Genomic DNA, 59,064 nt, shown 5'->3' with positions numbered 1-59,064 from the left:
GATCTCAACCGATATTAAGCTGGCCCTTGCATCAAGAATTAGATAGCCCCCTGCTTTTGGCAACTTCAATGGTTCAGTCCTTTGTGGGTTGCTTAACACAGATCTGGCTGTATACTTTGTAATAGAGAAGTCGTGATGTTGCACCTGGACGGATACGCATAGGTGAAGGTTCAAAGAACATCTTAAGCGACAAAAATCAGACAAAAAAAAAAAACATATTCACAAATAAGTTTTGTGTAAGCGTTAAAGTTCTGATCAGATTAGGATTACCTGAAAGTCTATGGCATACGCTGAATATTACGTATACTTGTAAAAATTTAATTCATATTTTGTATGCGCATGTGCATGATATCGCTATCTCTCTGTTACTGGGCTTGCTGCCTTCTGTTCATAATGGTTTCTAATGACCACCGCCATCACAAAAGGACGGTTTCAGTACTAATGAATTCCTTCAGCACGAATGGCCTCTGTTTCTTTAAAAATACGCTACAATTGACCACCCAATAGTTATTGTTGGCGACTTAAACTTTCATGTAGACATACCTACGGATCGTGACGCTTCCAAGTTCAACAGCTGTCTAGAAATATTCGGTATGGAGCAACATTTTCAAGGACCAGCACATTTTGCAGGACATACTTTGGATGATTTTATCACAAGAGACACTAAACATATTGTATCAAATATAGAAGTTACTGACCCAGGACTGTCTAATTCTGATGGGAATATATCACGTGACCATTTCGCTGTGGTATTTTATATTCAAGCAGAAAAACCTGCTCCAATAAAGGAAACTGTGACTTTCCGAAAGTTGAGAGATTTGGAGATTCTTGACACGAACACGTTAATTTCTGATGTTGACAAGCACGAGGAATCACTAAACAACAGTTTGATATCACTTGTTGACAAGCACGCCCCTTGGCTTACTAAAACAATAGTGCTAAGACCAATTTGTCCACTGTATAATGAAGAACTACACGAAGCCAAACATTTAAAACGAAAACTTGAACGCAAATGGAGAAAAACAAATCTGACAGTGGATCATGAGATATACAGAATCACTGTGCTACTGTGAATAAATTGCTGAAACAAACGCGTGTAAATTTTTATTCCGAAAAGAGTCCTGCGGACGAGATCAGAAAACATTATTCAAAGTGACAAAGAATCTTCATGGTAGAGTCGATGAGGACGTGCTGCCCACATCTTCCTCTTCCAAAGAACTAGCGCAAACTTTCAGCGATTTCTTCGTTGATAAAATTGATGGAATAAAAAATAAAATTAGGTCAGAAACAGAATTACAAACCGGTGTTACCACCGAGGAAATTTCGAACACTTAAATAGATAAACTTGTTGAATTCACTCCAGTTTCACAATATGGAGAGAAAAAAAATATTTCAAAATATGCAAGTAAATCGTGTGAGCTAGATCTACTTCCAACATGGCTTTTGAAAGAGTGCTCAGAAGAACTGCTACCATTTCTCACTAGAATAATCAATTATTCTTCGGAGAAAGCATATGTACCGAAATACTTCAAAAGTTCGTTGATCAGACTACTCATCAAAAAGTCAGATCTAGATGCAAATGTTCTGAACAACTACAGACCTGTATCTAATTTACCGTACGTGTCTAAAATACAGTAAAACACCGCTCGCTCGAGGTCGCAAGGGGATGAGCAAAATGCTCGAGTTATCCATGGTTTTGAGCGACCAAAACATTGACCAACATTAGAAGAAAATTGTTTGTTTTACCAATATCAATTGTCATCACGACCATTTGCAGATTAAACGGTGATGCGTAATAATAACATGCGTGTGACATTAAAAAAACGTAGTATAAACGTTATCTATGATAGACGTTTCAATACGTAGTTTGTAAATGGAATACGTGAAGAAACAACTAGGACTTTTTATTTCTATATATCAACAAGTGCATATCAAAATTATCGTCTTCATTTTATGAAAACGCTATATTATTTCCTTCACTGGCATGCAAACAACTGCTGATTAAAATACTAAGATCTCATAACAAATTTAAGTAATCAGTTATTCATCTATATCTGATCAATAAAACTTTTGTTCAACCTTTTATCAATAATTAATCTCATTATCAGATCAAGTATACCGACAAACAAACATCCAGGATAGTCGCGGAATAGAACACGCAATTCTCACGGTGTGTGGAAAGTTTTAATTAACCGATAAATTCTGACCACAAAAGGTGTGAACAATTTTGGCAGCTCTGCTCGAGTTTGCCAGAAGCAACAAAGAATTAATTAATACACAGGGACCAGATGTCATGCTTGAGCGATCGAGTTATCGATTCTCTACCCAGACGTGGTACTTTCGCATAGAAAATAGAATAAAATAGTCCGGGACCACATGAATTGCTCGAGCGAGCCCGGGTACTCGAGTCATCGATCCTCGAGCGAACGGCGTTTCACTGTACTTGAAAAGGTAGTCGATGCTCGTTTGAAAAGCCACTTGTCTTTGAACAGTCTCCACGAAGAACACCGGTCTGCATACAGAAAAGTTCACTCCACTGAGACTGCATTACTGAAGGTTCAAAATGACATTCTCAACTCCCTTGACCAAAATGATGTAACAATGTTAGTGATGCTTGATTTTTCGGCTGCTTTCGATACCGTCGACCACAAGACGCTATTGCATCGCCTTCATGACCACGTTGGTATCGCAGGGAAACCACTTGAATGGATAACTTCATATCTGAGCGACCGCTACCAAACAGTGACCATAGATAGTGAATTGTCAAAATCAGTGCAAATGACATACAGTGTCCCACAGGGGTCCTTCACGGACCAAAATTTTTCACAATTTACACCAAACCAGTTGGTACAATATGAAAGAAACATGGACTAAATCATCATTTTTACGCCGACGATTGGCAGTTTTATTTATCTTTCAAACCACAAATCCGGTCTCTCAATAGGACGCTGTGTTGAAAACTATCTCGTAGAAATCGTATCTTGGATTATTGCAATGCGCTCTTGTGTGGTGTTCCGAAGGTCTTGCAGAACAGACTTTAAAGTCTTCAGAACACTGCAGCTCGAATTATAACGGGAATATCGTGTTATGATCAACAATTTGCATTGGATACCAGTTACTTATAGAGTTAACTCTAAGATTCTAGTTCAACCATACAAAGCATTGCATGACCAATCACCGATCTATGTGAAAGACTTGCTGGAACGTTAACAGCCAGCGAGAAATTTGAGATCCCAGAACAACTCAAAACAACCAGACGTCCAAAAAGCAAAACTATGAGGTACGGTGATCGTAGTTTTTCGTCAGCTGCACCGAATTCATGGAATGCTCCTCCGGCTACCTTTAGAGACGCAAAAAGCTTGGACGCTTTTAAACGATCATTGAAAACGCACTTTTTTCTTCAAGGTCTAGTGAAACTCACTTTCCACTGGAAAACAAGCTTTGCAATGGAAATTATGTCCTAATGTTAATTGTTCTTTAAAATATCTAGTACAATTAAAATGTAGAGTAAAACCAGATTCAGGCTAAATACCTTTTATTGTTGATATATTTGTTGTGTTGTGTTGTATGTCCATATCATTCTGTGATATGTAGTTTGTACAGCGCTTTTGAACGTTTATTTTATAGATAAGAAGAGCGCTATAAAAATCTGGTAAATAATAATAATAATATACATAAAGACTGATCATAAGAGACAATTTGGTATTATTTTGTATTTTATTTACGCCCGAAAAGGACATAAATTACCTACTGTAGTCGCAAAATGGAATACAGTGTTAGTCGCAAATACGAGTTCAGATCAAATATCAATTTGGAAAGTCGGCATACAGTGAATATTTTTTAATGATTAGATAAAAAGTAATTACTTTTGGAAACGCAACAGATATGCAGCGTCTTACTTTTATTTATTTATGGAGTATTCATGCTTATTTCGGAAAACATCATTTATTATTGGATTGCAAACGAATTTGACGTGTTATTCATTCGTTTCGTGAATTTTCATGTAATGCATGTGATTAGTCAACATTTTGTCAGTATTTTGTAAACATTACTTGGCTGTTTCTCTTATTATATCACCATATACACATATTTATGTTAAACTTATCGTTAATCTAAATACATATTCATTTCAACAATATCCATGGGACTAATAGCAGCATGTAGAACGATTTTCTTATAAAAATTGTCAGAGGAGGGGTACTGCTGTAAGCATTTTAAACAGTGAAAAATGAATGCAAATAACAGAACAGAACAGAACTTTTATTATTAAGACTTATACATAAATACATCGTCTAAACACACCTTTAAACATTTTCAACATGTCACGTGTATATACATGGTAATAACACGAAAATATTACTTTCATTAGAAATAAGATGATTTAAAGCTACATTAACAAGGAAAATAAGTTTATATAACACCTTTATAAGAAAATACGACAAAAAGCAAAATATAATCTATTTTAAACATCTCTGTTACCATGGTTACTTTAATATTTAAGAAAGATAGGATACCATGTAAAGTGCTTGTTATTTTGCTAATAATATTATCCAAAGATTTCCATGTTGGTCATCATTAACAAAATGGCAATGATGCCGTCAAATAAAACCATTACCATGGAAACACGAGACCGCGACATATACTTAATTTAAATCTAACGCGAATACTAGTAAAATTATCAATAATGCATAACGTATAAGGCTTCTACGGATAACAATGAAACTGATATACACTTAAAAGAGTTATTAACAGTTTTTCCTTCTTCTTTCGATATAATATACCTGAACTTCAAACTTAAACACAAATTGTATTTCAAGGGACAGAGATAAATAGAGTTGAGATTGTAGCAGTAAAAACATAAAATTGCTGCGGTTCAATTGATTTGAATTTACTCTGTAAACAAGGTAAACAACCTCCTTTAAGTTAATAATTTTGCATTCATTTCTCTTTCCCATTTAATAAATAATTAAATAATTTAATTAATCGATGTGAAGACAAGTAGAATCCATAAAAGTTAAGGTACACATTTAAAGCAAGACGAGCTGTCTGAAATATGTCATAATAGACATGTTAAACTTAGATCTTACATTGTAAATAACATAATATTTTGCTCATTTCGAAGTGAGCAGAAATCAACATTCTGAGTCATGTTTGAATATTGTGTGAACTCTTACCTGATTTCATTTTGTGTGACATTTTCAAGGATTATATTCTGTAACTGTCCTGAACATTGCAATTTGTATTGTATTTCATACATTTCTTCTTCAGCAATAGCTGCGCACATTTTGTGCGTCACAAGTGTAAATGTTTCAGCATGAATAACCTGCATAAAAATAGTTTATTTGCAATGAAAAGCCCTGCTCAGGTTTAGTAACATCTATACGTTAATGACACTCTCCATTTATTCAAAGAGGTCATAATACTTCTGGTGATATGTCCGTACAATTTTATTATATAACATCAAAGAATCGATATCTCGGGCCCTGGTCCAGGTAAACAATGGCTAGATATATCTCTTTTAAAGTCAATAAATTGGGGATCAACGTATATTTAAAACCGCACAATGAAACACAGATATAGTTACAAAGTTAGAAAAAAAATTACAACAGTATGATGTCAAAGTAATTCAATCATCCATACAAATATAGTTTTCCCCCTGGCTTAACATTATTACAGGGATAACAAATGTGTAAGTGTCGTGCAAATTTAAATGGTCATTAACAACTTATAGTAAACAATAGTATACCTGTTGAGTTCGATCTAAAAATTCCGCTATATCCCGCATTTCATTAACAACGTCTGATGCAACAGATCTGAAATCAAACAAGTACGTTGTTTTGAACCGAGACAATGAAACGCTGTGATATATGCACGTTCTTTCGTAGAATCCCGACGGATTATTTCGAGTAGAAGTTATTTTTGCATAAAACACAACGAAAATACTGAGAATGTAAAAGATTAAAACTATTCAGTTGACTTCAGTCGACTGAAGTCGGCAACTTTATAATGTTGTGGACACTGTTTCCTTGGCCTTCGGTACCTCCTAATATTTTGTACATCTTTAGCAGCTATTTATAAAAATCATTGTAGCATTTCTTTAAATGTATATGTTTAATTAAACTTATGTAAAATATGTGACTTCCCTATTTTCTTGATACACTGAAACTTCTCAAGCTTTACATGGCAAAATTGCGGCTAAATTTTATGTTTTATTTTAACAAATGGTTACCGCGTTACCATTGCAACAGACGGCTTCGATTTGTTAACAAACTTTGTAATATTCACTAAATCACGTAGCCTTATTTTAGGTTTTAGATTTTCAAGCAAAGAAAACCCGAACGATTTTGTAATTTCTAAAGTTGTTTTCGAAGGAATCGGAATCTGACTGAATTTATATAGCTATATAGCAATGTTTGATTATTTGTTTGTTTCGCTTGGGCTTTGATCAACACTATTTTTATAACAAAACTATGGTCAATTAGCCTTACTATTTTTTTGTGGATTTTGCACCGGTGTAGCGTGATTATCATGAAAGATAGCTTTTGAAACTTATCTCATTTGAGTTTGATTTTATATTCCTGAAATTTAAATATATCGATTCGAATATGCCCAATTTGACATATTTTACCGGCTTTCATAGTGCTTCTGAAAAAACTTGCAGAACACAGATATTTATCATTTCCAGAAATCAGATTGTCTTAAAACTTGCTAAACGTGTTCAATACTGTGACTGGGTCTATTGTTCGTCAATAGCTTCTCAAAATAATAAGATTTACACGCTCTGAAAATGACTTTTTTTCTTAAAAGCTGAGAAAACCATAGCCGCGATGTGCAAATAATGAGGTGCTTATTTCAAAACTGTCCTATTATTCTTCAGTGAAACTTTTTGTCAATTTAACACTCTAATAACTTGCTTGACATACCCATTGGCAAATATCTATTATCGGTGTAATTACTTCTTCTCACGTTTTAAATTCATCATTTGCCGCCTAGAAGAGACAAAATGGCGGAGCTTCTTGCAAAATCGAGAGTAAGTAGAGTTCTTACTTTTGCACTTTTGAAATTAAATAATTGTAGATGCTAGGTCTTTCTGATTGACAGTCACTTGTTTATCTTATAAATCTATTTCAACATATAGTATAGATTTAGTAGATTACATAAATCAGTTAATAACGTCTAGTGTGGATGTTCTTTAGCCAGTAACTTGTAAGTGTCAGTGACATAATTTTTCAATACTGATCTAGGTCTACTAAGCAACTATAGTTGTGATATATTAGCTTGTTTTAACTGTGGAAAGTCGTATATAGTGACCCATAATATCATGTTTAGTTGTAATGTAGTTTAACAAATTTAAAACGGTATCCTTCACTGTCCTAGGAATTGCAGAGGAAAACTATTGAGATATGATTTTTATATGATATGGGCAATATCCCCACTTGCTTTAAACACACAAAAGACCAAACAAATGTAAACAGTTTTTAATGAAATTTATATCGCTGCTGACTCTTTAAGTGCTATATGTTTAAATGCCGATCGTGTAACAAATTGGAAATCAATTAAAATAAACTACATTTATCGAAAGGGGATTCAGTTCCTCATTGATTTATATTAAAATTATGGAATAAAATAAAAACTACGAATTTTCTGGTTATTATAAATATATGTATGTAATGTACATGATTAATGTGTCCACTGTCTACATGCCAATATGTGCAAGCGGTAAAACTAAATTATAACTTTACATGACTGTGTCAGTACTGTGATTTTTATTGAAATTATAGTCAGGCCTCCATTATTTTTGTCCTTTAAATTTTTAACATTTAGAATGTCTGATCACAAAGATAGGACAATCTGGTCAGATTATTTTGAATAATTTGGAACAAGTAAAATTGCAGACAGTTTTTATTTACCGTCGCTTTGTGAAACAATTAATATTAGCTCTGTAGAGCGACCCTATTTTAAGATCAGTTAGAACCAATTATATCTTACACAGAGCTGAATTAATTTTGTTTTACTATTACAGTAATTGTAAGTAGTAATTAACAATTCAGTAAACCCAGCGAGTTTGAGGTCAAATTTCACTTCAGCAAGTTTTGTACATACTATATGTAAACAGATAAATTAAAAAATCTGTAAATTACCCCTCTAGTGTGGCTCAAACCCACCTCGATGAGGCGTAAGTGATTTGAAGCCAGATACCTTAACCACTCGAAAACAGAGGCCCCTCACACCAAAATGGAGGTGAAAGATTGAACTATACCATACTACTATCTTAATAACAAATTGTGCATCATCATTCTTTTCAGATAACTAAGTACGTAAAAGTTACTTTAAGTCTATGGTTATCTTCAAACAGGTTCAAATATCTCATCAATCATTCAAATGAGCAAACATTTTGTGTGCGATATAAGAGGTCCATAATCTAGCTAGATATTCATTTTTTCTCTAAATTGCCAGAAAAAAAAGCTACAAGCAAATCAATTTGTTTGGGTACATATTCCTTCCCCAATGAATTAAAAGTGATACAGTTCAATGATAGGTTCATTTATTGAAACCTCGCCCGCTTAGCTCAGTAGGTAGAGCGTTGGTCTATGGATCATTGGGCCGTGAGTTCGATCCTTGGGCGGGGCGTATGTTCTCCATGACTATAAACGACATTTTGTTTGAAATCATTAGTCCCCCACCTCTGATTCATGTGGCGAAGTTGGCAGTTACTTGCGGAAAACAAGTTTGTACTTGTAAACTGCCTGTCGTTACATGACTGAAAAACTATTGAAAAATGGCTTTAAACCAAAAACAAACAAACAAGCGAATCATTTATTGAAACAAGGTGAACAGTTTTACAGAACATCCTTCAAAGGTACAGACTGTTAACTTTTATGTATTTTTCTTCATAAATAAAGGTGTTGAATCATATCAAACACTTCAACAAGCTGTGAATTTCTGTTTTAATAAAACGAAGGAAATGTATAATAAGAACTAAATCCAGCTTTGTTATCCCCCGACGAAAGTCGGAGGGATATCATTTTGGCGTCGTCCGTCCGTCTGTCCGTCCGTCCTTCCGTCCGTCCGTCCGGAGCCATATCTAGAAAATGGTTAGGAATATTTATTTAAAACTTCATATACATGTTTATCACAATAAGTTCTTGCGGCCTGTCAGGTTTCAGTCAGATTGCCCGAGTAACACCAGAGTTATGACCCTTAGAGGTTTCTAGTGTTAACTATATAGGGTACTATAAATACAGCAATTTCTGCATCATAACTTTTGATATATTTGACCTAGAACTATGAAACTTAAACAGAATTCAGATCACCATAAAGTGGTTGTGTATACACAATTTCATTTGGATTTATGTGTAATTTAAGAGGTATTGCCCTTTAAGCGTATAAAATGTTTTTGACCGCAGTTGACCCAGTTTCAGATTTAACATAGATATTCTCAAGGTAAACATTCAAATCAACTTCCATACAGATCTCATGAAAAATATGGCCTGTAGAGAGGTCACAAAGATTTTTATTGTTTGACCTATTGACCTAGTTTTTAATGGCACGTGACCCAGTTTTGAACTTGGCCAAATTTTCATAAAGATCCAATGAAAAATGTGACTTCTAGTGTGGTCACAAGCAAAAGTTTACGGACGCACGCACGGACGATGGACGCTATAAGATCACAAAAGCTCACCTTGTCACTTTGTTACATGTGAGCTAAAAACTGAAATCGGCAAATTAAAATCCTTACAAAAATAGAAAAAGAAGTTAAGTTATGTCGCGTGGCTGGCCAATTTCCCACGCGATCGATAAAAAAAAAATGCGCGTTTCTCCTATTGTACTAGTGACAAAAACTTATCTCATTTGAGTTTGATTTTATACTCCTGAAATACAGATAAATACATCTTCTGTCATATCCGCTGGGCAACGACTGTCAACGACTTTAAAGACAAAAAATATCGCTCATTGCAGTGTACGAAATTTGATTCTGCTGTTCAATTGATTCAGGAGGTAGGGCAGCTATGTGAACTTTTCAAATTAGATATCAGATCGGCTTTATATTTATTGCCTGTTGTGGTGACAGACTTTGAACAATTAGGTTTCAAATTTGATGGTAAATATTATTTTGATAAATGCGTGCCGTTTGACTGGTCGATGATTTGTAGTACATTCGCGAAATTTGCTACAATTTTAGAACTTTGCGGGCGCAAAAAGGGCCAGAGTAGGCATTTAATCCATTTTTTGATTTCATAGGCGGTGGTAGATCTGATACGGGCGAATGATTCTTGTCATAACTTATGCGCACATTTAATAAATGTCTTAGTAAGCTGAAAGTTACAATAGCAGACGATAAAACGGAAGGCCAAACAAAACAATTGTATTTTCTTGGTTTTGAGTTCGATTCTGAAAATATGCTTGACAGAATTTCTATAGACACAGTAAATGAGATATTAAAGCGTATTTGTTCATATCCTAAGTAAAAGTATCTAACGGGTCATGTTGAGAGAGATGCAGAGCTAGATCGGGATACTGAATTTCGCATGTCGAGCTATTGTCCCCTGAAGACCGCTTTGCAGAAGACTTTTTTATTCTATCTGCGGTCTGGGCAAGCCTTATCAACATTTAGGTATAAATGAAGGTGTATCTTTTTTCATGATAGGTTTTTGGTGTCAAATGATGAAGTTCCTTTGTTCACAGACAGTGCCGCAGGTCAAGGCTTAGGTTTTGGTATTTATTTCTCTTGTCAGTGAGCATATGCTAAGTCGGCGAAAGAATGGTGTACAACAGGCTTAACGCCGAATATTACTGTATTGGAATTGTTCCCATGTCTCGCGGCGCTTTTTATTTGGGACAAGGGATTAAGGAATAAAAAGATTTGTTCTAGGTCTGATAATTTGGCGATTGTGCACATTTTAAATAGCATGACCTCGAAATCAGATAACGTTATGGCACTTTTAGAAATTTAACAATCAAGTGTAAGAAAGTGATTGTTGTAATCAAGGCTCAGTATATAAGTGGTATTCGTAACTTTTTATGTGATGCGTGATCTCGTTTACAGATAAACAAATTTCGGATGTTGGCACCGGAGGCAGACCCAGAACCAAAAATGGTCCCAAGCCGTCTATGGAAAGTATTCAAGGAAGGTTTAATTATATCATAAGGAATAGCATGGCTGAAATACACGCATTTCTTATAGTAACGCAATGAGAAGTTTTAATCGGTTTGGGGAAGATTACAGTTTGAATCATCAGTGTCCGGCTCCATTGACTCATATTCTGTTGTATATTTATTTTTTGCTTTGAATCTGACTAAGCCTCCGAAACAATTAATTTGTTTGTGGCTGGAAAAAGCTTTGAACACAAAACTCATAGCTGACAAGATCCATCGACATGTTTAATTGTCAGAAAAATGCTGGAGGGTATTAAACGATTGCGTTCTAGGAAAAATGCCCGTGCCCTGATAACCTTGTCTATATTAGTACGCATTTGCCAAGCGTTGCCACATATTTGTCATTCTGACTATGAGTGCAAGGTGTTTCAAGCCGTATACACTCTTGCATGTTTTGGTCTCTTCAGTGTAAGTGAGTTAGTAGTATCAACTGCACAGTCCATCGGAAGAGCACTCAGGGTCCGTGCTTTGCAGGTCGGAAATGGGAATGCGATACAAATTACACTGCGTACTTCTAAGACGTCTCGGTACGGCATGCCAACTGTTACATGCAAGTTAAAAATAACCACGGTGAACTTTTATTTTGCGATATTGATGGTTCTCCACTGACGCAAGCTCAATTTTCAGGGGTTCAATCCAAGGTATTTACGTTTATGGGTTTCACATGCACGAAGTATCGCTCACAAAGTTTTCGTACTGGTAGAGCTAGCGAACTGGCAATGCATGGTGTATCTGAGGAAAATATATAACAGATCGGTCGTTGGTCTTCGGGGGCATACAGAGCCTATATTCGATAATAATAAAGTACCCTTACATGGCATAGTGGGACTAGTGTAAATAGCCACAATTAGCACTTCTTTTAAAACCTACTTTCCAGAAATATGGGTCATTGGTGACTCTATTGTTTATTGGGCTGGTGAGAGAGCATCTGGTTGAGGCAAAACAATGTGAGAGACATGAGCATTCACTGGAACTGAATTTCGGGCATGAGAGTTGAGCCACTTCATGGATGCATACAGTATGGTCTAATTCAAGGAAAAATGTTTACTTCTAGTCATTTGGTAAGAAAATATGCATAATAATAATAAATTATAAAAGTTGTTTCTTATTCATTGGCAAATATATGTCATTAATTAATTATGTTTAATCTATTGGTTTTAATCACATCTGACCTTGATATAAAGGTTTATACCTGTTCCTGGCGCCGAGGAAAATTTGTTGTATATTTCTGTACTGTCAAATGAAATGAAATAATACTTACAAAAATTTGAACAAATCATTAACATTAAGTGCGGAAGGCAGGAATATTATAATTGTGTTAGGATACTGATAGGAGCAGAGACGGACAGACAGACGGACTAGGCACTTGACGTTTGTTGACGTACTGACCTTAAATCTTTAATTATGGATCATTTACAAGTCATAAGTGACCTCCATATCAAATGTAATCCTAGATCATAGTATTCTTTATTTATTTGGCAAAACTTTTCTATATTTTGTATCTATGTGACCTTGACCTTTGACCTATAATCTCAAAATTTATAGGGGTCATCTGAAGGTTGCTACCAACCTCCTTACAATCTTTCATGATCCTTAGCCAAAGCATTATTATGTAAGCATACGGAGTTTCATAAAAATCCTGCATACAAACAGAAAACTAAGAATATACGAATCATGCTGGTTTAGCTTATGACATTTTGTAGCACGATAGACAGAATCATAACAATAACGGGATACTGTAAAATATACTGATGATTCAGGCACAATTTATTCCCTCTTTTACGCAGACTTATTCAAACACAATTTGCCATTAGTACGTGGTATTGTTCTATGTCAATAAAGTGTAGGATTTCTTTACCGATTTACTGCATGTATGATTTATATAGGATATTTCGGACGTTAAATCCATTAATTTCATATTCATTTAGAAAATGTATTCAACTACATCTTCTTTTTTTTTTTTTGTTATTTTCATAAAATGGCCATTTATTATGATATATGAAGTTTCTTAAACGTTATATGAACCTCTTGTTACCTTAAATTTTAACTAAAAATGCAATGCTTTAGAAATTTCTTAGCAAACATATTAAGTTAAAAGATTTGTTGAATAACACTAAAGATTATATCTAAAAATACTACTGAGACTTCCTATGTACTGAAAATATGGCCTACTGCATCAGATCTGACAAAATAGTCATGAATATGTTCAAGAATAAGTAACAAATAAACAAAAAATGTTGCCTATGTCAAACCGAAAGTGTGTTTTCCGACTGCTTACGAAGTCGGGCATCTTCGGATTTTTTCGGAAGAATCCTCTTAAACGAGGCTATAATTTATAAATAGATGCAAAGTATATTATATGTCCAAACGGTAACGTGCTTTTTACAAACTTAGCGCATGGAATTCAACAATTTTGTAACTCACAAAAACTTCATGAAAACCATTCTTATAATACAGGTAATATACAGCTATACTTCAAGTTTTCGGGAGGACAATTTAGGCCCTTCCTAAATAGAAGTGTTTTTACAACTTCGTCTGCAAACTTTTTCAGTAAATCTTTTCAGCATAGTTTTAAGAATATAAATGAATAACTGTCTTACACTGCAGAAACAAAATGTGATTAAGATGTACCTAAATACACCGATTTGTGTGCATATGGCTACATTACTTTAATAAGATTTTAGACATTAAACTCATTGTCTTGGCTTCATATATGCCACTGTCAATTTTAAACCTAAATTTTGTACAGCTCATATTTTGCGTGCAAGTCGTGTATAATTACCATCATGAAAATACAATTTTAAAATTACATGATCCCGAAGAATTTCCGACCGATTACGGAAAAAACGATAAAAACGAAAGTAGGACAAAATGACCACCCATGTCAGTCTAAGAAAATACAGAAACAATCATTTGCTTCTCTGTACATGTGTTGATTTCAATGGAATGTTGCACGGTCATCGTAATGTTTAGTACTATATTTCAAAATGGGTAGTCTTTTTTAAAGATTAATGTCTATTCATTTGTCTTTATTTTGCACCTTTAAGTTATTCATAAACGGTCTCAAGAGACCTGAACTGATAACAAAATATGCACATTAATGTTTACCAGTACAACTTAACGAAATAAAAGCAGTCAGAAGTATTAAGCCTAAATATGTCACATCGTTATCACAAATGATTCACACAAAGTGAAGACCATTTAACTATATTTAAATAGTATTAGAAATCTTACCTGATTTCTGTCTGCATAACGTTGATTAAGATTTCATTTTGCAACTTCCATGAACACTGCAATTTGTGATATACTTCGTACATTTCTTTCTCCGCTATTTCTACGCACATTCCATTTGTTACAAGGGAAATCAAGTCATCATAAGTATCCTGCAATGTATAGCTTACATGTAATGATATGTATTTATTTTGTTTTATGGTTACGTTTATTCCAATGTTAAAAAAATTAAAGTATTTTTTTTATTTTTTGTCGGCTTTAATGTCGCGAAGATACAGTTATAGGTCATATGGCAACTTTCAAGCTTTGATGTGGAGGAAGAGCCAAAATGCCCCTCTGTGCATTATTGCATTACGATCGGGCACCTGGGCACCGACCTTCCGTAAGCCAGCAGGATGGCTTCCTTATATGAAGAATTCAACGCCCCGAGTGAGACTGTAACCCCAAATCGAGGGAGGGGTGGGGGGGGGGGATGGGGGGGGGGGGGGGTGATTAAATGATTTGAAGTCCAATTGGCCACAGAGGACCCAGAAATTTGAAGTAAATATGCCAATATTGCTGCAGTGTTTTAAGAACTTACTTCAAAGCAATTGCAAGGTTTCAAGTAATATTTATTAAAGAAATTATAATTACACGAATGACAAATAGAGGTGTACCCGTACAAATGTTACGATATAGCTGCCGAAAATCCGTAACCGGTTAAAAGTAGCTTATCTGCATAGAGGCCTGGTTCAGGGAGGCAAGGGCAGGTATCCTTTAAAAAAAAGCAAATTAAGGATAGTCAGAACAATTCTTTGGTGATTTACCGTTACATCACTAAACCATATATAATTGTTGTAGATAGTGTTGTACTGTATAGTAGCTATTCGGCAACTATCTATGTTTACATGCCATTAGTATACAGTTCGTCAAACAAATCAACACGCCAGAAAAGAAAGTGTGGAATCTGGATAAAGAAAAATATAATTGTATATAATGTATATACATTGTGAAATTCAAGATTTGTGGCTAGGTTTTCAAGTTGATACTTGTTGTTTACTCGTTTGGTGAATTGTCTTTGATCATTATTTGTATGTGTATGTTGATGAGTTAATTCCAGTTTTCTTTCGAGGGATATATGCTTAGATTCGGCTGTGTGACGGCGCTATTTTCCGCATATTAGGAAATGCCCCACTTTTGTATTTTTTCACATGTACGTTGAACAGTCACACATTGATGAAGACCAAATCGCTGGGGCATTTGAATCCATTAAATGTCCAATATATTTGACTCGGGTCTGTAAAAGCAACTCCATATTTACGCCTCAATTAAATTTGTTAAATCTATTTAATTTCCTTTTCCTAAAAATGTACTGTAAATTTTACGTCAACATCATTGACCCGCTTGAAACGTACCAGACATCACTTAACTATTGCTTAAACTGAAAGACTTACCGATATATCTGAACCGCTTGGATGGACCTTGCCGTGGACTCAATTATACAAAATAAGAATATCAACTCAAAGCATCGACTCGGTTTAATTAGTATGAGTAGTAATGAAATATGTAACACCCCTTGCTTCGAATTCCCTAGGAAATCTGATAATAGTAAGCTGTCCCGATAATAAAAAAATAAAGCAACCCTTAAGCCAAATAAGGGGTTCATTTAGTATTCATCAAACACCATATGTTCGTAAAAGAATTGTCAATTGTTTACAAGCCTTGTAAACCAGAGAAATAAAGAATCAAAATAATGTAATGTAGTTTCAAGTTAACAACAAAAGGATTGATTTACTTAATATGTGTCAAAGATACTCCAGTTTTGTTTTAAATTAAATTAAAATGCTAACGTACATCTCTGGCACCATGGAGAGGGCTTTGTCGTTAAATCACCTAGACACCCATATAGGTCCTGTGACCCCGTCATGAGTAGTATTGCCCCTATGTTTCTACGCCCATGGACAAAAGGTATATAAACATTACATATTACAACAGTGATGAATAAATAGATATAAATAGAGGCAAATTGGCTGTATATCGTTCACACGCGTAACAAAAATAGACAGGTAACGTATAACGAGAGGCTTTAATGAAAGTGTATAAGTTTTTTTTTATGATTTGTCATACTGTAGCCGGCAATAGATAACGCTAAGCTAAATACGTGTTACACCTAACGCCACGAAATTTTGTTTTTTAACTTGATTACTTACGGATTGTTAGAACTAACACACATGCCCGTGCTTTGACATCTAAATTTCGTAAACATTGTCTATGTAAGCTGGTGTTTCAGTAACAAATGATAGAAACGAATTGAAACTTCACACATTTATTCATTCGGAAAATTAGAAGCGCAATTGCAAAGCTCTAAATTGCATTTTTTTTTACAAAAGTATGCACCTTCTTACGATTTAGCATTTTTTTTTGTTTCGTTCTTACATTTAAGCTTGGTACCAACTAATGGAAATAAATTGAACTTTACACAATCATTGACTGTAATAAGGCTTGAATATATAGTACAGGTTCCATAATACTCTTGACCAGGATGTGCTAAAATTTATCGTTGTGGTTCTCCGACAACTCTTACTTCTAAAGCAAACAATATTATCCGCAAAATGCAGACCCAGATCCAGAAATATTTGACTGGGGGCACCAGTCCAGAATGCAGATGTCACCGCGAGGTAAATAGCAATGAAAGCAGGTAGGTATGAGTAAGGGGCCTCTTTACAGTTTTGGGGTGGAAGAGGGTGTTTTTGAAGTACAGGTATGAAATAGTGGCCGCTGGACTTTATGAAAATTCCTCATTTTAGGGGAGTCAAGGACGCTTTCAACTGGAACTTCTTGAAAACCTGGCATGAAAATATGGCCTTTGGTGCATTTTAAGTCTGAAATTTGAGGTAGTTTTATTCCTATGCCAAAATATTAGGATGCGTACTTGAGGAGTATACTTCACTTCTCAGCAAGACCTTCGGCCCGGCCCTTGATCCGGGCCTGAAACGGGTTATTGCTTTTATTTCAAAATTGAAACAAATCTCTAGGATTTGTTGGTTCTTTTTCTTGTGGGGGAATGGGAGTGGGGGCTGTTTCTCAGGGTAAATATCCTAGATCACACTGGTTTTTCTGTGTAAACATGTAACTAAAAGCTTATCATGAAAATCTACAGACCGCCTAACACGACGAAAATGTTGCTGGCTTGGTTTGATTAGCCGCTCGTGGACGGTAACGAAACTGCAAGCTACCGTCCACGACCTCTAGCCATGGGTTGACCAAAATTCAACAACAACAAAAAAAACAACAAAAAAGCAAATTTAGATACATCCGTAGTCGTGATTATACGGCAGCACACATAGAACCTAAAATGATACGTAGAATGCGATTCCATGTAAAGCGGAGCATGACCCAAAGTAAAGATAAGGGGATGAAATGGCAAAACTGCACAAACTTGGTTTTAGAGAAAAAGTTTGAGGTCATGGTATCTGCATTTGATCGAACCTGCCAAAAGATAAAAAGGAAAAATAAGTATTAACAGAATAAAAAGCAGGCACTATATCCACCATATCCACGGACTGATTAAACAATACCCAAACATATGAAGGCGGCAAATGTGAGCCAAAGAAGTCGAAGTATTTGTTGGCAAATGCTGAAAAACTCAACAGTACACCTAAGTTAACGTAAACATGATAAATGTTGTTCTGAACATACCTGAAAATATCAAAATATAAAAGCTCTCATTGAATGAAAGCTGAACGTGCAAAGATTCTTTTGACTGTGTCAGTTCATGGTAAAGTCAGTGTTAAGCAATTCTGCTATTCGACCATGGGTACATGTATGTATTTCAAATCAATTAAACACGCACGTGGTAAATGATTTGCAAGACATGCACTCACAACTGCGGCCATGAGTTCTAATGCTGGTCATGGCATCAATATCATGAAGTAGAAAAATGAGAGGTCTTTCCAGAACATTCGCTCTGTACGTCGTCGACGTGGCGAACAATATTTGTGTCAAGTTCTTCAAAGTAATTCAAGGGATTCAACAGTTACAGAGCGGACACTACATTGGTAACTACAAAACGGACGGACGGACAGACGGACCCCTTTGTCATAGTATAATACGCCCCCATCGGGCGTATAACAAACGTTAGAAGGAAGTGATGTCTCAGACACAACGTCCAACTATCGATAGACTTCACGCGCAAAGGAGCGCCAACAAGAAATCACCTTTAAACAGAGACACAATAGCAGCACTCAGTTGTTATGTGCTATTAATGTGACTACAAAGTCCTATAAGACGGGATAAAAGCTATGTGGAAGTATAAGCAAAATCATGTGTCAAGCCCACAGTAAATGCATATATACAAGTGTGGTTTACAACTGATATTATTACTATTTAATTCGAATTATGTAAACGCTAAGTTAAACTAGTAATAATTGTTTCCTAATCTACAACCAACATAGCATTACGTATAGAAAAATGATGGAGAAATTGATTTTAAACAATACAATACCTGTTCAGTTCGATGAAAGATCCCCTCTTCCTCTGTCATCTTTCTCATTTCATTATGAACGTCAGACGAAACACACCTGAGAGCAAGTAAGAAAATTCAGTTATCAGACATGCTGCAATACATGTATCCAAAACAGTTACAAAATGACATAGTTAATGTACAAAAATAGTAGTGATAGGCGACAATCGGTGATAATCGGACAATCGTCGGCGTGGCATTCATGATTGCGATCGCCGACTTCACTTTTCCCTGACCGATTAATTACTTTGCACTCTAAACGGATGATTTAGTTGTTGCTGACCTCTTTCAGTCTGGTATTTACGGTTCTTTGTGGGTAATAACGCTGATTGAATTTTCCGGAAACTACTCTTTTACAAAATGGCTTCCAACACGTTTGTTGAACAAGTCTCGGAAGAACTCGAGGTCATGTATGATTATCTCTAGCACCAAAGCTGCTTCAAGATGCCCGAAGGTATATAGCTTTTGCAAATTAAGCTGGGGAAACCATCAAGCCAAACTAAGTAGATGGCAGTATGTACAGCATGTCATAAGACAAACAAACGTTATATATATATATATATATTGAGCTTTTTATTTAAATGCGATCTTTCTTAATTAATAAAAAACTTATTTAGGAAAATACTACAAACTTTACCAAAGAAGTACAAATATACATGTGTATACTCAGCGTCACTGAAAAATTACCACCCTAATGGCCCTTATATTTTTAAAATCGCACTGCACTTTGTTAAAAACATAACACGATTACATTTTTGACGTAACGGAGACGCCATTTACGTAAAGATTTGTCAAATTTAACTAACTGCATTTGAGGCACGGGCTGGAAGTGCAAAATGACATTTTTCCAGCAATGTCGAAATGTACGAAACTTCTATCGCAAATATTCACTGCACTTGAAAGTTAGTCGACAGACTACAAGGAATACGTTAAAATTCCAGAATATGCTTGCTAAGAATGCCACGTTTAAGGCACGATCTACGCCATCTGCCCATTGACATGGTTGACGCCAAACTTCCATGTCGTGAAATTGCACGCCGTATGAACTGTTCTCACCTGACAGTCATGAAATGGGTTAGGAGATATGATCAGACGAGTTTATGAGTAATAGACCGCACAAGGCCATAAAAAAGTGCCGTAGATATTGTATAAACAAGTTAAGAGGTACGTACTCTGTATATATCAAGTGGTAACTTTTTATAAACGTCGAGTATATTTTTTTAATTTTAAGTCCTTTTAATTTCATATAAAAAATATATGAAGTTAATATGTGAAAATACTATCTGACAATGATAGCTAATATTCAAATCTTTGGAAAATATTAGGGATAGCAAGTATCGAAAATAGGATTTAAGAACATTTTTTAAAAACGTCTTAAAATGCACTTTGTTCAATGCATTATTATAACAGCAAATTCAACACCTCTTCATCATTTTCATTACCATACTTAGCACAGAGACATTTGATGATGACCCGTCAAGAATTAGTCACTACGCTTTGCTAAATAATAATGCGATGACTATAGAAGTGTGAAACTTTTCCTTTTAAATCCTTTGGAGTAGATGTTTGTCAGTCATACTAAAAGTTATACTTTTGTTACTCTGTATTTGGACAAGTTATTTAGCTATTGAAATCTTGGATTGACACTTTATTTTTATTTTAGTAGACCATTATTCTGTTTTTAATTTTAGAGCTTATCTCAGTCAGGATGAATTTTTTTATTTTCTGGTACTTTGAGATCATGGAGTCCATTCAAAATATGTGTTACAGTAATAGAGTTCCTCTTACCCTTTGCTCTTTGGTACCCCATCCCAATTTCACTTTAAGTAAATATCATATTAAATGCACTTTTATGGTTTACGTTGTAGTGCGACTGTTTTTAAAGAATATGGCATTCCCTTGTACATTCGTCCTTGTTCCCTTTGAATTCCTTCACACCCCAACCCCGGCCCAATTTCGCCTCTTGCCGTTTAATTCCCCTCCATTAATATTTAGCGTAATTAAACATGTACTTGTTGGATGTCTCAACAATGCGTCTGAAATATTTTTCCATTTCGGCTTCATTTTGTTGTGGGCCTGCTGTGTATCTGGGGCTTTATTTTTGGTGTTCTTGGTTTCCGAGAAATCTACCCTTAACTATTATCTTTTGTAATCAACATTTGAAAATTTTACATTACAGGATATTTGTGGCTGGTTTACTTCACGTAGTATGGTTCTGACTATGTTTGTTGTGCAGAATGGTTCCATAGAGTCTACATTCACATTTAAATGTTTGGTTATGTAGTCATTTTTAAGAGAATTTATTTATTTAGAAATTTGACAGAAATAGTGGAACACTACTACGCTGCGTGATTTTGGTAGTATGTAGTAATTAAATCAAAGACATTGTCAGTTCACACGTCATGCACGTAGCTCAAATGCTACGTCAAAAGAAGACAGTTAATTGCATTTATATACTGACAACAAAAAGAAACTGTACACTTGTAAAAGAAATAAGCTTCTATCCTATATTGAAAGAAATATTGGCAAATTCGGTATCAAAATGTTTGAAATTCTTTTTTTACCCGATGTCTTATCTTTTTATTAAAATTCAGGTAATACTAGTGCATTGCTTTACGTTTAAATGAAGTAGTGTATAAAAGTAAAAGCTGCAAATCTGATTTGTTTTCTATATGCTTACTTGCTTTCAGGTATTTGCCAAGAAACATGGACATCAATCAATATCTGTTATGTCCTCCTCTTCTACGGATCAAGGCGAACGCATTGATATGATGTAACGTCTTATAATATTGTCGGGCATGGCACTCAATTCATAAATTAATGCGATAGTCAGATCATTCATATTTTTTAAGACATGGTATTTCTTGGCTCCCCGCCCCAGCAAGTCCTGCAAGTGTTCAACGGGGTTCATGTCCAGAGAGCGAGCCGGCCCCGGAAAGACGTAACGTTGTGTCTAGCGAGAATAATTCTAGTAAGTATAGCTGTGAGTGGCCTTGCGTTGTCATGCAGGGTTTTGTTGTAGGAAGAAAACATCTACTGGGGCGTTTAACATTGTTAACATAACTCTAGGCATTTAGATTTCCATGAATAACCACAAGGTCTGTTTTCCTACCACCAATGTACCTGCACAGACCATAAAAATTAGAAAAAGTGGAAACTTCACAGATCGCCCAACACGACAATAACAAAAATGTTGCAGGCTCGGTTTGATTGAGCCTGTTCATGGACGGTAGTGGAAATGCATGCCACCGTCCACGCCCTCTAGACCCGGGTTGAGCAGAACTCCACATTTACACATGTTAAAAGTACAAAAAGCAATTTAGAGTCATCCGCAGATGTATTCAAACGGCGGTGAACATGGAACCTACAATAGTACACGTGTTGAGGCGTGTAATTCCATGAAGAGCGGCGTCTGGTCCCCATATAAAGTAAAGGGTTTAAGACTTCCACCTCCAAAACAATCTCGGTCTAACAAACAATTTTGAGTGAAACGTTCGCCTAAATGCAAGGAGTCTACTGTCAAAAAATGCCAAGGTTAAAATGCGACTCACCACTAAAGAATACCCTAGACCACATAGCATGGTTCAAGAGTAAATGACGGTGGGCCAAGACCAGACGGAGATTACGATGTCGATTACTAAGGATCTGACTAACATAAGGTCTCCTAGCCCTTAATGGATTTGGCAAGGAGCCGGTTAAGAACCTTATTCACTGCTCTACTTCAGTGTTTGCTTGTTGCAGTTTTAAATATGCGATGTAAGTGCGTTAACGTTATGCATCTTTCCTGACGTGCCGTTGTCACCTTTTGCCTGCCGGATCGTGAAATATCTCTATCGCTTCCGTTTTGACCATAACGTTGTTGAAGGTTTATGATGATATTAATGTAACAGTTAAATTGCCTAGCGACGTCAGAGACGCTGACGCTGATGCCAGTTGCATAAGTGCCTGAATTCGCGCATTTTCCTGAAGCATGGCATTTCGTATACGAGTGAAATTCAAATGAACTGTGATTTCGGTAAGTAGCATGGATGGCACGTGCAAAAAGATGCAAAATAGCCTTCGGTCTGTTTTAAGAACACTCACGCGCTTAGATATTGGGTTAATTAGTGCAATGTATGGAAGAATATGTTTTTACTCATAATATATAATAAAATCTATCATTTTAAACTTAATAACGAAATGGTTACGCTAAATATAAAAGTGCACAGTTTCTTTTTGGTGTCAGTATATTTTACTATTTTTTAGCTTGAAAGAAGCTGATTCAAATATTTTGAGTCATGCCCAATTTATAAGACATAAGGATGGTAATGTTTGCAGTACTATAATGTAATAACTGTTCTAAGTTAATGTTAACTTATATAAATATTGTTAAGTTGAGGACTATGGACAACAAATGATCATATCTTTGATTGTTACACCAGCATTTTACGTGGAATTCTTCGATTTTTTTCTTACTTTTGCAAATTTCGAATATAAAACCTAAACTATATATTATTCAACTTTGTGCTATTGGATAAGTTTTGCTAAAACTTAGGTATTTTGCAGGATCTAAGGAAATGCACCGGGAAGTATAATAATATAAAAAGTACGATATTACAAAAAATTAAATTGACTTCCTTGAATGTATTTCATGAATGTTAACATATTTAACAATATTACAAGCATAAATGATGTGTCCGTCGGTCGAAAATAATATTTTCCTTACATATCAAATGAAAGATTGTTTTTCTATCCATAAAATTGCTTTATATGACATGGGATCCTACGTTTTTGGAAACCTTAATATTAACCAATCTGCATGTTACGGCCCATTTAAGAACTAAAATCAACTCTGACCGGTAAATGTGACCATAATGTTTGAGACAATGGACTGTGGTTTTCGCCCAAAACTCTGTCTTATTCAGATAAATATTTCTGCCAAATATAAAAACAATTGCTCCATACATGTCAAAGCCTTTGTCTAGTCAAAATCTGACGGACTAACGGAACCATGCAAATACATACACAAGCATGTTAATACAAAAATACAACTATTGTGGCTGTATCTATGCAAAACTTTGTAACACTGATTTAAATTTTTGTATGTTTAGACAATGTTTAGAAAATGTTAATATTGTAATGTACGTCTTAGATTCATAGTTCGTTCTCCAACTCCACGCTTTGAGTGCCCTCATATAAATAGCCTAATGGTCACGCCTGTACTAAGAAATGTATTCATAAAGGAGGGTGGCTGTCAATTCAACTCCAGAAAGTGAGTGAATGTTAAAAGAGGTTCATTTGAAGGTATGATAGCAGTAGTGTGCATAAAGAAAAGCAAAAGTACATACACTCGTTTTGTTGAACACGACGAAAACTGTTCGAAAAAGATAAAGGCCAATTCATTCTAGATCTACGAACCGTAGCCTATGAGGATTCTTTACCCAGACACATACGTTGCAGTAACAAATATTTACATTAAACAAACCTAGATATCAGAAAATTCATACTAAACACTCTCTCTAATTAAATGTGTCATTAAGAAAATCTAATTCAGTTAGATTTAATTTTTGAATTATTTATACCGAACAGCAAAAGAAAATATCCAGTTTTATAACCGGGCTATTTTTATTAAAACAAAACAAACTTTAATTTATATATCACTTGTGTTTTTCATATCACAATACACACTAGCTTTTTGCACGAAATTCACGTGCGCCTGTAATTAACAATTTTGTTTTGTAAAGTTTTATTTTCATTGGAAATATTGACCATTGACTAACCGGAAAAACAGCAAAACGTTTAAAGAATATTGTTGGTTGCACAGCACGACCGAATCAAGTTTAGCGCGAGTGCCCAATTGGGATGTTAAAATGCAACTGACGCGCAGAAGATATAGACTTTCAAACGGCTATTGTGGGATTACTGACTTCATTGTTGATTGATTTAAAAAAAAAATCACGTGAAGATCTTCAAGTGTAATTTTGGTATGAAGAAACGATTCAAATTTGAAAGATCAATTTTTTATTTCAAAATAAACCAGTTACACATCCGGACAGTTTCTTTTGCTGTTCAGTATATTTGTAATTATCGAAATTTTCACACACTGTCTTTCTGGAAAAAAAGCATTAATAGCATGAGTATTATATAGATCTAGTTGTAAAACAATAATTTCAATTTCAGCGAAAAATAAACTTTTTAGGAATAAAATTCATTCTACTAATACAGATGAGTAGACTGACTGACTGACTGACGGACATCCGTGTTATAAAACGAAACAACGGGAGGACGGACAAACATACAGACTAGCAATGAAATTACAACATTTGACCTGGCAAATTTTGCATACGTTCTTGAGTTTCCCTTTCGAAAGTTAAGATTGAGTGGGATATATGAATACCGGGTATGACATTCGAACCCCACTCACATTCCCGAAAGGTCTACTCGAGGCCCTTTTGAGTGATACTTTATCAATTTTGAGTCAACTCTAAGTTTAAGTAACGACTACGAAGATAGCCCTCAGTATTTATTACAATTACCACAGACAGACGAATGCCACAATATTATGTTACATCTTAACGAATATAAATTGGCGTGTAAACAGTTACGATATTATTAATGTTTTATCAAGCATCAAAATTTATAGCAATACTTTTACTCGCAGGTCTATGTTACGTAATTTAATAAAGGACCTCGGACATTTTTCTATTCAGAATGCCTATCCGATTAAGGAAAAAGTTACATAGGGATAGACTTCTGAAAATGCATAGTTACGATAGTTGAAGACCATTTCTTGATAAATGCGACTTTATTTTACAAGTTTGGACAAAAAAAAAGACTTTATAGACATTTCTCATTCTCTTTTCTATTAAAATATGAATATATTAAATCATTTTTACGTTTTAAACATCTTTCCCACCAGTGACGCAACAAAATAGTTCATATGCCGTTGTAAATAATTATTATATACGTGTGCTGCAAAAATGGCACTTGGTCACAGGTGAGAAAGTGTTTAAAATTGAAGAAAACTACGTACAGGGTGTCAGCAAATAAATTTTACATAAATTTGACACTTATTGCATGTGTTTCCTAAACCTTACATATCTACTGCTTTATTCATTTTTGTAAATATTTAAAGCACAGAAAACACTAAACTTAATAAATAGGGGACATGGAAAGTGAAGTTAAAAAGCAGACAGATCCTTATAAGTATATCTTATGAATTTTTCCATCAGATCTGTTACCTCTTGACAGTCTAAGTCCGTCGATTGAGTGTCATCAGGATTAAGACAACTGCATCTGTCGTAAGTCAAGAACCAAGCAAGTGGCTTTGACATATTACATATGTGTCTTCAACGTAATACAGACGAACTTCTATGAGAATAGTGCCACTTAGGTGCAATATTTTTACCTTTTGTAGGACACAATTGCAGCGAACCTAGAATGCATTTTAAGAGCAACATTTGCTTTTATTCGATCCAGCATCCTATACCCTAACAGAACTACACCAGACACCATCTCATATACTAACCTAGTTGCTTCCAGAACGTACACTTACACCCATAGAACTAATACTGACTCGCCCAGAACTAACACTGACACCCCCAGAATTAACATCAATTCGCTCACACGTCAGAAACTTATTTCGAAGCCAACCGAAATACTAGTAAGGACCTCAAAGAACTACCACAGACACACCTAGAATATCTATATAAATGTTGATACTAGCTAGTGAAGTTCTGTTCCACTGATATAAAATGCTAAAAGTAAGGCATCCCTGAACCCGCAGTGGAATAGGCAGTCTCCTGCACCCCTCCGTTTCAACTGAAAAAGACCAACTACGCAAATGTACGGCCAGCTACACCACTGCATTTATTCAATAATAATCCTCCATATAATGCCCGGTCAGTATTGTACATGTGTATAAATACAGTATAGCAATAGATGTATAGAAAACAAACAATAGGATATGATTAATGCATTAATTAGTGTTATCATGGGCACTCGGGTGGAAATATCTGAAGTACAGTTAGGGACCAAATGTTTTGTTCAACTTTTATTTTTTCCATTTCGTTTATTTTCAAAAATGTCAATAAAACTGATAAGCTGCATGGTATCAGTTTATTTATTGTGTTAAAATATTTCATAGTAAATATACATTAAATACATATGCTTATTTTAACTAAAAATACACATTTTAAAATTTTTCAAAAGTATGACCCTTAGTTACAAACTACTCGAATTTCAAGAAAACGAATATAAAATTAAACTATTTTTTGTGACAGTTCGATAGGAATATAACTTATTTATCGGTATTTGAAGCTGTTATATAAAACTATCAGCTACTGAAGTCAAGAAATAGCAATGAACTTAGGGCAAAATCCCTAGCATAATGTCCAATGTCCTTTATAATGTTAATGAAAGATGCAGTAATCTAAAATACTGTTCTCGGCAAATTTTACGAGATTGATCATAACTTTTGGTGGTTTTGAGAACAACTCGTGAAGATTTGTACGTTACATTATAAAATGACATGATTTTTTACCTTATTTCGGAATCAGTAAATGCTTTTGAACAATTCATTTGAACGCCAGTTTCCGAATCTGTTTCTTCTGAAATGCACCGTTCCCGTGTATTTTCATCAACCATGGCCAGCGTATCATTACCTACAGTCTGTATAAACAAATACAATACACAATTATTATTTTTATTAAATATCAGTTAATGGGCAAATTTATATTCTAGTTTATAACTTAGGCATAGTTACCACTACGCTAGAACTTAAGGCGATAATTATCGGACATAGATCAGAAAGCTATGGACTTGTTTATTACGTTTATAAACAGCTATTTTCCGATTAAACAGAACAAAATAACTTAAGAACAACCATTTGAACTATATTGAAAGTGAACCTTGTAAGAGCCTTAAAGTTAAAGTTTTTTTTTAAGATCGCAGAAAAATGAAGCTTAGTTTACGCAGGCTTTTATTTCCGCGATTTTTTTTTCAAATCGCGAATTTCTTGAATATTTCAACGTCTTTAAAGTTTCTATACAGTATTTTAAAAGAAAATAGCCTACACTCTTTAAGTAAAGTTTCGTAGAAATATTGTGTTTTAAAGGTAACAAAAGTGTATGGCACCTTGTATTATCTGGATACTATTCCTAGTATGCATAATCCGTTTTTTTTTTGGTCAATTGGTGGGTACTATTTATCCTAGGGAGCTTCAGTTAATTAAAACTAACAATTCGGATACTAATGTTTCTTTTTTAGATTTACATCTCTTTATTTATGACAATATTATACATACCAAAATTTATGACAAGAGGGATGATTTTAATTTTAGTATTGTAAATTTTCCCTATTTGGATAGGGATGTACCTCTAGCTACATCTTATGGGGTATATATTTCTCAATTAATTCGGTTTGAGTGTGTAGTTATGTCAAGCATTTCAATGAACGTAATCAATATATTACAAGTAAACTTCTTCAGCAAGGCTACAGTTATTACAAATTGCATAAAAATTTTGCTAAATTTTACTATCGTAAATCTGATTTAGTTTTAAAATTCAATAGTAATTTTAAGACACTTCTGCGAGAAGGTATTTCTAAACCTGTTTTTTTAATGGGGATGTGGTTTACAAACTTCGTAAGATCTTGGATCATGGTAATTTTCCATATGTATTTGGCAAAATTATAAAACGTTTTATTAAAAGAGGTTACGACCCAACTGTTTTTAGGAGGCTGCGTTTTTGGTGCGTGGCATTCCCTGTTTGATATTTGTCTTTGTTTTTTATACATTTAAAGGCGTTCACTAGAATTCGGGGCGACATTTTTAACAATGATATAATTTCTTTAAACGTTAGAGAGTGAAGAACAAACATCTAAGAAACAAAGAGTCTGCAATAAAATCATAGATCGCCGGTTATTTGCCCTTAGAAACATCATTTTCCCCCAAAATGCCGTTAGTTCCCCGTGTCAATTGAAAAAATGTCCAGGCACGGCAAATGACACAGAAAGTAACATAACTTTACCCGTCCTTATCTAGTATTAGCAAAATCGAAATGATATGTATGTCAATCAAACGGTTTATCTGTCGAAAGAAGCAGTGTTTTCGAAAGAGTTACAACGTTGGCAAAACTCGTCTTAATACCTTTCTCGTGTATTTTAATCAAGTTCAGCCTAGTCTATGTAGTCTACTAGTACGAAAGTTGCTAAAAGATGCTGCTAACAGAAACTCCGCAAGATGATAAAAAGATACTGTTGTCATTGTTTAGACCCTAAGCAAACAGGCAGTCTGGTGGGTTTTCATTAATGTTGGGGGAAACACATTGCCTTTGTAATATGAGCATGACTTTTATTGTTGTATTTAGTGACATAATCATTGACAAAATTGACTTCTAAATATCGATATATGGAATGAAATATACTGCATACACATGGTTATGCTTTAAGTCAGGCTTATCTAATTTACAGATTTGTTCTTCCAAAATGACTGAATTGCCAACATAGCTCAGATGTTATCAAAATCATTATTCCGATAAATGTCTAATCAAGAATATAGACTCTATATGGTACATTTAAGTTAGGTGATGAGGGAAGACAAAGATGTACAATAAATCAAACACAATAAACATCATTTTTGTACCGCCTAGGGACCTATAGTTAAAAGGAACAAGATAATTATATCCCAAGTGTTATATGTTTACGATAACGGTGGTGTATTTTCTTCGATGTGTTTTGTTGCTGATGATGTGTTCTTCTCCTCCTTTACATGAAAACAGCTTTTGAATACGCAGCAATGAATATTGACTCAACAGTTCACTGCTATAAACACCTTTATCATTTTATACAGCCGTGGCCTGATCAACTGATATTTCACAAACGGTAATGTTCTGCAATCAGCAATCTCTCAAGTAAGATCAGTGTACTGATATTGCTAAAATTAAGCATGTTAGCATGTTAGAAACCTACATTATGATTATAGAACAATGATACTTTAAAATATAAGTCACCTGGGTTCAAATGCCAGTTAAAGTCTGATTATCAGGTCACATTTGTAAAAAGTTTGACTATAATTATGCATATCAAACAATAAACGCATAAATAAATAACTTTAAATACTAAAAATCAAGGTACATTTTGTATTATAAAAAGTCACTTTTTATTCCAGACTCACGTACTGTGTAATACTTTTGGCGACTAATGTTCATAGTCATACCTATACGAACATGAGAGAGCATTGTACGTTTAAGGAATTACATTGTGAGTTAAAAATTTAATACATAGAAACAACGACAATCCTTAACAAATGTGCAGCTATCATTAACAAATGCTTTAACATAAATAGTAGAATAAAACTTACTTTTATGCAATCCATTAAACGTAACACAGTAATTTGTGTAATTATGAGAATTAGCTGGCATGACATTTTTGGAGCCAGATGAGACATTAAAAATAAATAATGTAAATTTTGCAAATCGAAAGAAAAAAATCGTCATTTACGACAAACACTGCACCACATTCACAAAAATACATCACAAATAGAATAACCACCTCATCCAAATTTAAGGCCAAGCATTGTTAAGATTCTTTTATAAAGACCAACTTACAGTTAGATACAGTCCTCAGTCATGTAAACTTCAGCATAAATCTCAGTCTGTTTGCTTAATTCCACTATACTCATTTATAACACTACTTATATCGCATTGAATATCATATACGAGGGCTCTTCAAAAATAACGTAGACTCTAGCTTTCACGAGGGGCGTTCAATATGTAATGTTATTCCGTGAGTAGTTCCGTAACCGCTGGATATTTTTAGATGCGGTTTTCGGCACATTGTAGTGCAATTTATTGGGAACACAATGATATATAAATTATAAAAATCGGCAGGTTCAAAGTAAAAATGAAATCATTTTAATGATGTATGTGCTTTAATAACGCTAAACAAGAAATATACTATCATAATTTGCAGTCTTTCTACTAACTGCACTGTAAATTTGACGCGATTATGATCATGCATTCAAGAGTTACGCTTCCTCGAAAACAATCACTTACATGGACCCGGCGCACGACGATTATATTTTAACGACGCTAACGACGTCGATGCTTTCATTAAGTCTGCATTGATTCTTATTTATAAATTTATTTTATAAATTTTCATGAACAATACTTAAGCCAAAACAAGTTGTTTGGTTAGAATACTAAATATGTATGAACACTTACGGCACGCATCTCAGACAGGGTACTCAACGTGAGTACTTGATCTTTATCTATGGCGTCATACATTGGCGTTAACGTTAATTCGCAGTTTTTCCGTTTTCTCCCTCGATCGCCGCTGTCTTTAAGCAATTCTGGACCATATGAGAATCGTTTATACCACTTTATGGTAAAGACACAGATAACTGAAATTGCTGTTGCGTCTGCTTGATTGACTTTACATGCATCATAAACAGTAATACTCACTTAGTTCAAACGTTGTTGACTTCCGTCTCGCACGTCTGAATGACGCCATACTCTAAGTACATGTACCCTTGGCGTGTTGCTGCACTTTCGCGTATTTTTGGGCAAAAGTGTACTTTTAGCTGCGAATATTAGAGATCGAATTCAAATCGCGACACATCAAAAAGCGAATGCGCCGGTTATGCGTAGCAATGGTCATAAAAACGTTCGACGCGCTTCGCCTATCAGCAAAAATGTTGAAAAAATATATAACCAAATAACAGAGAGATTCCGAATTACAACGATATATTTCACATTATTATTTACACAATAAGCAGCATTTGACAGCAAACGTCTACGTTATTTTTTAAAAGCCCTCGTATATACACACTTTTACTTAAGAAATAATATATCTCATTTATTTGTCGCTGAATAAATCATTGTTTAGAGTTCAGATGTATGTTTTATTTAAGAGCAAATCACTGAATGAAATATATTATTTTGATTCTAACACGTTATCAAGTACTTTAAAGTACAGTCATGACGGCATTCATTAAATATTTGCCCGTTTTCAATTGGTTTCCAGAGCGCAGCTATGCCGATGTTGTATAATAATTCACTGTTTTCAGCCTTCTTTGATTAATAGAAAAATAAATAGGATCGTGTTAGAATAATATTTTCGTTAAACTTGTGCCTTCATATTGTTAACTGTTTCTATATAAAGAGTATTTGTAGATATTTGATTAATTTCGAAAAGATGTCATTAATCTTTTGATTCAGAATAAGTTATTATAACTATGAATGAAGTTTTGATTTTTTAAACGCACTTAAATGTTTTGCTGTAAACTAAGTTTTGTGTCTCTAGGAGGAGCTCCGCATTTATACTTTATTAAGATATGTTTTATCAAGCATAAATTTATATGCTTTGTTTTTAACATTCATATATTTCTCAGTAGGATAACAAAGCATGTTTTTTTTTTGCGTTTTGATGCCATTACCAGAAATCAAATAATTGTTACCAAACCGCATTATCAAGTGAGTTAACCTTCTCTTATCCGCGAAGAAGGCTGTAGATATCTAGAATATATATTGATTTGGCGTTGTCCGTCCGAAGCCATATCTAGGAAGTGGTTAGAAATATTTCAATAAAACTTCATATACTTGTTTATCTATATTAGTTAAGACGCCCGTCAAGTTTTCGTCAGATTGCCCAAGTAACACTAGAGTTATGCCTTAGAAGTTTCTAGTGTTAACTATATAGGGTACTATAAATATTCAACTGGAAAATTTTACAACAAGCATGAACTTTTCTTCTGATGTCACGTCCAACCCCTACCAAACAAATAGCTGTCAATCATCGACCAATCGATAATAAGTTTATAGATAAACTAGATAGCACTAAAACTGTATGCAAACAGCTCGGGTATACAACTTCTTCTCGACGATTACTTAAAATATTAGGAAACAATTGTCTCCCTTTTAAAATGAATGCCATTTGTACTTAAAATAATCGGAAAAAGTTATCTCTCTTTGAAAATGAATGCCATTTGTACTTAACATATTCCGAAAAAGTTGTCTCTCTTTGAAAATGAATACCATTTGTAAAGAAATGAAGATAAACAATTGCTGAAAACTGTGTTTCACCTTGTTATTCGAAATTTCACCACTCGCACGCTATTGCAAATGTACCAAAACGAACATGTGTACTTGTTCTTTGAAGATGCTGGGTTTTTAAAGGCGTTTAACTCTCCGGCAGTGGATCCGCTTTAGGCAGTCACTTTCCGGAATTCAGTGTATATATCAGTATACTGACACTTGTTTCGTAACGTAAGATACATGTGTTTAATGATGTTCAATTGTCAGGTCAAAGAACTCTTTTTTCTATGATTTGATGTTGTTTGATTTTTGTTTCTCAAGGCCTGCGTCTTAACGTTAACGAAAGCAAAAGTTTTATTTCCGTTTTAATTTCGTTCTAGAACGTACAAAATTCATCCACATGGTTCTGTTGTATTCGACGTCGAATGTATGTTAAAAGTGATTGTGATCTGTCTGGCCTAATTCAAAAATCAAATGGAAAAAAGGAACAAGTACAACATCGCATTGACAATAACGTACCCGATCAATCTGATGTAAAACATGCTCTTTCCCGGCCTGCGTTTGAATTTCTTTCTGACCTTCTGACGACATATACACATCCATTTTAGGTCGCCCGTCTCCACTGAAAAGAGTATTGATTGCTTTTCTGGTAATACAGACAGGCGGTTTATGTACAATTACAATGAACAGTTTTTTACAAATACATTTTTCCTGTTTTATTCAATAAGGAATAATCCAAAAAACCGCAAAGATCAATATTCTCAAATCATATTAACGACCTATATCCGTATAACAATATATTGTTCAGACCTTGCATATAAAGAGAATGCAATATTATAAAATGCAACCTTACTTCATTTCCGATATTGCTGCTGTTTGTTTAACTTCGGTGTGCAGGCATTTTGAAAAGTGCATTTTGCAGTCTTGTCCCGATTCTATTTCTCTTAAAATGTCTAAGAACAATTCTTCTGTATCTTCTTCAGAGTGATCTAATTTCTTAGCATTTGTAATCTGTAAAATAAATACACAACATTTTACAAAATATCAGTTTTATCATTTTTATAGTTTAATGTAACAATTATACAGTTCACATACCTACATATCTACAAATTTGGCATTGAATAAAAGTATTTTGCTCATTCATTTTTTTTTTAAATCTCTTACCTTGTTTTATTGTACCTATGTGTATACCACTGACATAAAACTAAAATCAACAGCAAAACACAGAGACACAGGTCTGTAACCAGATACTAACCCGCTACAGGTAGGTTAGTATTTAAATGTGCATTCGTAACGGACATTGTGAACATAACGAAACTTCTCTTGCTTCCTCGATATTTTAGCATTATGTAATTTATGTAATGGCGTCGTATTGAAATATTGATTCTACCTGATTTATAAAAGTACATGTGTGTAGATAACATAATATCATTTAAGTGAACCAAATTTTTATCTGTTTCTGAAATATAATGGTATTAATCAGATATCCTGCCTACTAACGCCGTAGGCTGTAGTTTTTTTTCTAATTTTTGTAATATTTAGCAAGGCTCGATACCATAGATGAATAGTATGATTCGTTGTTCTTCAATATGTTACCAACAACATATATTTCTTAACATCAAAAAAATTAATTTTATATCTTTTTTCAGATAAAGTCAAATCGTTTTTTAGAATTTTTAGAGGGAAGCCGCACAAGGAGTAACTATTTTCAACTACATTGAGAAAAAAGGGCGTTCTAAACTATTAGGGGAACCAAAAATATTTTGCGAAGAAACATGTTTGTACCTGTATATGTAAATGAAACGTTAGCAACTTGAAAGCAGGTCATCCTTACAACCTTACAAGCACACCCTATAGTTTGAAAGAAAATTGTTTACAGCAAGAACGCTTTTATGTACATACGTTTTTGCTGCAATTACAAATTTACTGCATATATCGATATCAAACATTTCGATGTTAGCGTAATCATCTAGAGGTGTGATTCTTTAAATAAGACAGCGAAAAGCAATCAAGGCTGTATTCAGTTTATATTCACCAGAGGATGAATTTCCACATTCAAAAAAGTGCGCGGATACACTTGATTAATATTCAATATCCCTCAAATATTTTAACTAGTAACATAAGCAATAAAAAAATACTCTACAACATCTTTAATTCGTTTCAGAATGCAAAGGCATCAGTATCAGATTTTTAATATAATTTTCATTAGCGAATGTTACTGAAGGTGTGAGGGGGAAGGCTGATTGCAGTTATGGATAATGTCTCTTCATCTGTTTACGTAAACATACTTGTATTGCACTACTTATTTACTGTTAAACTGGATCCAGGCTATTATCTTACAATTATTATCAACATGAATGAGACACTTTGCTTCGTGCATATATTGTATATGCTTCTTGGTAGAAATTTCAAAACGCCTTCTTCTTAGAATGACGACTATTACAAACTTTTTCTCCACAAGTAATTTACAACATGTATACTATTCAAAAATGGGTGACAATTGATTTAATGATTAATGTCTTTTCTAAACAAGAAATGTCAATAAGACAGCGCGCTTTACTTTTCTCAGTGCTGGACTTACTGCTTAGAGCTTTACCAGTAAAGACTTTATAACACTTCTCTACGTGTATACTTTCAAAATTGATAGTTAATACATATTTTAAGTTGAGTGTCAATAACTTTGATAGTTACAGAGATATCTGTCTTTATCAGAAACTTAAAATTAAAATTCTATGTTAAAATGGGCATAATTCCATCAAAAATAAAAAAACGGGGATTATTTCTTCTGGTGTGGATTTTGATAGTAGATGCATGTATTCATTTTAAGTTTCAAGTCTGATAGTAATAGAGATATTGACTTAATCAAAATCTCTAAGTTAAACAGGGGCATAACTATGTCATATTTCAAACAGAGATCTGGAAAATAATTCTCCTGGTGTAGACTTTGATAATAAGGAACTATTATAAGTTTTTAGTCATTAGTAACAGAGATATTTGACTATATCAAAAACTTTAACCAACGGTGATGTCGACGCCGACACGACGCAGACGCTCGGGCTAGTGCAAGAGTACTTTTCTACTTTTTCATCGAAAAGTCGAGCTATAAATTCATACCATAATTCTGTCAATATTTATGAAATTATTTACAGTAAAGGATGACAAACTCTGACTGTATAATTAAAGCAAAAGATTAAATTGTTCTAATGTTGCCAAAGTGGTAGCACATTACAGACAAAAATGCTCAAAAAATCAATTTTGCAAGAAAGCGTTTGATTTTCAGATTAAATTGTTCCAATTGCAAAATATTGTTTGTAAGTCTTTCGACTATTACACATTTGGTTTGCACATTGAATCCCCGACTGTCATATAAAAAGTCATAAGACGGTGCTTGGGCAGGTTTTATGTAAATTATGCATGCTTACTTCAGAGACCGTTTTTCAAATCTTTAATAAACTACTGAATGAAAAGTTATACTAAAAGGCAAAGATGGCGATTGAAACATTCTATATTAACTGGTGTAATTCTTCTTTAAAAACGAAACAAATAATATAGCGGCCAAACATTTGAATTAGCCGGGCGGAGCTAACGAGACCATGAAGCCTAGAAAAATAGAGAATGCAAACTAATCCCAAGTGGTTAATTTCATCCCAAAAATGATAAGAAATTGGCTTCATGTATTGACGGAATTAAATGGAATTAAAACCAAGAGCGTATTGTAAATCTATCTCATCCCACTCACTCCCCCCTCCCCACCCCCTCGAAAAAAAAAGGAAAAGAAAAAAGGGGAAAAAAATAAAAAATAAAGTTAGACTAAGTTTTAAAAATGTAGTACATGTAACAGATATGCAGTAAGCATTATTTCAAACAGCTTTGTCTTGGAGACACTAAATGAAGACAAAACTGTTGTCTGTTTTACGTTGACTGTTTACTTCATTGACCGGAAGAACAACACGTACAGGACATCATAACTAAACAACAGAAGAGCGCAATACTTAAACGTGACGCCAAGAATTGGGGGGTCATTAAATATACATGTTACTTATGCCACTCGTCATACTCGGGGCCACAAAGCTTAATGCAGAATAAATACATGAATAGAATTACAAAGTAAATCTACTTTAAAGCAATTTCAAATAGTATATCATGATGAAAATTTGAAAGTCTTGTACGTTAAAATTTTATAATTAATCACAGTTTTGCTGTAGTTACTTATATCTACTTGAATAAATAAAGTTACTACATCATTTCACTGCAATCACTGGAAATGTCATTGAATAAGCAGTAAATGTACATCGCTGAGTAATTTAAATGACCATGCAAAATCGCATGTCATAGCACGTGTAACAAATCACGTGTATAAATCTATTTCAACTCGAGTGGATACAGCTTGGCAATGGGTCGCATGGTAACACCTCGTATGGATCTGATACGGGCTGCTCGGATAAGACCATCTCTACCAGTCACAACATCCTCTATGACGCCAAGGGACCAGCGATTAATCGGAAGGTTATTGTCATGTTTTTGCCTTATGTCGCCAACCGGCATAGTGTCGCCATGATTGCCAGACATCTTATGAAACTTTTGCAAAGATGTGAGCTGTTCATGCTTCCATGTTTATCAAATGTTGCAGACTTAAACCTGTAAAGTTTGTCTGCAGAATCGTTTGAAATGCTGTGAGTTTTTGATCGCCTGGGCAAACAGGGGAGGTGATTCTGCGCCCATACAGCAAATGAGAAGGGGTTAGAGGCTCCTCATCAGTGGGGTCTGTAGAGATGTGCGTGAGTAAGCAGTCATTGACGATACATTCTACTTCTGTAACAATCGTTTACGAAACTTCCAAACTCATCATTCATTTCCCGAGTACTTTCTTAGTGGATGTCCTAGTAACGCCAATGAGCCTCTCCCACCAGCCTCCGTACCATGGGGCATGATGTGGGATAAACTTTCATGTAATACCGTATGTTCCAATGATATCTGTCTTCAGTCATTTAGCAGTGGAGATGTACGTCAGGGCGTTGTCCGACATAAGGATTTTTGGTATTGCTCTCCTGCCAAAGAAACGTCGTAGTGCCAAAATAATAGAGTCTATTGTCATGTTTGGTACAATTTAAAATGAATAGCCCGTGTATTGGCACACGGGAACAGACAGATGTCAGCCTTTTGTAGGTCTTCGTCTGATGCCTTTACAGTTAACGCTCCGGTGAAGTCTATTCCTGTGACCGTAAATGTTTCACTCTGTCGCTAGGTAACGATGGGTGATCTGGTACCCGGTATGGTCTGTTTGTAGCCTTGCGACGTGTGACACACGAGCGAATAATTTAACTATAAATTAAACATGCTTGCAAATGCTTGGTATCAAAAACTTTTGACGAATGAAGGTGATCGTGCTCTCTGTGCCGGAATGCAACTGTGTAATGTGTGCGTCCATTACAATCAGATCTGTAAAGTTATTTTTTGATGGAAGTATGTACGGAAATTTCGTGCTGTCTAGTAATGGTGCATAGGAAATTCTACCGCCACAACGAATCAAATTGTATTCATCAAGAAATAGATCGAGCTGTCTCACTAGAATTGGTGTGGTTTACACCATTTTCTTTTTGGGAAATGTACTGTTTCACAACGTGAAAATGAATATTCTGTACGTGCTTTATTACCTGTCTTGCTGCTGTGTTGATCTCGTGCGATTTTAGAGATCCGCGTGACTTCACATTTCGGTAGTTGCTAAGAAACTGTACAACGTATGCTGTAACACGTAACAGTTACCGATAAGAGCTAAATCTTTAAGCGTTTATTAATAATATGAATAGCGGGCATGTTGCTCCAAAAATCACAGACTTGAACCGATGTGTCTGAAGTGGACTGTTTAGTTTGCCTGGATCTGATAGCAAAAAAAATTCTTGTGATGTCATGGTCGTCTGGATGCAAATTGATGTTCAAGAAACGCCTTATCGGTGGAAAGTGCGAATTTTTGGTATAGGAAGCGTAGTGATATGGACGTAAAGTCGTTAAGCTGTATCGGGGTATTCATTAGGCAATCATTCAAAATGGGTGAATTTTGTGTTGACTTACAACTACAGTCGTATACGATATGTATGGGCGGGGTTGCTGACTCTTTTTTCCACACAGAATGATGGGGAATGTAATGTACTATCGTATTTGGTCTTGATGGGTCATCTACTATCTTCTCTACAAATCCTCTCTGCTCCTGTCCATTAATAATCCAACTATACTTCTGCAGCAGTTCAGGTTCTTTTCCCAGTCTGTTGACTACACTCGCTATTCTGCACCGGCTTATCAGTTCATTACTGTGAAGAGATGAATGATCATCTTTCCACGGTAATCTTGCGAAGTACTGCCCGTTATCGTATGCAATTCATGTGTCATGGTATTGTCAGGTATATTCGTCATAATCTTGATATTTAGTCCTCTGTTACACTCCCATAGATTATACTTCCCAAAGCTGTTCTAAATTAAATTCCTCCTGCACGTGCATAGTCATTATACAAATACATGGCATTCATACAGCGCAAAAATTATAAAAAATTCTATTGCGCTTTACAATTACATAATACACATTTAAAATATATACATACAAAATATAAAAAGGATTCTAGAACTTAGATTTAGAGATTTGGACATGTATAAGTTCTATTTTACACCACTTCTGGTATTTTGAATTTAAATATTGAAACTGCCTTAAATGTGTTTTCAGTTTTGATCTAAATCTAGCTTCAGACTGAATGTTTTTCAGATAGCTAGGTAGATCGTTCCACCATTTGGGACCGACATAGATCTGTCTGCTAATTTTGTTTGCCGTTTAGGGATGTTAAAGTTAGTGTCACTTTGTGAGCGATGTCTGTATCGTTGTCGGGTAGGTACAAACAATTCCCCCAGATATAGTGGAGCTGTTCCATTGATGACACAGAAGACTACTACTAAGACTACTAAGGGATCTACCTTGATAATTTCATTTGAACATGACTCTAGCCTTAACTGGAAGCCAGTGTAGTTCTTTCAGAAGTTCGGCTCTTGGTTGTTCATAGGAAGCAATCTTGACTACACTATCGGCATGATTTTAGACTCGCTGTAGTTTTATATTGATTTGGTAGGCTGGTATTTCTGTAAATAAACTGTTACAGAAGTCAATGTGAGAATGAACGAATCCATGCACTAATGATTCAGTTGACTTTTATGTGAGATGTTTCCGTATAGCCCTAAGGATTCGTAACTGCGCATGAGCTATCTGACACTTTTTCTGAATGTGATGGTCAGATTTGAGTGTATTGGTCATAGTTACACCAAGGTGTCTGACATGATGTTCATCATAGACACAGGAAGTGGAGAGGGGTATTTCTAGTTTTCTGTATGTAATGGTCCCGACAGAAGATATCCTATTCTCGACTGTATATCTGTGGGTCCATTTCCTCTGATGATTTTATCTTGTACAACGGACCAGTTATGACCAGCGCCAATTGGCATCTCGTTCTCGAAATCTTTATCTTCTAATATAGGATGAGAAATTGTCATCCCCATTCAGATATGTGAGGTCACTAACATGTTTCTGATAAGTTTTCAGAGGCACGGCCATTTCAGGCACTATAAGAACTTTTATCGGAATCTTGTGCTTTGGGGTTTGTAGATAGACTGCGGCTGTATTTAGATGTCGCATGCGTTTTTCTGTATTTCCGAAACCTGGCAGACATAACGTTTCACTTCTGGGCTGCATCTGAATTTTCTGTGCTAGGGTTTCAGTAACAAAGGTACTCTGGGAACCTTCATCAAACAGGATGTTTGCGGTGGTGGAACTAAAAGATGAAGTTACCATTGAAACTGCGGTCTTTGGTAAAACAGGTCCAGAGGAAAAAGTGTGCGATGGAGAACTGATGTGTTAGGTTTCTCCTAGTTGTGAGTTTCAGTAAATTTATCTGTGGGTTTGGCCGTTGATTCTCCTACACACAAACTTTGATAATGATGCATTTAAATTTGGTTTTACACACATTAACTTTGTGACTTCCTAGGCAGTTAAAACACTGATGATTTTCTTTTACAAAATTTAGTCTATGTTCGCGATCATTAAATTATAAACAGTCTGTACTACAGTGTTTACCCTTACAATACACACATGTTAGTACTTTTGTATATTTCGCACTAGATTTTTGTTTATTTCTTTTCTCCGGTCTGCCAATATCATCTTTGATCAGAAAGGTTCCTGTTGCACACTACTTGCTGGGTATTCAATGCCTTTCGGCGTCTAGAATATGCACTTCGTTCAATATACCCTGCATTATGTTAATTAAACAACAAGAATGTGTTCCATGCGCAGGTAATGAGCGTTCTCATTTCCGGCGATAACTTCTGAAGGATGGCGGGAGTGAGGAGTGATCCGTATGTACTATCGTTCTGGCCTAATGAAATAGAAAAAAGTGGAAACTTCACTGGTCGCTAGTCCCCTGAAATAAGTCTCCGTGGTATCATAGAACTTTTTCAGACTGGATACTGTATACAACCTCTAGCAACGCCTTCATATAAGTTTGTATACATGTAACTCTTTCTCTCTGCCAATACCTTTCGTGTAATAGAGACACTGCTTTGTCCAAGTTGATATTAGTTTAAAGCAAAAAACTGCTATAATCTGTACAGCTTCTCCTTTTAAGGACGACTTCAGATAATTGAATTTCTGTACACCACTCTGAAATAGTTCATAAAGGAAGGATGGCTCAATATATGTCAGATAGAGAACTCAGATTAAGGAGAAGAGAAATTCAAAAGGATGATGAGGAGAGGAATCGAAAAGAACAATTAGAAATAGAACTAATGGAAAAAGAACTTGAACTAATAAGAAAACAAAGAGAGCAACTGAGACTGAATAGACAAAGGGAGAGAATAACAGGAGTAGATGATATAGATGTTCAACATATGGAAACTGTTAACCATAGAGAAAGATATGGAGAAATTGCCAATAGAACTGAGGATCTTGATGGAAGTTATATAGGAGAAGAGTTTCCAGAACACGGAGAAACTGATAACACGGAGTTCAACGTAGTTGATGAAACAGGATTTGAGGAGGAATATATCTCACACAATTCAGCTCATATATTTGAGACAGAAATGATTCAGAACAAAGATGATAACGATAACATGAATGAAAGTCATGATATCAGTGCTGAGATTGAACAATTGAATACATTTTTAAGTGAGTTAAATGGTCCAGATCAAGAGCAAACTTTCTAAAAGTGACAGAACAATATACACAGGATAAAGGATACATCTATAGAGATAGCCAAGCCAGAATAAATAGGAAAAATCCGACAGTAAGCTTCACGGACATGAGGCAGGATTATACAAATAAAGGAATACAAAGCCAAGATAAAGGAAAATTACAAAAAGATAGTTATAGAAAACATAAAGTCTTAAGAAAGGAAGGGGATGAAAGGAGAACACCCATGTCTGATGGTAGCAAGTATTTGGACCAGATAAGATCTCACAGAGCAAAAACAGATGACAAGTCTGAGAAATCACGGCAGTACAAGGAAAAGGAGGCCATAGAAGAAAGAATTAAACAGAAAGAAAGGGAAATGCAATTATTGAAACAAGAAGAAAGTATGAGAGAAAGGAAAGCCACTGAAAGATTAGAAAAGAAAGAGTATGAGTTGGACAAACTGATAGCTGAGCAAGAAGAGTATCAAAGGAAGTTAGTTGTAAGACAGAAAGAGCAAGAGTTAGAGTTTTTGATGGAGAAGAAGAGATTATCAGATGAAGTGGAATCATTTAAGCAGCAATTAAATGAGGACATGTTAAGAAAAGAAACAGAAATGAGACAAAGGCATGACATGATAGAGGAGATAGTAAGGAAAGATATGGAAATGAGAATTAGAAAAGAAATGGAGGAAAATATCAGAAAAGAATTGGAAGTAAAAATGCAAAATGATACAAAGGAGGAGCGACGAAAACAGGAGGAATCGGAAAGAAGGAAGATGTTAGATAGTGAAAGAGAAATGGAAGCAAGAAACCGAAAGGAAATAGAAGAAAGAAGAAGAAAAAGGGAACAAAGAGAGAAAGCATTGAAATTAAGGAGAGAGAAGCAAAAGGAGAAGGAAGATGAGCTGATGAAAAGAATACAGACACTTAAAGTTAGAGAGGAGGAAGTAAATGCTGAACAAGAGACGGAAAGCACTGATGATGAAGAAGGCAAAGAAATAGAGGAGAGAATAAGACGATTAAGGGAAGAAAAAGAAAGCTTGGAAAAGAGACATAAAGAGAGAAGGGGGAAAGCAAAGGATGATAAAAAGGAGCAGAAAGATGAAGAAGATACGAGAAGATTACTCAGCAAGCCCAAAATACCACAGTTTGACGGAAACCAGTTTGAAGAATGGAAATTGGAAATAACAAGTCTCATTGAAACAAAGCTTTACAAGGAATACATACTGGCCCAAGCCGTAAGAAATTCGATAACAGGAAAAGCAAGAAAAGTTCTACTGACTCTGAAACCATCAGCTTCCACTAAGGAGATACTGAAGAAAATGGAGGACATCTATGGAAATATTAGAAGTGGAGATTCCATCATACATGATTTTTACTCGGCAAAGCAGACCAGAGGAGAGCCGTGTTCAGAATGGGGTGTTAGAATAGAGACGCTATTTTATCAAGCACTGGAGAGAGGTGAAATAGAAGAATCAAGAAAGGATTCAAAGTTAAAAGAGCGATTTTGGAGAGGACTTTTATCTGAGAAAATAAAGATAGCTACAAGATCAGCATATGAATCCTCAGGATCATTTGATACCCTTCGAAAGAAAGCAAGGATTGAAGAATTAGAAGTAGAAAGCGAAACTTTACCATCAGAACATGGAGTGAAAGAATCAGATGTCAAGTCAGTGATTCGAAATATTCCAGAACAAGTGAATACACACCAACCAATACGTAGAGCAGAAGAAACGAACGCAACGATGGATGAACTATTGAAAAAGATGATGGAATTAGAGAAAGAAATCAGAGACATAAAAAGTAACCAGAGTGGAAATACAGAGAGTAAAAGAGGAACAGGCGGATACAGACCACGACCATATGGAAGGCCTTATAGATGGAGACGATATGGAGATGATAGAAGTGTTGATGATAATTCGAAGAAGTCGGAGGAAAAGAAAAAGGAAACCCCACCAAAAGACCATTCATCAGAGAAGTCAAAGGACAATTTAAACTAGATGCGGTCTCTGTTGAGGGGCAAACAAGAGACATTCGTCAAAGCCCTGAAATGAATAGAAATATGTTTCACAGAATAGTTGGAGATAGCAATGAAAGTACAATTATAGTTGAAGATATAACAACAAAAGGCCTAATTGATACTGGATCCATGGTAACCACAATTTCTGCCAAGTTTTATGAATCATTAGATCCTGTTCCACCATTATATTCGTTAGACGAGTTTGAATTGGACATCAAATGCGCCAGCGGACAAAGTTTACCATATTGTGGCTGTACTGAAATAGACATCAAAATTCCATCATTATCGGACACCGTCTTCAACATTCCTGTACTAATCGTTGAGACCACCGATTACCATCAATCTGTCCCAGTTATCATTGGCACGAACTTAATAAGAGAAGTAAAGACAAACTCAGAAAATAGATCAGAAAGTGAAGCTTCAGCTTGGAATATGGCATTTGAAGCAATTTCCAATTGTTCAGTCGGAACCGTTAAATCAACAAAACCCATTACTCTACATCCAATGGAAACAAGAACAGTAACAGGATTTGTCCGGAAGCAAAAGAATACAAAGGCAGCAGTAACTGAACCATCAGAGGATACATTTGAAAGTCGAGCAGCTGTATGCCCAAGAGTTGTCAGTCTAAACAATCCAGGAAAGAACGCAAGGGTCCCAGTTAGAATCTGCAATCTATCAGCTAAGATGATAAGTATTCCAGCAAAGGCCAATCTATGTCAACTCCATGAAGTGAATATCATACGGGAAGCACCTATCTTCGACCAGAAGGCAACATCTGAAAAAGAAAGTGACAAATGTTATAATCTTGATCCATCGAAGTCTGCAAACATCCACCAGCAGCAAACAACACCTGAAAAAGAAAACAAAGATATGAGTGAACATAAACAATCCAAGAACAATCCTGAAAAAGAAATACATCTACAAATACATATGGAGTGGACTTGGAAGATTCCAACTTACCGATAGAACAAAAAGAAAAAGTATATGCTCTTTTTGAGAAATGGAAGTCGATATTTCCGAAGAGTCCTACAGATCTTGGCCACACTTCAGCTGTAAAACACCACATCGAGTTAACAGATGAGAAGCCATTCAAGGAGCCTTATCGGCGTATACCGCCTGGACTCTTCAACGAGGTCAAAGAACACCTGCAGGAAATGCTTGCCAATGATGCCATAAGAGAATCCAATAGCCCGTGGTCGTCGAATGTAGTCACTGTACGGAAAAAAGATGGCAGTATCCGTTTTTGTCTGGACTACAGAAGATTGAATAGCCGCACAAAGAAAGATGCATATGCCATACCACGAATCGATGATACACTTCAACTATTGGCCGGTTCAAGATATTTTTCTAAACTTGACCTCAAAGCCGGTTATTGGCAAGTTGAGCTAGAGGAGAAAGACAAAGAGAAGACGGCATTTCAAGTTGGAAGTGGACTTGGCTTTTACGAGTGCAACCGAATGCCTTTTGGGCTATGTAATGCGCCAGCCACTTTCCAACGCCTTATGGAAAGATGTATGGGTCAGCTCAACCTCCGCGACTGTTTAATCTACCTGGACGACATCATTATCTTCAGTGTCGATGTCGATAGCCATATTGACAGACTTGATGCAGTTTTCGAACGACTTGCCGAATACAACCTGAAAATAAAACCATCTAAATGTGAATTTTTTAAAACAAAAACAACTTACCTTGGTCACGTTGTTTCATCAGAAGGAATCCAGGCTGATCCACAGAAGATACAGGCAGTTAAATCTTGGCCTACACCAAAATCCGTCAAAGAAGTACGCCAGTTTTTAGGATTTGTTGGGTACTACAGGAAGTTCATTAAGGGATTCGCTTCAATTGCTCGACCTCTCAACAATCTCCTCATCGGCCACCCAACAAAGAAACAGAAAGAGAAACAAAAGCAACCAGTTAAAAGAACACCGTTTACATGGAAAGACGAACAGCAAACATCATTTCAAGCAATCAAAGACATACTTACCAATCCTCCAGTCCTTGCATATGCGGATTACAGTAAACCATTTAAGGTACACACGGACGCTTCGTGTACTGGACTAGGCGCAGTGCTTTATCAGCGACAAGACGACAAGGATCGAGTAATTGCCTACGCCAGTCGTAGTTTAAAAGCAGCAGAGAGGAATTATCCTGCTCACAAACTTGAATTTCTCGCTCTCAAATGGGCTGTGACTGAAAAGTTTCACGACTCTTTTTATGGCGGGAAATTTGAGGTTGTGACAGACAACAACCCTCTCACTTATGTGAATACATCAGCTAAGCTAGATGCTACCAGCCATAGGTGGCTTGCTGCTTAAGCAAACTACGACTACAAGATAACGTACAGGAGTGGTTTACTGAATGCCGATGCAGATGGCTTGTCACGCATTAAACATAATGAAAATGCAGAACTAGGAGTTATACAGGCATTGAATTTGGCGACAACAATAGATACAGGACCTTTTGTCCATAGCCTACAACTTCCTGATGACACCGCCAATGATGAAACAGACCAACAAATACCTACAAACTTACTACTTGCAAGTAGTCTGTCAACCAAAGACTGGATAAAGGCTCAAACTCAGGATAGAGTGATATCTTGCATTGGTGAGCATGTCAGGAATGGATCGATTCCGTCTAAGACGACCGATCGCAGTTTTTCAGACATCAATACTTACCTGAAAGATTGGAATAGGCTCACATTAATGCAAGGAGTCCTCTACAGAAAGTCTTCGGTCTTTGGTGACACACGGCTTCAACTCATCCTTCCAGAGAAAATACGACCAGATGTTTTTCAAGCGCTACATGATGACCTTGGTCATCAAGGTCGAGATCGCACTACATCTCTCTTCAAGGAGCGCTTCTATTGGCCTGGAATGGATGCAGATATTGCTAGGATGGTCAGGAATTGTGGACGATGTACCCGGCGAAAAGCAACTCCAAAGAGAGCTGAACTTGTCCCAATTCAATCTACATTTCCCATGGAAGTCATATGCATAGACTTTCTGTCACTGGAAATGTCAAAGGGAGGCTATGAAGACGTGCTGGTGATCACGGACCACTTTAGTCGATATGCACAGGCATATCCAACAAGGAACCAGACGGCGAAAACAACGGCTAAAGTGCTCTTTGAAAACTTCTTCGTCCACTATGGTTTCCCAGCACAGATTCATAGCGACCAGGGTCAGAACTTTGAGTCCCACCTCATCAAGGAGTTATGTCATCTTGCCGGTATTGAGAAAAGTAGGACAACACCATATCACGCGATGGGAAACGGTTCTGTCGAAAGGTTTAACCAAACATTGCTCAAAATGCTAGGTACCCTAGAAGATAGCCAGAAAACTGATTGGAAAGCGCATGTAGCTACTTTAGTTCATGCTTACAATGCCACACATCACGAGAGTACAGGGTTCTCTCCGTACTATCTGATGTTCGGCAGACATCCACGACTGGCTATTGACGCATTCTTCGGGCTGCCAACAGACAATGTGTCTGCTAGCAAACAATCGGAGTATGTGGTTAAACTCAGAGACAGTCTCAATACGGCCTACCAGAAGGCTAGAGAAACCGCAGCCAAGACAGGAAGACGAAACAAACACGTCTACGATGTGAAGGCTCGAAGTTCTGTCCTGGCTCCTGGAGACCGAGTCCTTGTAAAGAATGTCTCCATCCGAGGGAAATAGAAGTTGGCGGATCGATGGGAACAAGAGCCTTATCTTGTCGTTCGACAGCCAAACCCTGACATCCCAGTATATGAAGTGAAACGAGAAGGAGGAAGATACAAGAAGTCACGGATGTTACACCGTAATTTGCTCCTTCCGTTCATGTCTACAACGGATGTTCCAACAGACCTCACAGAAGACAATTCGGAAAATGATGACAACGTTCAGACTTCTGAAACAAGCTCCAATGGTCCTTATGTCATCCCAATGCGTAGACCAAAGGAAACTCCAGGGCTGTCACCACAATCGAGGCCTAGACAGAGCCTAGAGAGAGCCAGACAGATTTGGAGATTGGGCGTAGTATGCCATGACTGTGCTGTTATTCGTGTGTGAGTGATTTGATTGACAGTGTTCCTGTATGATGTATGTTATTTTGTATATGATTACTTATATATATGTATATGTATGTATACATGCATGTTTTGTGTTACCTCAGGTAGCTATATAGACTGACAACATAGCGGTTCTCAATCAGTTTAATTAATCCTGTTGTTTTATGCTAGAGGTACTATTTCAGCAATATTTTATAAACAGATGGAAGAATCTCAGGAACCTTAGAAGTGACGACTTCGTTTTTCCTGTGTGATACTAATTATGTACCTTGGGTACTTTTCTATTCATTTCAGGAATCAGACGAAACAGGATATCTTATTTCTGTTTGAATACAAATGTTTATTTGTATTGTTATTACATACGTAATTTTCAGTCATTCGTTCGTGCATTCATTCAATCACACACTCGCTGATTCTTTCATTCATTCATTCATCCATACATACACTCATCCTTTCATTTATTCATTATACGTACTCACATAGACTCATTCAATCATACATACATTCATTAATCCTATCATACACTCATTCATTCATCATTATTAATGTTTCCTTTTTGCAGCGGAAATGTCGGGACGCCATTTTTTAAGCAGGGGGAGTATGTCGTAGGGTCAGATATTTACCATCCATTGTATTAAATAAAACATTTATAAAACATGATATTTATTCAGCCTGTTGTTTTCGTTTGTATTCATCCCTTTTCCCTAAACCTTACTATTAAAGGGAAATAACTTAAATATTACTACAAGTCCAGCGTATTACGAAGTACAATCAAACTCCTGGCCCTATCTCCTATATTTTGATCTCTTATATTGTCCTGTACATGGTCCCGTTATACGTTCACTAACATAATACTAACCCGCCACCCGTAACATTACAACAATGATGTTATGAAATAAAGCGATGGATCATTGCATTCGCCATCGCTACGATAAGTAATATAGACGTACATCATTGTTGTTGTTTAATAAATATATATCTATGATATATTATTTATTATCATTACAGGTTAGTTTTATATTTTAGTCATTGATTGTACTCTAAACATATAATAGGCTTTAATTGTCTACTTTGTAATTTAAATCATATAACTGCTGTAAAAGGAAACGTTCTCATTTCATCATGAATGTGTATTATACTGTTTTATATGATATGCTCTATTCATTAATAATTATGTGATGTTATATTTTAATCATTGCACTCGCCATCGCTACGATAAGTAATATAGACGTACATCATTGTTGTTGTTTAATAAATATATATCTATGATATATTATTTATTATCATTACAGTCCTTTTGCCAGTAGAGTCCTGGAGGTAGAACCCTCTGCCCATACAAACAAATATGTTGCCACGTATATACAAATGTCGGCACAAATAGCAGCATATATAGCTCTACCGAAGCAACCCGTGACAATGGGTTCATGTGAATAGCTGACCCGTACAAATCCCAGAATGACTTAAGGATGTCAGTCAAAGATGTTTCCGTCGAATTCTGGCAAATCTAGCTTAGGTAGTCTGCGGTATATGGAACTGTGTGAGGGGGTAGAGACAAGGTCAGTGTGTGACACATTCTCGTGAAGTTCGTGTTCATGGTTTGTTTGGCACGACTCGCTGGAAACTAGCGCATGAAAGGTTAAGGAATTTGCATTTAAATTAGACTGAGTTACCTTTTTAATACTTGATATTTTCTGTATCTTAGTCTGTAATGTGTAGACATACTCATCGTGCTCTAGCATTTCCGTCTCGATCTGTTCACCGTCATCTTCTGAGATTGAATCAAGGATTTTTTCATGGATTTGGATGATCTTCTGCTGTTTCTGTCTGAATGGATTTTCAATTGTCTGCAGATCTTCGTAATCTATTGCTTTCTGTTGAATTGTCTCGACTTTGGATAGAAGTCGTGTAACTACGCCTTTATGACCCTTCTGGATCTATCGTAGTTTCGTTGCCATTGCTCACTTTTCTGCGTCACGGCACCAAAATATCGTAGAGACATTAAATGAAGACAAAGCTATTGTCCATTTTATGTTGACTGTTTACTGCATAGACTGTTTACTGTTTACTTCATACACCGGAAGAAAACATGTGATGTACAGGACGTCATAACAAAACAACAAAAGATCGCAATACTTAAACGTGACGCCTTTGATTTTTTCATCAGAATGATGGGTGCACATATTTGGATAATTATAATTTGTATCCATCAAAACACGTAATTTCATGTTTCTTTTGTTTACATTTGCCAGCTAAATCATTGCAAGTGCTATTCTAGCTGACAGACAGCCTAGAGCAGTATTGTTATTTGATAGGCTTCAAATCTGTCTTTAATAAAACGAAAAATGATAAAAGTTACTCAAATTACATTTTGTGTACTAGTTAAGACCATTTAACAATTCCATTTGAATATTGCTTTGCTTTCACTTAAAACTAATAAAATAAATAGCATATGACAATTAAACAATTTACTGACGTCATTCTACGGTAATAAACCTTGATTTGTTATCACGAGTTGCGGTTAATTTACACAAATTTTCATTTCCGGGATTAAAATTGTGAACATTAGGCGCAGTTTTAACCTATGATGCTAACAGTGTGGTTACTGATATCATTATTATGTAGTCATCATATATATAAGCAATGGACTGTATAAATGCAACTTCATGACTTGGCCTTTATAACTGCTACAGTAGTTAAACATGTATTATCAAATCATTAAAGTTAAAGGAAGACAATCACACCTTAATTTAATTGAATGTTGCTTATTATTACATTACACTCCCTATTAAAAAATTCATTTATCAATTTTCTTGTTGGTTTTTCTTCAATTGAACATTATTTCATAATGTCTTTATTATGTTTACCAGTGGAAAAAAAAAAAAAAATTTTCATATTAATCCTTTCAGCATATGATGGAGATCGGCAATGCTCTTAATTCAGAGAAGACCTCAATTGGTAGGACATAGCAGTCACAAAGTAAATGCATCTCTGCATTAGAAGAATTGTCTAGCAGCCATTGCTGTGAAATATTCCTACATGTTGATATGTAGCCATTTACATTTAAACTCATAACCGGTGTACGTAATAGAAATTTTATAACATATCAATCTACGCAAACATCTCTTAGAACGGTTGCATATGAACGGAAATAGGGAAAGCTACAAAGTCATATAATATTTTTTTCTAAATGACAATAGAAGAAAGTAAATTTAAGTAAAAATGTTTGCCAGACATTGATCTAAAGTGATGGTTGGTGGAAGTGTTGTAAGGATAAGGGCAGCTTTTTTTTTTAGGGCCCGTGATGTGAGGTTTAATTGTGTAGTGGAGTATGTCGAGTGTTTCCCTTATTGTCTAACGACCACCTATTCATAATCTATGTTTAAAGTTAATACCTTGAATAGTTGTGAAGTTCCGTACACCAAATAAAAAAAGTCAGATTTGAGCTCTGAGTTTGTAATTTGATCACTAATTCATTTCGAAAGTGTGAAATGGCAAATATAACACAAATCAGGACAATGTCATGCGTTTACAATTTAGATTTTATATTTCTAAAATTCAAGTAAAATACATGCATTAAGTACTTATTGTAAATACCTCTTTTGAAACTACAGTTCGGGAAATACGTGAAGTATCCGTTTGACGTATGGATCCTCTCGGGTATTGCTTGTTCCTAGCTATGTTAAATAACTCGCTTCTGATATGCTCTGTAAAAATAAATCATTCATTTAGTATAAAATGAGTAGTTAAATAAGGCTATCGTAAAAAAGACAGTTTTGATCATAATAAATCGTTATTAAATATTCTTAATTCAAACAATTTATTTACAAATATCTCGGGTGGTGGTATTTCTTATCACAAAACAAAATTATACCCAATAGATGGAGAATGATTTATGACAAGAGCTCGTCAAACACGAAACACAACACGCGCACACGCCCCCTCCACCTTCCCCCAATTATTGCACAAGAAGAGAAATTATGTGCCCGCTATAAACAAAAGTTCTATTGTTCTAGTTCAATGTGTCATTGACCTTTTATTTATTGACCTCAAAATCAACAGTTGTCATCTGCTAGTCATGATCAACCTCCCTATAAAATGCCATGAGTTTAGGCCCAAGCGTTTTTAAGGTATCTTCCGGAAGGATTTAGCTGTTCCGGGTCAATGTGACCTTGACCTTTAGCATACAGATCTCAAGCTCTATATTGGTCATATACAGGTCATGACCAACCGTCCTATCAAGTAGGCTTAAGCGTTCTCAACTTCCAGAAAATTCTGTGTGTTACCCTCTCTACAGAATAAACTGTAAAACTGCCCCATTTGGTAGATAGCTGTTAATAAATGTCGCATTATCTTGATTTTTTTTTACGTTTAAAATGGGTTTCAACGACGGCCATTGACAAGTTCAAGTCAAAAACATCATTAATCCCCACTAGTCTCACTTCAAAATCATGCAAATCAAGTTCGCGGGTGCATAAGGATCAAAAGTATAAAATTACACATTTAAACAACGTGTATTTCTATCGCTTAGACAGGGATCTTAGTTTTAAGTAATAAATCATAACCTTTTAACATCACTTTTCTTGTTAAGAAATAAATATTCAGTTGAAATATAAATGCTCTGTGTCAAAATAATATACATTTATCAAGCTAAAAAATGGAATAGACAATTTTTATGTCTTTGAGATTCTAGCAAGCATTCGATTCTAAAGACAGGTTTGAATTAACTTAACTGGAATCATTTTTTTTCATACTTTTAATGTGTATAACATGTTCTTCTTATCAACAATTCAACTTACGGTCAAGTAGCCGTTGTACATGAAGTTAAAGACTTAACTCCTTCATTTGACTTTAATAGTGTATGGAAATTTAAAGTAAGTTTTCTTGCTAGGAACCTTGCTCACGGGGGAAATTCGTTTATTTTCTTGGGCTTGACGCCAGTTTTCTACATTCCTTCCTTTATACCGGGTTGGTAGTTTACATAAACATCGCACCTGGGGAAGATCCAGTACTTCGGTTCTCTGTAAGGAACTGCCAACTTTTTCACATAAGAGATATGATCGGAAGCAAAACTCGAACCTATGCATTTCAATTAATGAAAGGTCACAGTCATTTCAATTCAGCGACTAACAATTCTACTAGGGGAGCGGTCGCACGATGGATGGATACTACAATTCGGAGTCTAGATTTCACACAGGTATATAATTAGAAAAAAAAGTCGACCTTGAACAACAAAGTTTATTTAGGTAATAGCTTACTTTTATCTCCATGTTTACAGTTTGACTAAAGTACACACGGCATCGCATACCATATGACTTCTAAAAGCAGGTATAACTTGACGGTTTTCTATGAAATAATGTATAATTTTATATGGTAATTTTTTCAATTGAAAAATTGAAATAATAATTGGTGTTGATCATTTGGTTTGGTATTTTACAGATTTTGCCGTAAATACGAAATATACGTGTCTCAGTAAAGGACTCGTTTGAGAGAAAATAGAGATATATCATTTTTTGAAGGAAATATGTGATATCAAAAAATAAACCTCTTTATCACAGCGTTTTTAAAAAGCTGATACCTTATTCACTGTTTAATTGCCTGACACAAATACTAGTAAGCCCGCCCGCTTAGCTCAGTAGGTAAGAGCGTTGGTCTACGGATCGCGGGGCGCGAGTTCGATCCTTGGGCGGGGCGTATGTTTGATAAACGACATTGTGTCTGAAATCATTAGTCCTCCACCTCTGATTCATGTGGGGAAGTTGGCAGTTACTTGCGGAGAACAGGTTTGTACTGGTACAGAATCCAGGAACACTGGTTAGGTTAACTGTCCGCCGTTACATGACTGAAATACTGTTGAAAAACGGCGTTAAACCCAAAACAAACAAACAAACAAACAAATACTAGTATTTGACGATTGTACTTTTTGACTATACTATGCATTTAACCAAAATCAGTTGTGTTTTCTTTAGGTTAAAATCAGAACTCTAACCTGAAAGCATGTTCAGTATATTTGATAAGTAACAACTGCCACGCTATACTGTGCATGTATATGCATATGTATGTACAATGCAGGATTACTTTGAAATAAATTCCCGTAATATGTTGCTTTTGTAAGTTACACGATTTTAACGATTGCGATCAAAAGAAATACACTTCTGTGCGGAGCAAACTACAAACTTAAGCGTGATCACATTACCCTCTCGCCGATAACTAGCGTGACAGCTACGTCATTTACTACCTGCGTTTGATTTAATCGATCATTCGGTTAGGTTTTCTGAATCTGCAGTATTCTTTTTATGTGTTTGTGTCTTTTTTATTAACAAAGAAAGAAAGTATAAATTTTGTTATGGGTCAATAATAAAGCTGAAAAATTTACTGTTTTACAATGGTCATTGAAAGATAGTGCCAGTTGTTGTAATTAAAAATTTCTAGTGTGGTCTGAAATCTTTATTGTAGTTATTTATAATGAAGACTTATGGCACTGTAAAATAGTTGAGATTCCTATATTTATTGTGAAAAATTAGAAAGAAATACAAAGAAATTCCACGGATGGCATGCATCATGATGTGGAAACGGATGCCGGATATAGCTTACACCGTTATGAAGTAAACAAACAGATACCCCGCATTTTTGTCTGTACCAGTAGTAAGATCTTGCTAAACAAAGACCCCTATCTACCATATTCACACATGAACCCAGTGTTTGAATTAATAGATGAATGATAAATTTACAAATCGGTATATTGTAAATGCCTAACATTTAGCAGACCACGATTAATGCGACTTTTCTCAAATCGTCATTCACTTGATGCTCACAAAATGCGGACAAATATTTCTATTTATATAGAATAGTTTAAATCAATAAATATTCTGAATCAACTAATTTACAAACAGTGACCAACACATTTTCTTTGACAATTGGCTAGTATATAATTGTCAAACTCATTACGACACAACCTTTGAAATTGATAATGTACCGTTCTACCGTATTGGGGTGGTCCATTGTATGAATTGAGGATAATATTTACGTTGACAAGTGTGTTTTGGGGATAGCATGAGAAAATGGTACATTACATCCAGTAGTATTCTGATTAATAGATACACTGTAGCAAATAAAATAGTACATTGCGAAACATCATGTTCTTGCTCATAATAGTTAGAAAGGGTAAAACAAACACGTTCTTCGAAATTGCGATCAGATAAAATATTGTGATATTAATGTTAAAAAACGGTTTTTAAGTCGTGAAAATCATTCTTAATACATTATATTTACATGCTGTATAAAAACAGGCAGAAGATCATGATGCCCTTTTAACATAGCTGAGCCAAAAGCTCATGGTAAGATTTAGCGACCGCTCAATGTCTGTCTTGCGTCTTGCATCGTACTCTTGTGTCAACAATTAAAGAATCGTCTCTTTAAAACCCACAAGGCATATTTACACCAAATTTCATCCCTTTGAAAACTGCCCAAAGAATTGAAATCAATTCAGAACTCTTGTTGCAGTGGCAACCAAACGAAAAATATTTAAAATCTTCTTATTAGCTCACATGTCACAAAGTGACAGTGTGAGCTTTTGTGATCGCGCAGCGTCCGTCGTCCGTCGTCCGTCCGTGTGTCCGTCCGTGCGTAAACTTTTGCTTGTGACCTCTCTAGAGGTCACATTTTTCATGGGATCTTTATGAAAGTTGGTCAGAATGTTCACCTTGATAATATCTAGGTCAAGTTCGAAACTGGGTCACGTGCGGTCAAAAACTAGGTCAGTAGGTCTAAAAATAGAAAAACCTTGTGACCTCTCTAGAGGCCATATTTTTCACAAGATCTTCATGAAAATTGGTCAGAATGTTCACCTTGATGATATCTAGGTCAAGTTCGAAACTGGGTTACATGCCGTCAAAAACTAGGTCAGTACGTCAAATAATAGAAAAACCTTGTGACCTCTCTAGAGGCCATATTTATACCTCCACCAAACATGTTTGAGGGGGGTATATAGGAGTCAGTTTTGTCGCGTCCCGTCACGTCCCGTCCCGTCCCGTCCCGTCGCGTCCCGAAATCTATTATCTCATTTATTACCAAATGGATTTGATTCAAACTTAAAATACATGTTCCACCTAATCATCCACATCATTTGACACAAGGTGCATAACTCTTGACACCAAGTTTTCATGAATTATGTCCCCTTTTACTTAGAATTTAAGGTTAATTTTGTTGTATTTCCACTATATCTCAGTTATTATTAAATGGATTTGATTCAAACTTAAAATAGATGTTCCACCTCATCACCCACATCATGTGACACAAGGTGCATAACTCTGACACCAATTTTTTAGGAATTATGCCCCTTTTTACTTAGAATTTAAGGTTGATTTTGATGTATTTTCACTATATCTCAGTTACTACTGAATGGATTTGATTCAAACTTAAAATAGATGTTCCACTTCATCACCCACATCATGTGCCCACATCATGTGACACAAGGTGCATAACTCTGACACCAAGTTTTCATGAATTATGTCCCCTTTTACTTAGAATTTAAGGTTAATTTTGTTGTATTTTCACTATATCTCAGTTATTACTAAATGGATTTGATTCAAACTTAAAATAGTTGTTCCACCTCATCACCCAGATCATGTGACATAAGGTGCTTAACTCTGACGTAATTTTTTATGAATTATGTCCCCTTTTACTTTAAATTTAGGTTGATTTTGATGTATTTTCACTCTATCTCAGTTATTACAAAATGAATTTGATGCAAACTTAAAATAGATGTTCCACCTCATCACCCACATCATGTGACATAAGGTGCATAACTCTGACACCAATTTTTCATGAATTATGCCCCTTTTTACTTAGAATTTAAGGTAAATTTTGATGTATTTTCACTATATCTCAGTTACTACTGAATGGATTTGATTCAGACTTAAAAGAGATGTTCCACCTCATCACCCACATCATGTGACACAAGGTGCATAACTCTGACACTATTTTTTCTTGAATTGTGTCCCCTTTTACCTAGAATTAAAGGTTAATTTTGATGTATTTTCACTATATCTCATTCTGATTGGCTTAGAGCCAAAGGGAAGTAACCTTTTTTTTTAACTTTTGTACTGAGTTTCTTCCCCTTAAATTCCAGGAATTAGTCTTTTTTTAGAAATCCTATTTTTAGATTTTCAATATTTTAGGTATTTTATAACTTTTTTATTATAAGTCCTATGTAAAAAGTAAATACATTTTTCTGTGGTAACATGGGTCGGTAAGACACTTTTTTGTATTCACTTTTAGTGTATCTCTAATATTAGAGATTTAATATATTTACTAGTATTACTGTACTAGTACTCCAAAGACTAAGTATATTTAAGAATTCTTATGGTTGCCATTCTTCTGTGACAAGACCGTATGGTGGGGGTATGAGTCACTCCTTTGACAGTTCTAGTTTTCATGGGATCTGTATGAAAGTTGGTCTGAATGTTCATCTTGATGATGTCTAGGTCAAGTTTGAAACTGGGTCAGCTGCGGTCAAAAACTAGGTCATTTGGTCTAGAAATAATAAAACCTTGTGACCTCTCTAGAGGTCATACTTCTGAATGGGTCTTCATGAAAATTGGTCAGAATGTTCACCTTGATGATATCTAGGTCAAGTTTGAAACTGGGTCACGTGCCTTCAATAACTAGGTCAGTAGGTCAAATAATATAAAAACGTTGTGACCTCTCTAGAGGCCAAATTTTTCATGGGTTCTGTATGAAGATTGGTCTGAATGTTCATCTTGATGATATCTAGGCCAAGTTCGAAACTGGGTCAACTGTGTTTAAAAACTAGGTCAGTAGGTCTAAAAATAGAAAAACCTTGTGACCTCTCTAGAGGTCATATTTTTCACAAGATCTTCATGAAAATTGGTCAGAGTGTTTACCTTGATGATATCTAGGTCATTTTCGAAACTGGGTTATGTGCCTTCAAAAACTAGGTCAGTAGGTCAAATAATAGAAAAACCTTGTGACCTCTCTAGAGGCCATATTTTTCATGGGATCTGTATGAAAGTTGGTGAGAATGTTCATCTTAATGATATCTAGGTCAGTTTCGGAACTGGGTCAGCTGCGGTCAAAAACTAGGTCATTAGGTCTAAAAATAGAAAACCCTTGTGACCTCTCTAGAGGCCATACTTTTGAATGGATCTTCATGAAATTTGGTCAGAATGTTCACCTTGATGATATCTAGTTCAGGTTTGAAACTGGGTCATGTGCCTTTAATAACTAGGTCAGTAGGTCAAATAATGAAAAAACCTTGTGACCACTCTAGAGGCCATATTTTTCATGAGATCTGTATGAAAGTTGGTCTGAATGTTCATCTTGATGATATCTAGGTCAGGTTCAAAACTGGGTCACATGAGCTTAAAAACTAGGTCACTATGTCAAATAATAGAGAAAAAAAACGACGTCATACTCAGTTCAAAACTGGGTCATGTTGGGACAGGTGAGCGATTCAGGACCATCATGGTCCTCTTGTCCAATTCTTAAGGTCCTAAAGCTTTCGTATTTGATATGTAGCGTGATCTAGTGGTCCTCTACGCGCCCTGGCTGGCGTATGTTTTACATAGAATTATATAGAGAACATTTTCAAAATCGTCTTCTCCTAAAAGACAGGACCTTGGGAATAAATATTTGGCATGTAACATCATCTAAAGATTTTTCACCAAGCGTTCAAAAATAATTCCTGGGATCAATTATTGCCACGCCCTTGAGTCAAATAAATAGAGTTAATTTAGACATATGTAGAGAAAACCTTTGAAAATCTTCTTGTCTTAAACTCCAAGGCCTAGGGCTTTGATATTTTATATGTAGTAATATCTTGTGGTCCTTTTTTTGTTCAATTAATCCCCCTAGTGTCAAAAATACCCGCCCAGGG

General features: G+C 35.5%; 2 protein-coding genes across 2 annotated transcripts; one reads left to right on the top strand and one right to left on the bottom strand.

The window, feature by feature from the left end:
- Positions 1-4,979: 4,979 nt before the first annotated feature.
- Positions 4,980-51,874, bottom strand: LOC128554703 (uncharacterized; the record flags this gene model as incomplete). The annotated part of the gene is made up of 8 exons (XM_053536014.1): positions 4,980-5,323; positions 5,747-5,813; positions 14,392-14,540; positions 18,872-18,947; positions 27,411-27,538; positions 33,421-33,523; positions 33,755-33,912; positions 51,765-51,874. Coding segments are annotated over 8 exons (944 nt in total), but the record flags the coding sequence as incomplete, so codon positions are not given.
- LOC123546449 (trichohyalin-like) lies at positions 42,197-44,680 on the top strand. Its single transcript, XM_045332718.2, has one exon. The coding sequence runs from the start codon at positions 42,228-42,230 to the stop codon at positions 44,097-44,099; it is 1,872 nt and encodes a 623-aa protein (XP_045188653.2). The 5' UTR covers positions 42,197-42,227; the 3' UTR covers positions 44,100-44,680.
- Positions 51,875-59,064: the final 7,190 nt, after the last annotated feature.

This window comes from Mercenaria mercenaria, unplaced genomic scaffold (assembly GCF_021730395.1).
Source record: "Mercenaria mercenaria strain notata unplaced genomic scaffold, MADL_Memer_1 contig_665, whole genome shotgun sequence".
In the NCBI taxonomy this organism is placed as follows: Eukaryota; Metazoa; Mollusca; class Bivalvia; order Venerida; family Veneridae; genus Mercenaria; species Mercenaria mercenaria.
Note: the sequence above shows the minus strand (reverse complement) of the source record. Positions and strands in the feature narration are given on the sequence as shown.

What these genes read in the sequence shown, in the direction of transcription:
- LOC123546449 (XM_045332718.2), top strand. Translation starts at nt 42,228, where the DNA reads ATGAGGCAGGATTATACAAATAAAGGAATACAAAGCCAAGATAAAGGA.